We start from the raw sequence: 72,089 nt of genomic DNA, 5'->3' as shown, positions 1-72,089 counted from the left end.
TTAAATGTGATGCTCAGTCACTCTGTCATGCCGTACTCTTTGTGGCTCCATGGACTGTAGCCCACCAGGCTTCTCTATCCATGGGATTTCCCAGGAAGAATACTGAAGTGGGTTTCCATTTCCTTCTCCAGGGAATTAAATGTGAAAGTTGACACAGTATATAAATGTCACTCCTGGTTATATGTCTATCTAACTTCCTTGACAGGTCACTGTATCAATATCAAATGACATATTTAAAAGTTTTTAAAAGATATATACTCTCTACTATAAAAAACAACTCCTGATTGTTCAGTCTTAAAATTGGGCATTAGTGAACTATTCTTTTGTCTACCTGCTTTTTTCTCCTTTACATCCTATCACATGTCAGCCTTACTTTAAGATTTATGATATCATATGTTATATATACAACTAAATGATATTTAATAGCCGAAAGTGAAAGTGAAGTCACTTAGTTGTGTCCGACTCTTTGCGACCCCAGGACTGTAGCCCACCAGGCTCCTCTGTCCGTGGGATTCTCCGGGCAAGAATACTGGAGTGGGTTGCCATTTCCTTCTCCAGGTGATCTTCCCAACCCAGGAATTGAACCCGGGTCTCCTGCATTGCAGGCAGAGGCTTTATCCTCTGAGCCACCAGGGAGTGCCCAATGTCTAGTAATTTCTATGTGCCACAATATCTCATATCATGGGAATGATTGGGAAATTGTCTATAATTTTTTTTCACTTCTTTGGCTAACAAGAAAAAGAAATTTGTCTGATTGACTAGCTCTCTATAACATGTTTTTCTCTAACTGGAATTTGCGAATAGCTTGATGAGTCACCTGTGAAAAAGGTAACCATTCACATTTTGGACATTTTGCTCAGATAGTAATTGAGTGAACAAAATTTAACAACTGGAAGGAAAATATGCCAACTTCTTAAAAGACTTCACTTCCTCTTCTTGATGGTATATTCTGTACTTGAATAATGACTTTCTGATTCTGCTTCACTTCTTGCTCTGTTTTTTTCAACATTTCATCACATTTTCCTATCCCAATAATACCATATGACCTCTGGAGTCTACTTTTCTCCAAAATGACAATCCTCTGCTATTTAAAATTGTATGAATCATGATACAAAATAACAAATTTCCCCAAGTCAGCTTAAGAAATTAAGGAGACTTCCCAGGTGGTGTAGTGGTAAAGAATCTACCCACCAACACAGGAGATGCAACAGATGTAGGTTCAATCCCTGGCCTGGGAAGATTCCCTGAAGAAGGAAATGGCAACCCACTCCAGTATTCTTGCCTGGGAAATCTCAAGAACAGAGGAGCCTGGATGGCTATAGTCCACGGGGTCACAAGGAGTCAGACGCAACTGAGCAACTGAGCACACATATGCACACTCACACCTGTAGTGCTGGGTATTTCTGAATCTCATTTGCTTGTTCTCAACCTGCTTTTTCCCATCTGACATCAGTCTGAGCTAATTACCATCCTGAGTTTATGGTTTTCAGTCTCCTTAAATTTCTTAAATAAATATATCACTATCTGTGTATATATCACTAAAAAACATATAGCATACTTTTATGTACTATAATTTTATTTAAATATTACCATAACATCATGCCGTTCACTTATTTGATTTTTCATTCCTGTTATGTTTTAAGACTATCCATAAATCTTAACTTCTACTTTTAGATTATTCATTTCCATAGCTGTGTAGTAGTACTTTACTGCATTAACTTATCACAAATTATTTATTTATCCTGAAGCTGATGAATGTTTAAGATTTTGGGGTCTTCTCCTCTTATAAAGAATTCTCCATTAGCCACTTTTATACATGTATATTTCTGAGTTTCAGGAAAGATTGAATAACGAATTACATACATAAGAGAATAATTGTTGGGTCATAAGCATATGCATATATTTTCAATTTTATTAGGTACTGCCAAATTACTTACCAAAATGCTTTAAGCAATCTATACTGTCACTGACTTATCACTGCTCTAAGTTCTTGCCAAAAGTTGAACCAGTCAAATGGATAAAATCTTTTCAAAGGAAACAGCTGCTGCTGCTGCTGCTAAGTCACTTCAGTCTTGTTCGACTCTGTGTGAGCCCATAGATGGCAGCCCACCAGGCTCCTCTGTCCCTGGGATTCTCCAGGCAAGAATACTGGAGTGGGTTGCCATTTCCTTCTCCAATGCATGCATGCATGCTAAGTCACTTCAGTCGTGTCTGACTCTGTGCGACCCTATGGACAGCAGCCCACCAGTCTCCTCTGTCCACGGAATTCTCTAGGCAAGAGTACTGGAGTGGGTTGCCATTTCCTTCTCCATAAATGAAACAGAGTTTTAACTATTTTTTTGTTGCTCAATCATTTGCATTTGTTGATTCTACAATATTATTTTTGTATATTTGGTTATTTTTCTGGCTTCCCTGGTGGCTCAGACAGTAAAGAATCTACCTGCAATGCAGGAGACACAGGTTCATTCCCTGGGTCTGGAAAGTCCCCTGGAGAAGGGAATGGCAACACACTCCAATATTCTTGCCTGGAGAATTCCACCGACAGAGGAACCTGGTGGGCTATAGTCCATGGGTCGCAGAGAGACCCCAGATGGCTTCCCCTGAGAACTTTACAATAGTCTTTCTCCTTTTGGTCTAAACCAGACTTGTGGTTCCCTTCATATGCTGCACAGTAGCTACTGTGAATATTATTATTCTGAGTTATATCCATATTTAGTGAGATAGTCTCTAATAACTTCCCAAGAAAGCCAGTGTGAGAAGTAGCACACTTTTTTTTATTCTTTATTTCTGAAACAAATCATCAGAGCAGATCTGGAAGCCTGTACCTCAGACAATAGAGTATAATAAATAATTGAGTTTCTCAAGATAGATTGCCAGACTTTGTTCCCAGTCCCTCTACTTATTACTTATGAGATGATAATCCCAATCCTCAAACTGATATGTGCATCCCTGGAAGGGGGGAGGGGTTACTTTAAGAGCTTAGAATGGTTAAAGGATATAAATGTTCAAAGAATTCAATTTTCACATTCCCAAACTGTGTATACATGTATTTGTTTGACTGTGAAAGTATCTGGTTTGGCTGAGGTTTGGCTTTTCTTTCTTATTTACCTTTTCACAATCACCTCTCTCTATTTTACCAAATAAGGGCATAACTGCTTCCCACCCTGAATCTTAGTATAACCTACTTTTTGTGGATAAGGTCATAGGGCTGTTAACAGATAGACAATTCAAAATGCTGTTTGTGAGTGACTGTAAAAACTAAGTGGCAAATAGTTATGCAAAATAGGTGCTAAAGGTTTTATGTATTTCAATTCAAGATTTTGCTTTCATCATAATTGAAAGTTGACTTGATCCAATTGTGAGCTGAGATATCACTAAACATAACCTTTGATGATAGCTCAGTCTGTGATATTTAGCGTGTAACTTAGTGAAGAGTCTAGCTTCTGGTTAAAAAGCCTGTGTGATTTCTCAGGCCAGATCACAGACAATTACAAAAGCTTCTGTCTCGCAGTCCTCACGGAGAAAGCTTCCCTCCCAACACCAGACTTGGTGCACAGCCCATGAATTATGGCATTGGGAACTCTGAGGGGATTGAAGTCAAACCTCAGGCTCCACGACTGGCCAGGCTCTTCATATTCACATTCATAGCCCCCAGTGGCTTTATTTGAGCCTTTGGACAGGGGTCCCCTTCAGGCTCCTCTGCTGGGGTCTCCTGGGGGCTGAGAAGGAGGAATTTTAGAGTCATTTCCCAGTCTGACTCAGTGTCAGGTACTTTTCCTCTCCAGGCTCTCCTCCTTCTTCTTCCCCTCCATCCTCTCCCTTCCTCCTGTTCCACAAACTGTCAGAGTCCTCCTCAAAGCTTCCTCACCAATGTGACAATTCCAAATCTATGCTGATCCATCTGGTCTACCCGGGCACCAGTCTGTGAGGGAAGAAAGGACATGCTTTCTCCTCCCTTTTTTCCTTCCCAGTTTATAATGAAGTGACATTGTTATAACACAGCTCTTATTCTCAACTATTTATGTGAACATGTTTCTTCAGCATTTACATTAAAAAAAATAAGTCAGGGGAGACAAATTTGAAGTTAAATCGTTTCTTCTTCTAGCACCTGGTAATAATCATATATAGATATCAAACATAATGGGAACAAAGAAATCATATCCATTTCATTAAGAAATGCGTACATAATTAAACTTTTTACTTTTATGCTCAATGATTATCTGCTAGAATTGTAATACATTTTTGTTGATTTACAATTAATTAGAAACTCAAATCAGGAGGATTTCTTTTAACACATAGTTTAGGTTACAGGAAAAAAGTTCAATGTCAATTTATATATTTATTTTTTCTTCAGTGTAGAATGAAAAGGGATCAATAAAATACTTTCAAGAATAAAAATATACTACATTAAGATGTAATTCTGTGCAGGAAGTAAATGGAAATATGAGTGTATAGAGAAAATAAAAATGATATAAAAATTTTCATTTATTGATGAAGAGATTTTTCATCAATATTTAAATTGGATTATAATGATATCAAGTTCCTATGATATTCTCACACCATTGGGCGTATAACACTGAATGATGTGAGAGTAATACATTAAAATATCTATGCATAGAAATAATATACCTTGTGTGCTGTGCTGTGCTGTGATAATTTGCTTCAGTCATGTCCGATTCTTTGTGACTCTATGGACTGTGGCCACCAGGCTCCTCTGACCATGGAGTTCTCTGGGTAAGAATACTGGAGTGGGTTGCCATGCCCTCCTGCAGAGGATCTTCCCAACCCAGGGATTAAACCCAGGTCTCCTCCATTGCAGGTGTTTGTTTTTTTTTTTTAAACACTATCGCCACCCAGGAAGTCCCAATATACCTTGTAGCTATATTTAAACTTTGGGTAAAATATTTTAGGTGCTAAGTTAAAAATATGTGGTGAGGTATATTGCTTTTGAAAATTATGTTAAAGGTGCATGATCAAAAATATTTGATGATAAGCTACCTAAGAGGTCATGATGTTCTCTGATACATGAGAAACTGTGGAACACTTCCGCCCTAGTGAAGTAGAGCCTCCCTAAGAAAGTAAAGCTTACTGAAAGGGGAGAAAATCTTTGTCTCTTGCACAGATATCCAGGAAGGAAAATCATGAGGAATCCAGGGGAAAAAAATAGACATAAAGCTTCTCAGATTTTTTTTTTTTTCTAATTTTATTTTATTTTTAAACTTTACATAATTGTATTAGTTTTGCCAAATATCAAAATGAATCCGCCACAGGTATACATGTGTTCCCCATCCCGAACCCTCCTCCCTCCTCCCTCCCCATATCATCCCTCTGGGCCGTCCCAGTGCACCAGCCCCAAGCATCCAGCATCATGCATCGAACCTGGACTGGCAACTCGTTTCCTACATGATATTTTACATGTTTCAATGCCATTCTCCCAAATCTTCCCACCCTCTCCCTCTCCCACAGAGTCCATAAGACTGTTCTATACATCAGTGTCTCTTTTGCTGTCTCGTACACCGGGTTATTGTTACCATCTTTCTAAATTCCATATATATGCGTTAGTATACTGTATTTATGTTTTTCCTTCTGGCTTACTTCACTCTGTATAATAGGCTCCAGTTTCATCACCTCATTAGAACTGATTCAAATGTATTCTTTTAATGGCTGAGTAATACTCCATTGTGTATATGTACCACAGCTTTCTTATCCATTCATCTGCTGATGGACATCTAGGTTGCTTCCATGTCTTGGCTATTATAAACAGTGCTTCGATGAACATTGGGGTACACGTGTCTCTTTCCCTTCTGGTTTCCTCAGTGTGTATGCCCAGCAGTGGGGTTGCTGGATCATAGGGCAGTTCTATTTCCAGTTTTTTAAGAAATCTCCACACTGTTCTCCATAGTGGCTGTACTAGTTTGCATTCCCACCAACAGTGTAAGAGGGTTCCCTTTTCTCCACACCCTCTCCAGCATTTATTATTTGTAGACTTTTGGATCGTAGCCATTCTGACTGGTGTGAAATGGTACCTCATAGTGGTTTTGATTTGCATTTCTCTGATAATGAGTGATGTTGAGCATCTTTTCCTGTGTTTGTTAGCCAGCTGTATGTCTTCTTTGGAGAAATGTCTATTTAGTTCTTTGGCCCATTTTTTGATTGGGTCATTTATTTTTCTGGAGTTGAGCTGTAGGAGTTGCTTGTATATTTTTGAGATTAGTTGTTTGTCCGTTGCTTCATTTGCTATTATTTTCTCCCATTCTGAAGGCTGTCTTTTCACCTTGCTAATAGTTTCCTTTGATGTGCAGAAGCTTTTAAGGTTAATTAGGTCCCATTTGTTTATTTTTGCTTTTATTTCCAATATTCTGGGAGGTGGGTCATAGAGGATCCTGCTGTGATGTATGTTGGAGAGTGTTTTGCCTATGTTCTCCTCTAGGAGTTTTATAGTTTCTGGTCTTACGTTTAGATCTTTAATCCATTTTGAGTTTATTTTTGTGTATGGTGTTAGAAAGTGGTCCAGTTTCATTCTTTTACAAGTGGTTGACCAGATTTCCCAGCACCACTTGTTAAAGAGCTTGTCTTTAATCCATTGTATATTCTTGCCTCCTTTGTCAAAGATAAGCTTCTCAGATATCTTTTAAAAACCTATATGGGCAAAAATTCAAGTCTCACACTTTATATCAATCCCTTCAGGGCTTGCTCCTAAATATACTGATTCCTTAGAAAAGTCTAGTGTAGAAATAATAGCTATAGCATAGAAAGAACATTCTCTGTGTCAGTCAAGGTCTTGGTAGGAAACAGATGATTTATTCAAATGGGTGACTGAAGGAAACTGAAGGTAGGGACTCTGTACAGAGGTGTAGCTAAGGTTACATGAAGAAGGAATGCTGAAACACTAACATGGATGGGAAACCTTTACTCCTCATGGTCTTTACCAGATCCCATTGAGAGAACTGTAGGTAGAAAACATGGGTTGCTTTTCAGCATATGGTCTTATACAGAGAAACACAGGCAAAGTCAAATTGGGGTTGGCAGTAAGAGAAACAGGAGAATAGCTGCCCAGAATATTTTCCCTTCTTGTTCTCTTATTGGGAAAATCAAATAGGGAGACAGAAGTTAAGGGATCCTGGTTATATAGTCAGGTAGAGATCAGACTCCCACGGTGACAGCAGGGTGAAGAAGTGTACAGTAGAGAGGAAAATAGAGATAGTTCAATATTTTCAAAAATATTAATCACCACTTTTCAGTAAGTTAATTTAATAAAAGTATTTTAAATCCCTATATGTGTGTGTTGATGCATGCATGTGTCACTTCAGTCACGTCTGATTCTTTGCAGCCCCATGGACTGTAGACCACCAGGCTCTTCTGTCCATAGAATTCTCCAGGCAAGAATACTGGAGTGGGTTGCCATTCCCTTCTCCAGAGGACCTTCCTCATCCAGGGGTTGAACCAGTGTCTCTTATGTCTCCTGCCTTGGCAGGCATGTTCTTTACCACCAGTGTCACCTATATTAACCATAAATTACAAAATCCTACAGAGTTTTCAGAGTTTACAATAAAGTATAGGAGTTGGAGGATATATGAATTAATGATAATTTTTAAATATATGTAACTGCAAATGACTTCATTTTAATGTGTGACACATTCTTTGTTTTACAGATAAATGTATTTGTTCACTCCAAAAGTAGTTAGATTGCTAAGAGTCACATACACATTTTTACAGTTTATTGAATTAAGAATGGCGTTTAGACACCTCAAGTCTCAAGACCAGTTGTCTGTGTAGGAAAATGTTCTCTTGAAAATTGCTGATCAAACAAATAAAATCAGAGTCACATAGGTAATTTTACACTTTCTAGTGGCTTCAGTTGCTTAAGAAAGGATAAATTACCTTCAGTATAGCTTTATTTAACACACTCGTGAAGTAAGTGGATCAGTTGCGTCTGACTCTGCGACCCTATAGCCTGGCAGGTTCCTCTGTCCATGGGATATTCCGGGCAATAGTGTTAGAGTGGATTGCCATTTCCTTCTCCAGAGGATCTTCCCCACCCAGGGCTCGAACCCGGGTCTCCTGCATTGTAGACAGACGCTTTACCATCTAAGCCACCAGGGAAGTCACACACTAGATCAAGGCTGTTATCAGGGCTACATAGTACAGTATGCCCCTTACATATGAACCTTCAAGCTGTAAACTTTCAAAGATGCAAACGTGCATCCCGTTAGTGTGAGAAATGACTGAAAGTGCAACTTGCCCTGTGTCTCCTATTGTTGACCATCCTTCACCTCTACCAGTTCCTCCCTCCTCTGCTTCCTCCAGTCAGTAACGATTCTTGCCTATTCACTCGATGCCGGCCCTGGTATACCAGATGTTGTACTATACTACTGTACCTTTCAATACTATTAAGATTAGAAATGTTTTCTTTCCTTTTTGTGTTTGCTTTCTGTGTATTATTTGTGAGAAAAGGAATATAAACCCCCTACAGTACAGTACTATATATCCAATTGTGTTAGTTGGGTACCTAGGCTAACTTTGTTGGATTTACAAATAAATTGGACTTAATGAACATCCTCTCAGAATGGAACTTGTATTTAGGACACTTACTGTAAATTAAAATTTAGTCATGGGATATTTACATTCTATTTAGTTTAAGAGTGTTTTATAAACCAGTGTGGGTTTTACATACATGCCACATTTCAGTTGCTTAAGAGCCACACATGGTAAGTAGTGAACTTCTTGGTCATCACTGTTATAAAAGACAATTAAAATATTCTTGATAACACAAAGGGATATTTACTGGTAAAATTATAATGAAGAGATTGTGTTTGAATATTCTTGAATGTGTTTTTATATTTCTAGCCAGAAAGGCAGGAAGATTATGCAAATGAATTTTATGGAGCTAAAAATTATAGTATATATTTTTCTAGTATAATTTTGAGGTCAATTAAGAAATTTAACCTTGAACTGACAAGAACAATCTACAATTGAAGTAGTAAAATAAAAAAATCAGGAATGAAACTACACGTATGTAAAGAGGGGAAGAAAAAGAAAAATTGAAGACTTCTTTTTCAGTTTTATTGAGATAGAACTCACATACCATAGAATTCAGCATTTTAAAATATACAACTACGGTTCTGGGAACATTCAGAAAATTGTGCAGTCATCGTCACTTTCAAATTCCACAACGTTTTCTTTACTCCCAAATAAATGCCACATCAATTACCAGTCATTCCCCATCCCCCATTCAACTCAACCACTGCAAACACTAATCTACTTTGTGTCTCTGTGGATTGACATATTGTGGACATTTCATACTACAAAATCACATAGTATGCCACCTTTGTATTTGGCTCTCAATTTATCATAATTTTCTCAAGATTCACACATGTCATAACAGGTATTAGTGCTTTACTCATATTTATGATTGGTTATCAGTTGATGAACATTTGTGTTATCTTCACAGTTTGACTATCATGAAGTATACTGCTATGAACATTCATATACAAGTCTTTGTGTTAAGCTATGTTTCCTACTCTCTTGGTTGTATATGAGAACTGGAATTGCTGAGTCATGTGGTTAACTGCACATTTAAGTTGACTCTTTGTTAAACTGTTTTCTAAACGTGCCATTTTACATTCTTACCAGCTACGGTATGTGTTTGTTTTTGTTTGTCACATCCTCATCAACACTTATTCCTGTCTAACTTTTATTTATTTATTTTTTTTAAATTTTTTTTGTCTAACTTTTAAAATAGCCCTCTTAGTAAGTGTGAAATAGATCTCTCATCAGGGTTTCTATATACATTTCTTTAAATATTATCAATGTCAAGCATTTTTTCTTATGCTTATTGATCATTTTAATATCTTCATTGCATAATTTTTTATTCAAATGGCCCACCCATTTTTTCAAGTCAGAGTTGTAAGAGTTTTGTATAAGTGTGTGTGTTGTAAATATTTATCTGCATTCTGTATGTTGTCTTTTTATCTCCCTTTTTTCTGAGATTTTTTTGATGTGGAGCATTTTTAACATCTTTATTGAATTTGCTGCAATATTGCTTTTGTTTTATGCTTTGGTTTTTTTGTCTGTGAGGCATGTGGGATGAGCTCCCTGACCAGGGATTGAATCTGCACCCTCTGCATTGGAAGACAAAGTCTTAACCACTGACCAACAGGGAAGTCTGACTTTTCACTTTCTTGAAGATGTCCCTTAAAATACAAAAGTTTGAAATTTGACATAGTCTTTTTTATTTTTTTCAATGTAATCGTACTTTTTTTTTTTTTCCATACATATTATTTTACATGTTTCAATGCCATTTTCCCAAATCTTCCCACCCTCTCCCTCTCCCACAGAGTCCATAAGACTGTTCTATACATCAGTGTCTCTTTTGCTGTCTCGTACACCGGGTTATTGTTAGCATCTTTCTAAATTCCATATATATGCGTTAGTATACTGTATTGGTGTTTTTCTTTCTGGCTTGCAATAGTCTTATTAATTATCCTTTTCTTTTGTTGCTTGTTTTGTTTTCTTTCATATATAAGAAAATATTGTCTACTCCATATCACAAAGACTTGCACATTTGTTTCTGTTTTCTGAGAGCTTTTTACTTTTGGTTGTAAACTGAGGTCTTTGATAAATTTTATGTTAATTATTTTATATAATATGGGATAGGAGTTGAAATTCAGTCACAGCTTCATTTGTTAAAGATTGTTCTTTCTTCTTTGTCTTGGCATACTTGTTAAAAATCAATTGACTATAAACATAACATTTTATATTTGCACTGTTGATTCACAGATTTTGGTCTGTGAATTGCTTTAGATCTAATTATTGTGTAGTGTTCTTTAAATTTTAATTTCCTTGTTGATTATCTATCTAAATGTTCTCTCTATTATTAAAATGGAGTATGGAAGTCTCCAGCTATTATTGTTGAATTTTCTATTTCTAGTTCATTTCTTTCTTTAATTCTGTCAGTTTTGGCTACTGTATTTTGGGGCTCTATTGTTACAAATATATATGTGTAAATCATTATAAGTTTTAGATCTTCCTGATGGGATAAGCTTTAAATAATTATAATATTTCATCTCTTTTTCTTTAGCAACATTTTCTATTTTAAACTCTATTCTTTGTAATATTACTATAGTCATTTCAGGTCTCTTTTTCCTACTGTTTGGCTGGCATATTTCTTTTCACCCTATTACTTTCAACCAAACTGTGTCTTTGAATCTAAATGCTATCTCTTACAGACAGTTCATAGTTGGAGATTTTTTTCATAATCCATTATGCCAATCCTGTTTTTAGATTGAAATCTTTAACCCATTGTATTAAGTGTAATTACTGATAATATATAATTTGTCAGTAATTTTATTATTTGCTTTCTACATGTCTTGTGTTCTCTTTGTTCCTCTAATTACCCATCCCTTCCTTCTTTGTGCTAAATAAATAATGTCCAGTGTGCCATTTTAATATACTTGCTATATCATTTATTATAATTAAAAATTATCTTCTTAGTGGCTTTTCTTGGAATTACAATTAACAGTTATAAGCTGTTTGAATTAATACTAATTTAATTTCAACTTATACAAAACTTTGCACCACTATCCCTCATCTTTGTATTACTGTTTTCATACAAATCATATCTTTGTACATTATATACTCCTCAAGACAAATTTGTATGTATTGCTTTGCACAGCTGTATTTTAAATCATATAGAAGAAAAAAAATGATTACAAACAAAATAGTCCTCTATTCAAGTATATCTCATTTTATCATATCTGACTTCATTGCTTTTTTTTACTGCCTTTTTTTTCTTTAATACATTAGAGGTTTTTGACAAACATGAGTTGAGAAACCCTGTTGGTGCCATTTTTTCAAGTGACACTTTTTCTCACTTTGTATCACAATTTGTAATTCTTGCAGTATTTCAAACTATTACAAAATATTATGACTGACTGAAGGGCCATATCAAAAAATCATGTAACTTGCTTTATTGAGATATTTGCTTTATTGCTGTGGTCTGGAACTAAACTTACAATATCTCCAAGGTAAGTCTGCACTGTCCTTTATGTTTAAACGTGTAGTTACTTTTACCTGTTCTTTTCATTTATGTGGATGTGAGTAAGTGTTTGCAGTTCTTTCATTCAGTCTGAAGGGTTCTCTTTAGCATTTCCTTTTGTGCAGTTCTGATAGACAAAGTCTATTTTTCTTTATATATAACATAGTCTATTTTTCTTTATATATAACATCTCAATTCTCCCTTACTTTGGAAAAATCATTTTCTTGGATATAGAATCGATTAATCATTTTTTTCTCACTGATAGTTTGAATATGCAGTTCCACAACCTTTTAGCTTCCATGGTTTCTGTTAAGAAACTTACTGTGAATCTTATTAAAGATAATATATGTGAAGAAATCACTTTTGCTGATTTCAAAATTTTTTTCTTTGCCATTTTAGTTTGATTAAAATGTGGCTAGATATGGATCTCTGAGCTTAATTTAGTTTCTTGTGCTTCTTGACTCTATAGACTGTTTTACATCAAATTTGGCAAATTTTCGGCCATTATTTCTTCAAACATTTTTTTTCTGACATATTTTCTTTTCTGCTTCTGGAACTCCTATTATACATATGTTGGTACAGTTGATGGTGTGTCACACTCTGAGACTCTTCATTCTTTTTGTTTTTTTAACTTTTTTTTCCTGTTACAAACAGAGTAATTCCAACTGATCTATTTTCAAGTTTGCTGATTCTTCCACCAAATGTATTTGCTCTCAAAACCCTCAAGTGAATCTGTTTTTTTTCTTTTATTTCCAGTTTTAATATTATCCTACCCAGAATTTGTATGGTTCTTTTTTTATATAATTTTTACCTTATCATTGATATGTTTTACTTTGTGAGGCATTATTCCCATACTTTCTCTTCGTTATTTAGACTTGGTTTAATTTCTTCAAGCATATTTAAAATAGCTGATTTTAAAACTTTGGTTTGTAAGTCCAATAATCTTGAATTTCACAGGGATAACTTCTATTGATTCCTTTGCTTCCCTCTGTGTATAGGTTATTCTTTTTTTAATTCCTTGTATGACACATAGATTTTTATTAAAATTTTATTATTTCAAAGAATATAATGTGGCAATTTTAAAAACCAGTTTCTTCCACTCCCCAGAGTGTGTTGCTGTTTTTTGTTTATGTGGTATCATTCCTAAAATAAATTTGTGAAGTCAGCATTCTTTGTCATCTTTGGCCAATGTCTCTGCTTGATTAGCTCAGAGGTCAACTAATGATTAGAAAGGGAGTTCCTTAAAAATCTTGAACTAATAAGTCTCTAGCATTTGCCAAGAGGTTCCTTGTACATGTGGCTCAGAGGTTAAAGCATCTGCCTCCAATGCAGGAGACCCGGGCTCCATCCCTGGGTCGGGAAGATCCCCTGGAGAAGGAAATGGTAACCCACTCCAGTATTCTTGCCTGGAGAATCCCATGGACAGAGGAGCCTGGCGGGCTACAGTCCATGGGGTCGCAAAGAGTCGTACATGACTGAGCCACTTCACTTCACTTCACTTCCTTGTATATGTTGGATCATACACACAATCCTAAAGCTGGCAGATTGAAATTCTGTTTTAGCTTTGACTTCTCTCTTGCACAGAACTCCATGACCTTTTGCAAGAGAGATGTCAAGGCCCTTTCACTTCTTTCCTGGATATGTGCACCGCTGTATATATGTGGATCACTTTTTGTATTTCCACGAATTTCTGAAAGCTTTTAAAAGCCCCCTAAGGGTATTTTATTTTTCAGCTTTTTAAAAGTGTTTGATCAGATTCTTATTTGCTCAAACTGTTTTCACTTCAGATAGCTGCAGTGTAAGCAATTGCAGCTGATTGCTTTATACAAATACTCAGAAATAAAGACTATTTGAACAGAACAATTTCAGAATCAGGTTAAAAACTACCACCATTAGTAGTGGGGATTTCCATGGAATAGCCAAACAATGAAATTTTTCTGGTAATGAAGATTTTGTTGAATTTCAGATCCATCTGTTACAATTGTGGAACTTCTAACTTTAAAGAGTTAATTTTGATTTTTGATTTATTTCCATTGTTATAATAACTTTTATAGAGAAACATTGTAGAGATTCTTATTCTATCACTGCTGCTGCTATCAGTTCAAAAGAAGCATATCCAGATCTTATCCAGCAATACTGACAACAACAAGGAAATCTGATTCTTGAAATATGGAGTTTAACTATGCCACTGCACATTTTGGTAAAATAAAAGCATTAATTTCATTGCTTATCAAAATATTTGCTCAGAACTTAGCAATTTATATTATTTTTTTAGATTTCAAAATGTAATTTAAATTCATGATTTAAATAAATTACAAAATATAAGTTTTTACTTAATAATGTACCAGTAATTTTGATTTTTTTTTGGTATGGTATTGAACATATTTCCATACAATAAAGAAGTGGAAATTGAGAGATATAGGATATTTTTCAACATTTTAAGAATTTAAAACTGTATAGTACAAGGAACTCAGGTTGGTGCCCTGTAATGACCTAGAGGGCTGAGATGGGGAAAGGAAACTCAAGAGGGAGGGAGTATATGTATACTTACAACTGATTCATGTTCTTGTACAGCAGAAACCAATGCAACATTGTAAAGCAATTGTCTTCCAATTAAAATATTTTTTTAAAAAATTGAATCTCTAAACTATAATAAAAAATTTTATGTTATATAAAATGATATAAAATTAACTGTGTTAATCAGCACCTGTCATGGAACTGAGATGTATTATAATTGGCATGATATTGATCTTTTATAAATTATACCTATTGAAACCAAAATAATTTTAAAATATATTAGAGGTATAATTTAAAATAAATATATTACAGATATTATTTTCTTGGACTCCAAAATTACTGTGGATGTTGACTGCAGCCAAGAAATTAAAAGATGCTTGCTCCTTGGAAGAAAAACTATAACATACCTGGACAGCATATTAAAAAGCAGAGACATTACTTTACCAATAAAGGTTCATAGAGTCACAGCTACAGTTTTCCCAGCAGTCATGTACATATGTGAGAGTTGGATCATAAAGAAAGGTAAGCACTGAAGAATTGATATTTCAAACTGTGGTGCTGGAGAAGACTCTTGAGAGGCCCTTCGGCAGCAAGAAGATCAAACGAATCAATCCTAAAGAAAATCAATCCTGAATACTCATTGAAAGGACTGATGCTGAAAATGATGTGCCAATACTTTGGCCACTTGATGTGAAGAGCCAGCTCATTGGTATTGAAGGCAGGAGAAGAAGGGGACGACAGAGGTCAACATGGTTGGATGGCATCACCAACTCAATGGACATGAGTTTGCGCAAACTGGGAGATGGTGAAGGACAGTGAAGCCTGGAGTGCTGCAGTCCCATGGGGTTGCAAAGAGTTGGGCATGACTAAGTGACTCAACAACAAATAACATGTACCACTCTATTCCAGACATTAGTTATTAATCTTATTAAAAATTGTTCTCATATTTGTTAATTATTTACTTGCTTTGGGGAATTTAAATCTGCATATCAGCATGGTAGGAATACAGCATTTATCTATGGTCCTCTGAGAAATTGAACTTCTACTCTAAAGTTATCTGTAATTAAAGATACATTATACTATTGAACTGTGAGTTAAATAGGTTTTCAAACAATGCTTCATGAGGTTTTATTTACATATATTATTATTTGCCATTGATGTGAAATTCTGTGATGCTAGATATCTTCTTGATATTACTTGGAGAAAACCTGGTCTATAATTGGTGCTGGCTCAAGATTAATGCCAACTGTGAGAAGCAGTTGTGTTTATACACTGCAAACCGAAGTTAAGCTTAAAGTGCTAAGTTAAAATTAGAACCTGGAATTCAAAGGATAAATTTTGAAGTTTTAGTATTAGAGTAAGATTTAGAAAAATTAAGCTGCAACTGTAATTACTATGTGTGGGGGTTAATATAATTTAAAATTTACAATATTAAGATACTGAAATGGTTTGTCTAGCCAGCACTTCTGAGTATGATTCCTTTATTTATAACTATGCATTAGATTATGAAACTGGGCCATTCTTTTGGCAAAATAAAACTTTGATATAAATTTGGAGAATGGAAACCCACTTTATATCATCTAAAACAAAAATTCTTTACCTATTGTTGCATTTCTTTACTTTTAAAAACTGCTCTGTTAACCATTACAATATCAGTGTGCTCAAACTGAAGGTAACTTCAAAAAGTAAGCTAAAAGAGCCATCACTTAAGCATTTATATGTCAAGTGGAAATGAGGAATTATAATTGATTCTAGATTAAATAATTTCCTTGCATTTATAGGGAGATGCAAAGAAAAAAATGGCTACCAAGAAAGATCTTGGATTTTATTTAAGGGCTTTTTTTGTTTCAATATTTTACTGTTTTCAAAATGTTTTATCATATTTTCACTTATGAAAATTAAGTAATTAAAAGATAAATAGAATAAGTAACAAATGCTCTTTTTGTTAGTGGTGCAATATTCATTAAGACAAAAAAGCTATAGTCATAGAATCAAAAGACTAAAGTAGAAACTTTATCAGAGATCAGATCAGATCAGTCGCTCAGTCATGTCCGACTCTTTGCGACCCCATGAATCGAAGCATGCCAGGCTTCCCTGTCCATCACCAACTCCCAGAGTTCACTCAGACTCATGTCCAACAAGTCAGTGATGCCATCCAGCCATCTTATCCTCTGGCGTCCCCTTCTTCTCCTGCCCCCAATCCCTCCCAGCATCAGAGTCTTTTCCAATGAGTCAACTCTTTGCGTGAGGTGGCCAAAGTACTGGAGTTTCAGCTTTAGCATCAGTCCTTCCAAAGAAATCCCAGGGCTGATCTCCTTCAGAATGGACTGGTTGGATCTCCTTGCAGTCCAAGGGACTCTCAAGAGTCTTCGCCAACACCACAGTTCAAAAGCATCAATTCTTCGGTGCTCAGCCTTCTTCACAGTCCAACTCTCACATCCATACATGACCACAGGAAAAACCATAGCCTTGACTAGACGAACCTTTGTGGGCAAAGTAATGACTGTGCTTTTGAATATGCTATCTAGGTTGGTCATAACTTTCCTTCCAAGGAGTAAGCGTCTTTTAATTTCATGGCTGCAGTCACCATCTGCAGTGATTTTGGAGCCCAGAAAAATAAAGTCTGACACTGCTTCCACTGTTTCCCCATCTATTTCCCATGAAGTGGTGGGACCAGATGCCATGATCTTCATTTTCTGAATGTTGAGCTTTAAGCCAACTTTTTCACTCTCCACTTACAGTTTCATCAAGAGACTTTTGAGTTCCTCTTCACTTTCTACCATAAGGGTGGTGTCATCTGCATATCTGAGGTTATTAATATTTCTCCCGGCAATCTTGATTCCAGCCTGTGTTTCTTCCAGTCCAGTGTTTCTCATGATGTGCTCTGCATATAAGTTAAATAAACAGGGTGACAATATACATACTTGACGAACTCCTTTTCCTATTTGGAACCAGTCTGTTGTTCCACGTTCAGTTCTAACTGTTGCTTCCTGACCTGCATACAAATTTCTCAAGAGGCAGATCAGGTGTTCTGGTATTCCCATCTCTTTCAGAATTTTCCACAGTTTATTGTGATCCACACAGTCAAAGGCATTGGCATAGTCAATAAAGCAGAAATAGATGTTTTTCTGGAACTCTCTTGCTTTTTCCATGATCCAGCAGATGTTGGCAATTTGATCTCTGGTTCCTCTGCCTTTTTTAAAACCAGCTTGAACATCAGGAAGTTCACAGTTCATATATTGCTGAAGCCTGGCTTGGAGAATTTTGAGCATTACTTTACTAGCATGTGAGATGAGTGCAATTGTGCGGTAGTTTGAGCATTCTTAGGAATTGCCTTTCATTGGGATTGGAATGAAAACTGACCTTTTCCAGTCCTGTGGCCACTGCTGAGTTTTCCAAATTTACTGGCATATTGAGTGCAGCACTTTCACAGCATCATCTTTCAGGATTTGGAATAGCTTAACTGGAATTCCATCACCTCCACTAACTTTGTTCGTAGTGATGCTTTCTAAGGCCTACCTGAGTTCACATTCCAGGATGTCTGGCTCTAGGTCAGTGATCACACCATCATGATTATCTGGGTCTTGAAGATCTTTTTTGTACAGTTCTTCTGTGTATTCTTGCCACCTCTTCTTAATATCTTCTGCTTCTGTTAGGTCCATACCATTTCTGTCCTTTATCGAGCCCATCTTTGCATGAAATGTTTCTTTGCTATCTCTGATTTTCTTGAAGAGATCCCTAGTCTTTCCCATTCTGTTGTTTTCCTCTATTTCTTTGCATTGATCACTGAAGCAGGCTTTCTTATCTCTTCTTGCTGTTCTTTGGAACTCTGCATTCAGATGTTTATATCTTTCCTTTGTTCCTTTGCTTTTTGCTTCTCTTCTTTTCACAGCTATTTGTAAGGCCTCCCCAGACAGCCATTTTGCTTTTTTGCATTTCTTTTCTATGGGAATGATCTTGATCCCTGTCTCCTGTACAATGTCATGAACCTCATCCCATAGTTCATCAGGCACTCTATCTATCAGGTCTAGGCCCTTAAATCTATTTCTCACTTCCACTGTATAATCATAAGGGATTTGATTTAGGTCATACCTGAATGGTCTAGTGGTTTTACCTACTTTCTTCAATTTCAGTCTGAATTTGGTGATAAGGAGTTCATGGTCTGAGCCACAGTCAGCTCCTGGTCTTGTTTTTGCTGACTGTATAGAGCTTCTCCATCTTTGGCTGCAAAGAATATAATCAATCTGATTTCAGTGTTGACCATCTGGTGATGTCCATGTGTAGAGTCTTCTCTTGTGTTGTTGGAAGAGGGTGTTTGTTATGACCAGTGCATTTTCTTGGCAAAACTCTATTAGTCTTTGCCCTTGAGTAACATTGCCCCTAAAACCTTCCCATGTATAAATGTAGAAAGAATGTGTCTATGTTATCTGCTTCAATTTTAATTATATGGTAACATAAATAAAAAAAATAGAAACTTTATATTACCATATAATTAAAATTGAAGCAGATAACATAGACACATTCTTTCTACATTTATACATGGAAAAGTTTTAGGGGCAATGTTACTCTAGGTGGCTAAACATGAAGACAATCTAAATGAGTAATCAAATTGTGATTACTAGTGTTGTTATTCCACTAAATACTCAAGGATGAATGGCTAATTCTATGCATGAGGCACAGAGGTTCAAATTAAGGCTGGAAATCCTACCATCCCATACAAAAAGATGCTTTCAAAGATAATAGAATTTTGTCAAAAGGACATGGAAACCAATGTAAAAGGGCTCGTACAACCAAAGATTTTTAATTTGGGCATGTTAAATAATTTAATGACTATAGATCACAATACTATTAAATCCTTGAAACCCCAAGATAAACATTTCAGTTCAGTTCAGTTCAGTTGTTCAGTCATGTTCAACTATTTGAGACGCCATGAACTGCAGCACGCCAGGCCTCTGTGTCCGTCACCAACTCCTGGAGTTCACCCAAACTCACGTCCATCGAGTTGGTGATGCCATCCAGCCATCTCATCTTCTGTCGACCCCTTCTCCTCCTGACCCCAATCCTCCCAGGGTCAGAGTCTTTTCCAATGAGTCAACTCTTTGCATGAGATGGACAAAGTATTGGAGTTTCAGATTTAGCATCAGTCCTTCTGAAGAACACCCAGGACTGATCTCCTTTAGAATAGACTGGCTGGATCTCATTGCAGTCCAAGGGACTCTCAAGAGTCTTCTCCAACACCACAGTTCAAAAGCATCAATTCTTTGACACTCATCTTTCTTCAAAGTCCAACTTTCACATCCATACCTGACCACTGGAAAAACCATAGCCTTGACTAGATGGACCTTTCTTGGCATAGTAATGTCTCCACCTTTGAATATGCTCTCTAGGTTGGTCATAACTTTCCTTCCAAGGAGTAAGGGTCTTTTAATTCCGTGGCTGCACATTTAATATAATGTAAATATAAAGTATTTTAAAATGAGACAGATGTTAGCAAATAAAGCAATTTTGAGCCATGTTACATAAAATGATGTTGGTATTTTGATACATCTGCTTTAATGGTGAAAAATACAGAAATGAATATTTTATACTTTGATTAAAAAGCACTTTATGGTTAAGGGTATGACAAAACCAAGACAGATATATAGAATTTAATCAGTTACTTTTTTATTGAAGCATAGCTGAAGTACAATATTCAGTTCAGTTCAGTTCAGTTGTTTAGTCATGTCGAACTCTTGCAACCCCATGAATCGCAGCATGCCAGGCTTCCCTGTCCATCACCAACTTCCAGAGTTTACACAAACTCATGTCCATCCAGTCAGTGATGCCATCCAGCCATCTCATCCTCTGTCATCCCCTTCTCCTGCCTCCAATCCCTCCCAGCATCAGGGTCTTTTTCAATGAGTCAACTCTTCGAATGAGGTGGCCAAAGTATTGGCGTTTCAGCTTCAGCATCAGTCCTTCCAGTGAACATGCAGGGCTGATCTCCTTTAGGATGAACTGGTTGGATCTGCTTGGAGTCCCAGGATCTCCCAAGAGTCTTCTCCAACACCACAGTTCAAAAGCATCAATTCATCGGTGCTCAGCTTTCTTCACAGTCCAACTCTCACATCCACACATGACCATTGGAGAAACCATAGCCTTGACTAGATGGACCTTTGTTGGCAAAGCAATGTCTCTGCTTTTGACAATGCTGTCTAGGTTGGTCATAACTTTCCTTCCAAGGAGTAAGAGTCTTTTAATTTCATGGCTGGAATCACCATCTTCAGTGAGTTTGGAGCCACCCCAAAATAAACTCTGACACTGTTTCCCCATCTACTTCCCATGAAGTGATGGGACAGGATGCCATGATCTTGGTTTTCTGAATGTTGAGCTTTAAGCCAACTTTTTCACTCTCCACTTTCACTTTCATCAAGAGGCTCTTTAGATCCTCCTCACTTTCTGCCATAAGGGTGGTGTTATCTACATATCTGAGGTTATTGATATTTCTCCCGGCAATGTTGATTCCAGCTTGTGCTTCTTCCAGCCCAGCATTTCTCATGATGTACTCTGCATAAAAGTTAAATCAGTAGGGTGACAATATACAGCCTTGACTGGTTCCTTTTCCTATTTGGAACCAGTCTGTTGTTCCATGTCCAGTTCTAACCGTTTCTTCCTGACCTGAGTATAGGTTTCTCAAGAGGCAGGTCAGGCAGTCTGGTATTCCCATCTCTTTCAGAATTTTCCACAGTTTACTGTGATCCACACAGTCAAAGGCTTTGGCATAATCAATAAAGCAGAAATAGATGTTTTTTTCTGGAACTCTCTTGCTTTTTCTATGACCCAGAGGATATTGGCAATTTGATCTCTGGTTCCTCTGCCTTTTATAAAACCAGCTTGAAATCTGGAAGTTCACAGTTCATGTATTTCTGAAGCCTGGCTTGGAGATTTTTGAGCATTACTTTACTAGCGTGTGAGATGAGTGCAATTGTGCAGTAGTTTGAGCATTCTTTGGCATTGCCTTTCTTTGGGATTGGAATGAAAACTGACCTTTTCCAGTCCTGTGGCCAGTGCTAACATACAATATTACATAAATTTAAAATGTATAACATAATGATTCACAATTTTCAAAGACTGTATCCCATTTACAGTTACACCAGGGCTTCCCTGGTGGCTCAGAATTTAAAGCGTCTGCCTCCAGTGTGGGAGACTCAGGCTCGATCCCTGGGTCAGGAAGATCCGCTGGAGAAGGAAATTGTAACTGACTCCAGTATTGCTGCCTAGAGAATCCCATGGATGGAGGAGCTTGATAGGCTACAGTCCACGGGGTCGCAAAGAGTTGGACATGACTGAGTGACTTCACTTTTCACAGTTATAATGAAATGTTGGCTCTATTGCCTGTGTTGCATGACATATACTTATAGTTTTATATATATATATATATATATATATATTTATATTTACCTATTAATTCTACTCCTAATTTTCTTTTTAATTTCCTTTTCTCTTTCTGTTCTTCCCATTACTAATCACTTGTTTGTTACCTATATCTGTGAGCCTATTTTTTGTTATATTTATTTTGTTGCTGTTGTTCAGTCCCTAAATTGTGTCCAACTTTTTGCCCCCCATGGCCTGCAGCATGTCAGCGTCTTCTGTCCTTTTCTAATTTCTTGAGTTTGTTCAACTTGATGTACGCTGAATCAGTGATGCTATCTAACTTAATTCTCTCTCTTGCCCCCTCTCCTTCTGCTGCCAACCTTTCCCAGCATCAGGGTCCAGCAACAGGGTTTTTTTCAGTGAGTTGACTCTTCACATCAGGTGACCAGAGGGCTGGATCTTCAGCTTCAGCATAAGTACTTACAATGAGTATTCGTGTTGATTTCCTTTAGGAATGACTAGTTTGATATCCTTACAGTCCAAGGGATTCCAAAGAGTTTTCTCCACAACACAATTCAAAAGCATCAGTGTTTTATCCCTCAAATTCTTAATGGTCCAAGTCTTAAATCTGTACATGACTACTGGAAAAATAATAGCTTTGACTATATTGACATTTGTCTGCAAAGTTATATCTCTGCTTCTTAATATGCTTTCTGGGTTTGTTCTTCCAAAGGACAAGTGTCTTTTAATTTCTTGGTTGCAGTCACCATCCACAGTGACTTTGGAGACAAAGAAAAGAAAATCTGTCACCTTGTCCAATTTTTTCCCCTTCTATTTGCCATGAACTGATGGGGTTGGATGCCATGATCTTAGTTTTTAAATGTTGAATTTTAAGTCAACCTTTCCCCTCTCCTTTTTCACCCTAATCAAGAGATTATTTAGTTACTATTTATGTTCTGCCATTAGAGTAGTATCATCTGCATATCTGAGACTGTTGATATTACTCCCAGTAATCTTGATTCCAACTAGTGCTTCATTCATCCTAGAATTTTGCTTGATATACTCTGCATATAAGTATTATAAGCAGGGTGACAATCCACAGTCTTGATGTATTCCTTTCCTAATTTTGAACCAATCCATTGTTCCACAATCACAGAAAACTGATTAAACTATTCACATGCATCACAGATTTGTCTAACTCAATGAAATTATGAGCCATGCCATGTAGAGCCACCCAAGACTGATGGTCAAGGTGAAGAGTTCTGACAAAACGTGGTCTACTGGAGAAAGGAATGGCAAACAACTTCAGTATTATTGCCTTGAGAAACCCAAGAACAGTATAGAAAGCAAAAAGATACAACACTAAAAGATGAATTCCCCAGACTGGTAGGTGACCAATGTGCTACTAGAGAAGAGTGAAGAAATAACTCCAAAAAGAATGAAGAGACAGAGGCAAAGTGAAAACAACACCCAGTTGTGGATGTGACTGGTGATGGAAGTAAAGTCCAATGTTGTAAAGAGCACTATTGCACAGGAACCTGGATGTTAGGTCCATGAATCAAGGAAATTTGAAGTGGTCAAACAGGAGATGGCAAGAGTGAACACCGAAATTTTAGGAATCAGTGAACTAAAATGGACTTGAATGGGTGCATTTAATTCAGTTCAGTTAATTTTAGTTTCTCAGTCGTGTCCTACTCTTCACAACCAAATGGACTGCAGCACGACAGGCCTTCCTGTCCATCATCAACTCCTGGAGTTTACTCAAACTCATGTCCATTAGGTCGGTGATGCCATTCAACCATCTCATCCTCTGTCATCCACTTCTCCTCCCACATTCAATCTTTCCCACCATCAGGGGTCTTTTCAAATAAGTCAGTTCTTCACATCAGGTGGCCAGAGTATTGGAGTTTCAGCTTCAGCATCAGTCCTTCCAATGAATATTCAGGACTGATTTCCTTTAGAATGGGACTGGTTGGATCTCCTTGCAGTCCAAGGGACTCTCAAGAGTCTTCTCCAACATCACAGTTCAAAAGCATCAATTCTTTGGCATTCAACTCTCTTTATAGTCTAAATCTCACATCCATACATGCCTATTGGAAAAACCATAGCTTTGATTAGATGGACCATTGTTGGCAAAGTAATGTCTCTGCTTTTTAATATGCAGTCTAGGTTGCTCATAAGTGTTTTCCCACTTAATTTCATGGCTGCAGTCACCATACGCAGTGATTTTGGGGCCCAAAAAACTAAAGTCTGTCACTGTTTCCACTGCTTCCCCATCTATATGCCATGAAGAGATAGGACCAGATGCCGATCTTAGTTTTTTCAATGTTGAGTTTTAGGCCAACTTTTTCACTCTCCTCTTTCACTTTCATCAAGAGGATTTTTAGTTCCTCTTCATATTCTGCCATAAGGGTGGTGTCATTTGCATATCTGAGGTTATTGATATTTCTCCCAGCAGTCTTGATTCCAACTTGTGCTTCATACAGCCCAGTGTTTCTCATGTTGTACTCTGCATATAAGTTAAATTAGCAGGGTGACAATGTACAGTCTTGACGTACTCCTTTTCCTATTTGGAACGAGTCTGTTGTTCCATGTCCAGTTCTAACTGTTGCTTCCTGACCTGCAAACAGGTTTCTCAAGAGGCAGGTCAGGTGGTCTGGTTTGCCTATTTCTTTAAGAATTTTCCACAGTTTATTTTGATCCACACAGTAAAAGGTTTTGGCATAGTCAATAAAGCAGACATATATGTATTTCTGGAACTCTTTTGCTTTTTTGATAACCCAGTGGATGTTGGCAATTTGATCTCTGGTTCCTCTGCCTTTTCTAAAACAAGCTTGAAATCTGGAAGCTCATGGTTCATGTACTGTTGAATCCTGCCTTGGAGAGTTTTGAGCATTGATATACTGGCATGTGAGATAAGTGCAAATGTGTGGTAATTTGACCATTCTTTGGCATTACCTTTCTTTGGGATTGAAATGAAACTGATCTTTTCCAGTGCTGTGGCCAGTGTTGAGGTTTCCAAATTTGCTGGCATATTGAGTGCTATCACCTCATGGCAAATAGACGGGGAAAAAGTAGAAATAGTGGCTGACTTTATTTTACTGGGCTCCAAAATCACTGCAGATGGTGATTGCAGCCATGAAATTAAAAGACGCTTACTCCTTGGAAGGAAAGTTATAACCAACCTAGACAGTATATTCAAAAGCAGAGACATTACTTTGCCAACAAAGGTCCGTCTAGTCAAGGCTATGGTTTTTCCAGTGGTCATGTATGGATGTGAGATTTGAACTATAAAGAAAATTGAGAGCCGAAGAATTGATGCTTTTGAACTGTGGTGTTGGAGAAGACTCTTGAGAGTCACTTGGACTGCAAGGAGATCCAACCAGTCCATCCTAAAGGAGATAAATCCTGGGTGTTCACTGGAGGGACTGACCAGTCCATCCTAAAGGAGATAAATCCTGGGTGTTCACTGGAGGGACTGATGCTGAAGCTGAAACTCCAATGCTTTGGCTCATTTGAAAACCCTGATGCTGGGAAAGATTGAGGACAGGAGGAGAAGGGGACGACAGAGGATGAGATGGCTGGATGGCATCACTGACTTGATGGACATGGGTTTGGGTGAACTCTGGGAGTTGGTGATGGACAGGGAGGCCTGGCATGCTGCGGTTCATGGTGTCGCAAAGAGTCAGACATGACTGAATGGCTGAACTGAACTGAACTGAACCGAGTGCACCACTTTCATAGCATCATCTTTTAGGATTTGAAATAGCCTAAGTGGAATTCCATCACCTCCACTAGCTTTATGAGGTGAATTTAATTCAGATGACCATTATATTTATTACTGTGGTCAAGAATCCCTTAGAAAAAATGGAGTAGCCCTCATAGTCAATGAAAGAGTCTGAAATACAGTAGTTGGGTACAATCTAAAAGACAACAGAATGATCTCTGTTCTTCTCCAAGGTAAATCATTCAGCACCACAGTAATCCAAATCTATTCCTTAAACAGTAATGCTGAATAAGTGGAAGTTGAACAGTTCTATGAAGAACCTACAAGACCTTCTAGAAGTAACACCAAAAAATGATGTCCTTTTAATCATAGGGGACTGGGATGAAAAGTAGCACATTAAGAGATAGCTGGAGTAACAGGCAAATTTGGCCTTGTGGTACAAAATGAAGCAGGGCAAAGGCAAACAGAGTTTTGCCAAAATAACTCGCTGGTCATAGCAAACACCCTCTACCAACAATGTAAGACAAAACCCTACACATTAAGGGACATCACTAAGATGGTCAATACCAAAATCAAATTGATTATATTCTTTGTAGCCAAAGATGGAGAAGCTCTATGCAGTCAGCAAAATTGAGACCAAGAGCGGACTGTGGCTCAGATCATGAAATCCTTATTGCAAAATTCAGACTTAAATTGAAGAAACTAGGGAAAACCACTAGACAATTCATTTATGACTTAAATCAAATTCCTTACAATTATACAGTGGAAGTGACAAATAGATTCAAGGGATTAGATCTGATAGACATAGTGCCTGAAGAACTGTGTTATGGAGATTCATGACATTGTACAGGAGGCTCTGATCAAGACCATCTCCAATAAAAAGAAATGCTAAAGACAAATTGTTGTCTCTGGAGACCTTACAAATAGTTGAGAAAGAAAAGAAGTGAAAGGCAAAGGAGAAAAGGAAAGATATATCCATTTGAATACATAGTTCCAAACAATAACAAGGAGAGATAAGAAAGCCTTCCTCAGTGATCAATGCAAAAAAAAAAAAAAAAAAAATAGAGGAAAAAGATAGAATGGGAAAGACTAGAGTTAACTTCAAGAAAATTAGAGATATCAAGGGAACATTTCATGAAAAGATGGCACAATAAAGGACAGAAATGATATGGACCTAACAGAAGCAGAAGATATTAAGAAAAGGTAGCAAAAATACACAGAAGAACTATACAAAAAAGATCCTCATGACTCAGATAACCATGATAGTGTGATCACTCACCTAGAGCCAAATATCCCGGAATGTGAAGTCAAGTGGGCCTTAGGTTGCATCACAAAGAACAAATCTAGTGGAGGTGATGAAATTCCAGTTGAGCTCTTTCAAATCCTAGAAGATGATGCTATTAAAGTTCTGGACCCAATATGCCAGCAAATTTGGAAAATTCAGCAGCTGCACAGGACTGGAAAAAATCAGTTTTCATTCAAATTCCAAAAAAGGCAGTGACAAAAATGTTCAAATTACCTACAACACCACTGCACTCATCTCACATGCTAGCAAAGTAATGCTCAAAATTCTCCAAGCCAGGTTTCAACAGTACGTGAACTGTGAACCCCCAGATATTCAAGCTGGATATAGAAAAGGCAGAAGAACCAGAGATCAATTTGCTAACATCTGTTGGATCATATAAAAAGCAACAGAGTTCCAGAAAACATCTACTTCTGCTTTATTGATTATGCCAAAACCTTTGACTGTGTGGATCACAACAAACCTGGACAATTCTTCAAAAGATAGGAATACCAGACCACCTGACCTGCCTCCTGAGAAATCTGTATGTAGGTCAGGAAGCAACAATTAGAACTGGACATGGAACAACAAACTGGTTCCAAATTGAGAAAAGAGTTCATCAAGGCTGTATATTGTCACCCTGCTTATGTAATTTATATGCAGAGTACATCATGCAAAAGGCCAGGATGGATGAAGCTCAAGCTGGAAACAAGATTTCCAGGAGAAATGTCAATTACCTCAGATATGCAGATGTCACCAGCCTTATGACATAAAGCAAAGAAACAAAGGGACTCCTGAAGTAAAAGAGAGAGTAAAAACTTGGCTGAAAGCTCAGCATTCAAAAACTAAGATCATGGCTAGTGGTCCCATCACTTCACGGCAAATAGATGGGGAAACAATGGAAACAGTGACAGACTTTATTTCCTTGAGCTCCAAAATCACTGCAGATGGTGACTGCAGCCATGAAATTAAAAGATGCTGGCTTCTTGGAAGAAGAGTTATGCAACCTAGACAGCATATTAAAAAGCAGAGACATTATTTGCCAACAAAGGTCTGTTTAGTCAAAGCTATGGTTTCTCCAGAAGTCATGCAAGGATGTGAGGGTGGGACCATAAAGAAAGCTTAGCACTGAAGAATTGATGCTGTTGAGCTGTGGTGTTGGAGAAGACTTGAGAGTCACTTGGACTGCAAGGAGATCCAACAAGTCAATCCTAAAGGAAATCATTCCTGAATATTCATTGGAAGGACTGATGCTGAAGCCGAAGCTCCAAAACTTTTGGCCACCTGATGTGAAGAACTGACTCATTGTAAAAGACCCTGATGCTGGTAAAGGCTGAAGGCAGGAGAAGGGGACAACAGAGGATGAGATGGTTGGATGTCATCACCTACTCGATGAACATGAGTCTGAGCAAGCTCCAGGAGTTGGTGATAGACAGGGAGGTCTGGCATGCTGAAGTCCATGGGGTGACAAAGAATTGGACTCAACTGAGTGACTGAACTGAACTGAAGAGTTCCATGTTCCTTTCTGGCTGGTGCTTCTTGACCTGCATGCAGGTTTTTTAGAAAACAGGTAAGGTGGTCTGGCATTCCCATCACTTTAAGAATTTTCCACAATTTCTTATGGTCCCCACAGTCAAAGCTCTTAGTGTAGTCAATAAAGCAGAAGCAGCTGCTTCTGAATTCCCTTTCTTTCTTCATGTTCCAGTGAATATTTGCAATTTGATCTCTGTTCCTCTGACCTTTCTAAACCCAGGTTGTACTTCTGGAAGTCTCAGTTCACATATTCGTAAAGCCTAGCTTGTAGGATCTTGAGCATTACTTTGTTAGAATGTGAAATGAGCACAATTGCATGGTAATTTGAACATTCTTAGGTATTGCCCTGTTTCATAGCTCAGATGGTAAAGCGTCTGCCTGCAATGCAGAAGATCCAGGTTCCATCCCTGGGTCAGGAAGATTCCCTGGAGAAGGAAATGGCAACCCACCTCAGTACTCTTTCCTGGAAAATTCCATGGACGTAGGCAACACCCATGGGGTTGCAAAGAGTTGAACACAACTGAGCAACTTCACTAGGTATTTCTATACTTTGGGATTGAAATGAAAGCTGACCTTTTCCACTCCTGTGACCACTGCTGAGTTTCCAAATTTGCTGACATGCTGAGTGCAGCATTTTGACAGCATCATCTTTTAAGATTTTGAATAGCTCACTGGAATTCTGTTATCCCCACTCTCCTATTCATACTGCTGCTGGTGCTGCTAAGTCGCTTCAGTCGTGTCCGACTCTGTGCGACCCCGTAGATGGCAGCCCACGAGGCTTCCCCGTCCCTGGGTTTCTCCAGGGAAGAACACTGGAGTGGGTTGCCATTTCCTTCTCCAATGCATGAAAGTGAAAAGTGAAAGTGAAGTCGCTCAGTCGTGTCCGACTCTTAGCGACCCCATGGACTGTAGCCCACCAGGCTCCTCCATCCATGGGATTTTCCAGGCAACAGTACTGGAGTGGGGTGCCATTGCCTTCTCCGCCTATTCATACTGCTGCTGCTGCTAAGTTGCTTCAGTCGTGTCCGACTCTTAGCGACCCCATGGACTGCAGCCTACCAGGCTCCTCCATCCATGGGATTTTCCAGGCAACAGTACTGGAGTGGGGTGCCATTGCTTTCTCCCTCCTTCTTAAATCTCATTTGACTTCACACTCCAGGATATCTGGCTCTTGGTGAGTACCACACCATCTTGGTTATCTGGGTCTTTAAGATTTTTCTTATATAATTCTTCTTTGTGTTCTTGCCACTGCTTCTTAATCTCTTCTAGTTCTGTTATATCCTTATCATTTCTGTCCTTTACCATGTCCATCCTTGCATGAAATGTTCCTTGATATCTCCAATTTTCTTGAAGAAATCTCTATTCTTTCCCATTCTATTTTTCTTTCTTTGCCTTGTTCATTTAAGAAGGCCTTCTTATCTCTCATTGCTCTTCTCTGCCACTCTGTATTTAGTTGGGTATTTTATTTACTTGTAATTTGAGAGAAAATTCACCTTTTTGGAGTGACAGTGATGTAACTATAGCTAGAGTAAATAATTGAATAATTCATTTATTCATAACATATCTTATGATTATACAATTAGTATTGAAATGTTTTACATAAATGTTTATTTACTATGTGTTTTTAAAATTTTGCTGGAATGTGAAGAATTATATAGTACTAAGGAAATTTTGTCATATTTCTAGATAACTGCATATATAAAATAAACATTTAATCTATACATGCTATTCAAAATCTTTTAAGGTAGCATTAACTAATTTGCAAACTGGTTGAAAATTTTTTTTCAAAAAAAAGTTTAAAGTAACTTTAAAACATGGAAGAATTAAAAATAGATTCTTAACATTTTCTAGCTGCATTTTAAAAATGCAGATTGAAGAAACTGGACTTTACAGCTTTATGGTAGCCTTAACCTTAAAGGGAAATATCTATCCCACAGCATTCAGAGTGGATTTTGAAAGAAATTTGAAGAACTCTACAATGACCCAAAACAAATAACTTTAGGAATTGTAGCATGGAGAGGGAAACCATTATTCTAATTTTTACTGCTGTAATATAATTTCATCTAAATATCCAATATACTCCTCTTGCTTGTATGCCTCTTCAGTGATAATTAACAATTTCAATCTCTGAAATGTTCGCCATAGAGAATCTTTAAATATAAATAAATGGATTAAATAAAAAAGAAAGCAGTGTGATTAAAAATTGACCCCCTCTTACAATAAGGCAGAATTTCCCAGGTGGCCCAGTGGTAAAGAATCCACCTGACAATGCAGGAGACATGAGTTCAATTCCTGGGTCAGGAAGATCCCCTGGGGAAGGAAATGGCAACTCACTCTAGCATTCTTGCTTGGAGAATTCCATGAACAGAGAAGCTTGAAGTCTGCAGTCTATAGGGTCTAAAAAGAGAGGGGACATATGTATACTGATGGCTGATTCGTGTTGAGGTTTGACAAAAAACAGCAAAATTCTGTAAAGCAATTATCCTTCAGTAACAAGTAAATTATTTTTTTTAAAAAGAGTTGTTCATGATTTAGTGACTAAACAACAACAACATAAGACAGCATTACTGTTAATGGAAAGAAAATAAAAGGTGAACAAAATAATAGATTCGTAACATTGTGCTGCACAAACCACATGACTCCTTTCATCTGTGTTATCAGTCTCTCTTTCAAATAATGTCTTTGAAGTTTGCTCTTTTGACCATGCTTTTTCTGAGTAACTTTAGGTTGTCTTTCCTAAGTGTCAAAGGCCTTATCCTCTGTTGACCTTACAACAATTTTTGGAGGAGAGATAAAGTTTTATTACTATTAAAATAAAACTTGTATTTTTGTGTGGTCAGGATCTTTCCTTTCTGCAATGAGAAACTCCTGTTTTAAATTTGGGTCTTATTTTCTATAATACTACATTTTAAGAAGAGTTGACAGAATCTAGTTCTATTTGGAGAAAAGTCCTCAATACCAAAATGAGAAAATCTTAACTAAAATACCAATGCCAAAACTAATTGACCTAAATTAAACCCAACTTATTAAACCTCTTTAAAGAGGAAATAGCTACCTGTTTCCCCCTCCTAGACAAGAACTGGATCTAAGCAGTTATGTTAGCCAATGCTGTGAAGAAAAGTGGAGAATTTTTGCTTTTTGTTCTGGCAGACTAAAGAATTCCCATTTCAGTCTCTACTACCGCTGCTGTCCTCAGCCTCAGCCTCAGCCTTCTATCAGTTGTTTCTGAATCCAAACTTTCCCTGGCTCCAACCCCTTCCTGGTGGCAGAGGGCTCAGTTTTCTAGTGTGATCCCATCCATCACACTTCATACAGTTTTTGTTTTGGGGAAATTTGTCACAACTTATCACCCACTGGCTATCTTCCTCCTGTTTGCTTAATTGTTTTGGATTTATTCCCTCTTTTGTCTCTGTATCACTGTTTTAAGATTCTTGGGGGGAAATGATAGGCTCCATCACCTTAGTTATTAAACTTTATTTAAAAACAAACCTTTCCCAAGGCACTATGCTAAGTATGTTGCTTACGTTTCTTCATTTTTTACATCAGACCAATCTTTCATGGTGAGTATTATTTTCTTTTTACATATGAGAAATTCAAGAGTTACAGAGATAAAATTTCCTTTTTGAGACCCTTCTGTAATAAGTATTAGAACTGGGTTTTCAGTTCAAGTTTTCTTAATTCTAAATCTATAATTCTTTTATATTGACTTCTTTTTATTATTAATGGAGAAAAAATTGCTGTAATTTTGAAATTTCAATGCAACATTGATGCAGTTTTTTATTACACCTTCATCATTATTAAAAACTTAAAAAGATACATTCATTTATACAACAGATTATTAAATATCTCTCATGTATAACCCTGATGATATTATTTAATACCTATTATATATAGGTGGGCTGCTGTCTATGGGGTCTCACAGAGTCGGACACGACCTAAGCGACTTAGCAGCAGCAGCAGCAGCATACATAGGTAATATACCACTTCTGTATAGTCAAAACACCCCCAGCCCCCAAGTTGGAGAGAAAAGGTAAGCAGTACTGGTACTCCATGGTTTTTCCAAAATAATAATAATTGCTAAAAAAATTTGAGCTGCCAAAATTAGAGAGAAAAAGTTACCAATAAAGTTTCCAATGGTGATGCCATATTTTGAAAGGTAAACCATAAGAATCTTAAAAATTTTAATCAAAATATGGGACTAGTAATCATAGTAGTTGTAACAGTGGTGATATATATATATATATATATTTCTTTTTTTTTTTTTTTTTCCTACTGCCTTCTTCAACTTATTCAATTGTGGAAGCTTTTACTCTGTTGATTAATGAAAATTCTCAGAGTCCCATGACTTTTCCTTTTGTTTTCTGGCAACAAATATCCCTGTGGTCACTTTATTTCAAAAAGTCCCATTAGTGTTCAAAATTGAAATCAGATTAATTATATTCTTTGTAGCCAAAGGTGGAGAAGTTTCATACAGTCATTAGAAACAAGACTGGGAGCTGACTATGGCTCAGATCATGAATTCCTTATTGCCAAATTCAGACTTAAATTGAAGAAAGTAGGAAAACCCACCAGACCATTCATGTGTGACCTAACTCAAATCCCTTGTGATTATACAGTGGAAGTGACAAATAGATTATTCTTAAATTGTGCTTAGTGTTTGCATATGTGCTGTAAATTTTGGACTGCTACTAAGGCCCTCCAAGATACCTCCCTTACTTTCTTGTTGATACCTGAAACTGTAGCATTAATGATTTATTCATTTGACTAGAATTCTGTTAAAGCTAAAATTGTTAATGAAGTACATTATGTTATGTCATTTTCATTTAGTGTTAAGATGCTTTATTGTAGATTTTGCTTGTGATAGAAAGCAATAGTGAGAAAAGTCATCTGGTGGAATGGAAGAGGACTCTGACTATAGGACAAAGAGAATGGCAGACACAGTGTGAGAATATGACATGAATGGCAACAGATGACAGATTTTTATCTATGAAACAGCTTCTTACAGACTCGTTTCTGGTTGGGGCAAGAGGACAATGTGACACTTTGAAATCCATGAATTGACAAGTACTGTCAAATGACCTATTACTGCAAGTCTAATATCTGAAGATATTCACCCCCAGGCATCAACTAATCTTTGCTGAAATGTCCCATAGTCAATTCTGCCAGTATGTAGAATAATGAAGAAACACAGGAAATGGTCCCAGTAAATTAAACTGAATTTTCATCTCCACTTAGCCTCTGCCATGGTATCATGATTCATATTGTCAGAGTAACTAATATTTGAAAGGGAGCAGAGATCAGAAAAGATATTCTTCTTTGGCTTGACTCACCGAGAGATATTCTGGAGGAAGAAAAAGTAAATTTTGATATAAATGTTGTGTCCTCAATTTTTATGTTATATTCTAAAGGATTTGCATTTTAATGTGTGAATATTACCTGCATCTATCTACAAACAACCCAAGACTATATTCTATATGCTAACTATTTGCTAGGCTGTGCAGACATGAAGATGATTCAGACAAAGTTCCTGACCTCAAGAAACTTATTATCAAATGTGGACAACAATTATATTTACTGTTTAGCTAATTATAAAGCAATGCAAATACTATAATATAAAGACAAAATGTCTAAGGAAGTAAAGTAGGGAGAATCACCAATTCTGTTTGACACACCAGAAAATCTCTCAAAGAAGAGAAGTGATATAAACTGAAATTTTAAGAATAACCTCTCACTTTTTTCTATCTGAGGCAATAGATTTGAATACTGTATGATCAGGAACTGTTCTAGTGCCAGTTATAGAATTAAGCATTGCAAGTATTTCTTGAAGGAAAGAAACTGTACATATATAGAGTGTTAACAGCCTCGGTAGGGACGACAGATGTCCCCAAGCAAAAGCAAAAAACTTGCAAGTGGAAGACATTTTTTCCTTCTCTGTTGACTGACACCTGGTTCCAGCTGAACTTAATTTTTCTCAAACATTGAACTAACCAACGCAATCTTCTCATGGAAACGGTTTTCTTAAGACATGTTAATGAAACTATGTATTTGCTTTAGAATCTGCCTGTCTTCAGTAGTTTCCACCTAAGAATATATATATACATATTTACTTTTCTCAAACCTTGATAATGGCTTAAAAACAAGTAAGTTCAGCTTAGTCACTCAGTTGTGTCCTACTCTTTGTGACCCCATGGAATGCATCTCACCAGGATTCCTTGTCCTTCACCAACTCCTGGAGCTTACCCAAACTCATGTCCATTGAGTTGTGATGCCATCCAATCATCTCATACTATGTCATCCCGTTCTCTCCCTGCCTTCAATTTTTTCCAGCATCAGCATTTTTTCCAATGAGTTAGTTCTTAGCATCAGGAGGCCAAAGGATTGGAGTTTCAGCTTCAGCATCAGTCCTTTCAATGAATATTCAGGACTGATTTACTTTAGGATCGACTGGTTTAATCTCATTGCAATTCAAAGGATTCTCAAGAGTCTTCTCCAACACCACAGTACAAAAGCATTAATTCTTCAGCACTTCACTTTCTTTATAGTCCAACCCTCACATCCATACATGATTACTGGGAAAAACATACCTTATACTAGATGGAAATTTGTAGGTAAAGTTAGGTCTCTGCTTTTTAATATGCTGTCTAGGTTGGTCAAAGCTTTTCTTCCAAGGAGCAAGTGTCTTTTAAAATCATGGCTACAGTCAACATCTGCAGTGATTTTGGAGCCCAAGAATGTAAAGTCTGTCACTGTTTCCATTGTTTCTCCATCTATCTCCCATGAAGTGATGGGACTGGATGCCATGATCTTCATTTTTTGAATGTTGAGTTTTAAGCCAGCTCTTTCATTCTCAAATTTCACTTTCAAGAGGCTCTTCTGTTCATCTTCACTTTCTGCCATAAGAATGGTCTCATCTGCATATATAAAGTTATTGAAATTTCTCCCAGTAATCTTGATTCCATCTTGTGCTTCATCCAGCCAGGCATTTTGCATGATGTATTCTGCATATTACTTACATAAGCAGGGTGACATTATACAGTCTTCATGTACTCCTTTCCCAATTTGGAAACAATCTGTTGTTTCATTTCCTGTTCTAACTGTTGTTTCTTGACCTGTATACAGATTTCTCAGGAGCCAGGTAAAGTGGTCTGGTATTCCCAACTTTTGAAGAATTTTCCAAGTTTGTTGTGTACCAATTTGGTGTAGTCAATGAAGTAGAGGTAGATATTTTTCTTTGTTTTTTTTTTTTTTTTTTTTCTGGAACTCCATTGCTTTTTATATGATCCAATGGATGTTGGCAATTTAATCTCTGGTTCCTCTGCATTTTCTAAATACAGCTTTACATCATCTAGTTCTTGGTTCACGTACTTTTGAAGCCTAGCTTGGAGAATTTTGAGCATTACTTTGCTAGAGTGTGAGATGAGTGCAATTGTGTGGTAGTTTGAACATTGTTTGCATTGCCTTTCTTTGGTATTGGAATGAAACCAGACATTTTCCAGTCCTGTGGCCACAGTTGAGTTTTCCAAATTAGCTGGGATATTGAGTCCAGCACTTTAACAGCATCATCTTTTAGGATTTGAAAGAGCTCAACTGAAATTCCATCACCTCCACTATCTTTGTTCACAGTGATGCTTCCTAAATCGCACTTGACTTCACATTCCAAGATATCTGTCTCTAAGTGAGTGGTCACACCATCGTGATTATCTGGGTCATGAAAATCTTTTCAGTATAGTTCCTCTGTGTATTCTTACCACCTCTTCTTAATATCTTCTGCTTCTGTTAGGTCCATACCGTTTGTGTCCTTTATTGTGCCCATCTTTGCAAGAAATGTTCCCTTGATATCTCTAATTTTCTTGAAGAGATCTCTAGTCTTCCCATTCTATTGTTTTCCTCTATTTCTTTGCACTGATCACTGAAGGCTTTCTTATCTCTCCTTGCTTTTCTTTGAAACTCTGCATTCAGATCAGTATGTCTTTCCTTTTTCTTTTGCTTCTCTTCTTTTCTCAGCTATTGGTAAGGCCTCCTCAGACAACCATTTTGCCTTTTTGCATTTCTTTTTCTTGGAAATGGTCTTGATCACTGCCTCCTCTATAATGTCACAGACCTCTGTCCATAGTTCTCAGGTACTCTATCAAGTCTAATCCCTTGAATCTATTTGTCACTTCCACTGTACAATTGTAAGGGATTTGATTTTGGTCATACCTGAATGTTCTACTGGTTTTACCTACTTTCTTCAATTTAAGTCTGAATTTGGTAATAAGGAGTTCATGATCTAAGCCACAGTCAGCTCCTGGTCTCGTTTTTTATGGCTGTATAGAGCTTCTCCATCTTTGGCTGCAAGGAATATAATCAATCTGATTTCGGTGTTGACCATCTGGTGATGCCCATATATAGTCTTCTCTTGTGTTGTTGGAAGAGGGAGTTGGCAATACTATTCACTTTTGCTCTGCTTCATTTTGTACCACAAGGCCAAATTTGCCTTTGTTCACAGTGGTTCACAGATACTCCATGTATCTCTGACTTTCTACTTTTCATTCCAGTCTGCTATGATGAAAAGAACTTTTTTTTTTTTTTTGGTGTTAGTTCTGGAAGGTCTTGTAGGTCTTCCTAGAACTGTTCAGCTTTAGCTTCTTCAGCATTAAGAAGCATAGACATGGATTAATGTGATATTAAATAGTTTACCTTGGAAAGAAACAGAGAGTATTCTGTCATTTTTTATATTGCACCCAAGTACTGCATTTCAGACTCTTTCTTTAACTATGAGGTCTACATCATTTCTTCTAAGGGATTCTTGCCCACAGTAGTAGATATAATGGTCATCTGAATTAAATTCACCCATTCCAGTCCATTTTAGTTCACTGATTTTTAAAATGTCACTGTTCACTCTTACCATCTCCTTTTTGACCACTTCAAATTTACCTTGATTCATGAACCTAACATTCCAGGTTCCTATGCAATAGCGTTCTTTACAACATCAGATTTCACTTCCATTACCAGATACATACACAACTGGCTGTTGTTTTCACTTTCCCTCTGTTTCTTCATTCTTTCTGGTGTTATTTCTTCACTCTTCTCCAGTAGCATATTGGGCACTTACCAATTTAACTCTGGGGAGTTCAATTTTCAGTGTCATATCTTTTTTCATTATTGTATGCTCATGGGGTTTGCAAAGCAAGAATACTGAAGTGGTTTGCCATTCCCTTCTCCAGTCAGCCATGTTTTGTCAGAACTCTCCACCATGACCTGTCTGTCTTGGGTGACCCTGCAGGGCATGGCTCTTAATTTCATTGAGTTAGAGAAGGCTGTGATCCATGTGATCACTTTGTTTAATTTTCTGTGACAGTAGTTTTCATACTCTCTGTCCTCTGATGGATAAGGATGAGAGGCTTATGAAGCTTCCTGATGGGAGAAACTGACTGTTGGGGAAACTGATGGGTGGGACTGTGCTCAATAAATCTTTAATCCAATTTTCTGTTGTTGGTCAGAGCTGTGTTCCTTCCCTGTTGTTTTGCCTAAGGTCAAACTATGGCGGAGATAATGACCTCCCTCAAAAGGAGGCACTATTGTATTTACTGCTCGTGATCTTGTAGCAGGCCATGTCTCCACTGGAGACTCCTGGACACTCACAGGCAAGCCTGGCTCAGTCTCTTGTGAGGACACTACCCTTTTGTCCTGGCTCCTGGTGCACAAAAGGTTTTGTTTTTGTCCTCCAAGAGTCTGTTCCCAGTCCTGTGGAATTTCTGTAGTCAAATCCCACTGGTGTCCAAAGTAAAACTTGTATTCATGTCAAGTGTTTATGGTTAAGGATGACACACCTTGTGTCATTCTGTCTCATAAATGCATATTGTGGGAGAGGGGCCTGGTGAGACTTCCTCAGCCTTGAGATGTCTCTCTTATCTGATTAGCAGCTCACTAACAGATATAAAACAGCTGAAGCACATGCGCAGAAGTGCAGCGGCTGTGATGGACCAAGCAGAAGCGCCGCGGAGAGGAGCTACCCCACATCCAAGGTCAGGGGCCGTGACCAAGAGTGCCAGGCCACGACGGCTCAGGAGCTGCTGAGAGGAGCTATACCAAGTCCGAGGTCAGGGACGGCGGCCGAGAGGAGCAACCCCACATCCAAGGAGTGGCAGTTGAGTGGGCACAGGAGGCCTGAGAGGAGCTACAGGACCATGTTCAAGGTCAGCAGGGGCAGCTTGTTCAAGATAAGGAGCAGCGGCTGCGCTTTGCTGGAGCAGCCATGAAGAGATACCCCACGTCCAAAGTAAGAGAAACCCAAGTAAGATGGTAGGTGTTGCAAGAGGGCATCAGAGGGAAGACACACTGAAACCATAATCACAGGAAACTAACCAATCTGATCACATGGACCACAGCCTTGTCTAACTCAATGAATCCAAGCCATGCAGTGTGGGGCCACCCAAGACAGACGGGTTATGGTGGAGAGGTCTGACAGAATGTGGTCCACTGGAGAAGGGAATGGCAAACCACTTCAGTATTCTTGCCTTGCGAACCCCATGAACAGTATGAAAAGGCAAAATTATAAGATACTGAAAGAGGAACTCTCTAGGCCGGTAAGTGCCCAATATGTGACTAGAGATAAGTGGAGAAACAGGGAGGGAGGAGGGAGGGGGGTCCAGGATGGGGAGCACATGTACACCCATGGTGAATTCATGTTAATGTATGGCAAAACCAGTACAATATTGTAAAGTAAAATTAGCCTCCAATTAAAATAAATAAATTAAAAAAAAAAAAGAATGAAGGGATGGAGCCAAAGTAAAAACAATACCCAGTAGTGGATGTGACTGGTGATAAAAGCAAGGTCCAATGATATAAAGAGCAATATTGCATAGGAACCTGGAATGTTAGGTCCATGAAAAAAGGCAAATTGAAAGTGGTCAAACAGGAGACGGCAAGAGTGAACATCGACATTCTAGGAATCAGTGAACAGTGAACTAAAATGGACCGGAATGGGTGAATTTAACTCAGATGACCATTATATCTACTACTGTGGGCAGGAATCCCTTAGAAGAAATGAAGTAGCCATCATGGCCTACAAAAGAGTCTGAAATGCAGTAGTTGGATGCAGTCCCAAAAATGACAGAATGATCTCTTTTCGTTTCCAAGGCAAACCATTCAATATCACAGTAATCCAAGCCTATGCCCCAACCAGTAATGCTTAAGAAGCTGAAGTTGAATGGTTCTATGAAGACCTACAAGACTGTTTAGAACTAACATCCCCCCAAAAAATGTCCTTTTCATTATAGGGGACTGGAATGCAAAAGTAGGAAGTCAAGAAGCACCTGGAGTAACAGGCAAATTTGGCGTTGGAGTACAGATGAAGCAGGGCAAAGGCTAATAGAGTTTTGCCAAGAGAATGCATTGGTCACAGCAAACACCCTCTTCCAACAGCACACAAGAAGACTCTACACATGGACATCACCAGATGGTCAACACTGAAATCAGATTGATTATATTCTTTGCAGCCAAAGATGGAGAAGCTCTATACAGTCAGCAAAAACAAGACCAGGAGCTGACTGTGGCTCAGATCATGAACTCCTTATTGCCAAATTCAGACTGAAATTGAAGAAAGTAGGTAAAACCACTAGACCATTCAGGTATGAACAAAATCAAATCCCTTATGATTATACAGTGGAAGTGAGATAAATTTAAGGGACTAGATCTGATAGAGTGCCTGATGAACTGTGGATGGAGGTTCATGACATTGTACAGGACACAGGGAAGAAAACCATCCCCAAGGAAAAGAAATGCCAAAAAGCTAAATGGCTGTCTGAGGAGGCCTTACGTAGCTGTGAAAAGAAGAGAAGTGAAAAGCAAAAGAGAAAAGGAAAGACATAAGCATCTGAATGCAGAGTTCCAAAGAATAGCAAGGACAGATAAGAAAGCCTTCCTCGTGATCAATGCAAAGAAATAGAGGAAAACAACAGAATGAGAAAGACTAGAGATCTCTTCAAGAAAATTAGAGGTACCAAGGGAACATTTCATGCAAAGACGGTTTTGATAAAGGACAGAAATGATATGGACCTAACAGAAGCAAAAGATATTAAGAAGAGATGGCAAAAATACACAGAAGAACTGTATAAAAAAAAATCTTCATGACACAGATAATCATGATGATTTTGTCACTCACCTAGAGCCAGACATCCTGGAATGTGAAGTCAAGTGGGCCTTAGAAAGCATCACTATGAACCAAGCTAGTGAAGGTGATGGAATACCAGTTGAGCTATTTCAAATCCTAGAAGATGATGCTGTGAAAGTGCTACATTCAATATGACAGCAAGTATGGAAAACTCAGCAGTGGCCACAGGACTGGAAAAGATCAGTTTTCATTCCAATCCCAAAGAAAGGCAATGCTAAAAAATGCTCAAACTACCACATACTTGCACTAATTTCATATGCTAGTTAAGTAAGGCTCAAAATTCTCCAAGCCAGGCTTCAGCAATATGTGAACTGTGGACTTCCAGATGTTTAAGCCGGTTTTAGAAAAGGCAGAAGACCCAGAGATCAAATTGCCAACATCTGCTGGATCAACAAAAAAGCAAGAGAGTTCCAGAAAAACATTTACGTCTGCTTTATTGACTATGCCAAAGCCTTTTGCTGTGTGGATCACAATAAACTGTGGAAAATTCTGAAAGAGATGGGATTACCAGACCACCTGACCTGCCTCTTGAGAAACTTATATGTAGGTCAGGAAGCAACAGTTAGAAGAGGACATGAAACAACAGACTGGTTCCAAATAGGAAAAGGAGTACATCAAGGCTGTAAATTGTCACCCTGCTTATGTAACTTATACACAGAGTACATCATGAGAAATGCTGGGCTGGAAGAAGCACAAGCTAGAATCAAGATTGCCAGGAGAAATATCAATAACCTCAGATATGCAGATGACACCACCCTTATGGCAGAAAGCGAAGAAGAACTAAAAAGCCTCTTGAAGAAAGTGAAAGAGGAGAGTGAAAAAGTTGGCTTAAACTCAATATTCAGCAAATGAAGATCACGGCATCTGGGCCCATCACTACATGGGAAATAGATGGGGAAACAGTGACAGACTTTTATTTTTGGGGGCTCCAAACTTACTGCAGATGATGATTGCATCCATTAAATTAAAAGACACTTACTCCTTGGAAGGAAAGTTATGGTCAACCTAGATAGCATATTAAAAAGCTAAAGAGACATTGCTTTGCCAAAAAAGGTCCATCTAGTCGAGGCTATGGTTTTTCCAGTAGTCATGTATGGATGTGAGAGTTGGACTGTGAAGAAAGCTGAGCACTGAAGAATTGATGCTTTTAAACTGTGGTGTTGGAGAAGACTCTTCAGAGTCCCTTGGACTGCAGGGAGATCCAACCAGTCCATTTAAAGAAAATCAGTCTTGGGTGTTCATTGGCAGGACTGATGCTGAAGCTGAAACTCCAGTACTTTGGCCACCTCATGCGAAGAGTTGACTCATTGGAAAAGACCCTGATGCTGGGGAAGATTGAAGACAGGAGGAGAAGGGGACGACAGAGGATGAGATGGCTGGATGGCATCACTGACTCGATGGATATGAGTTTGCACATACTCTGGGAGTTAATGTTGGACAGGAAGGTCTGGCCTGCTACGATTCATGGGGTCAGAAAGAGTTGGACACGACTGAACGACTGAACTGAACTGAATTGAACTGAAAATCTATCAGTTGTCACTCTTTCTGTCCCCTTCTGATATCTATGTTAGAAGCTTTCCCTATCTCTTTTATTCTTTAATAAAAATTTGCTACAGTAGAATCTCCCAGTAGTCAAGCCTCATCTCTTGCCACAGATTGAAATCCTCTCATCCAGTGGTCAGAAATCCTGGTGTAGCACAGGGCCTGAAACCACAAACTTTCAATACTATCACTTCTACAACATCAGTTCAGTTCAGTTCAGTCCAGTCACTCAGTCGTGTCCAACTCTTTGCGACCCCATGAATTGCAGCATGCCAGGCCTCCCTGTTCATCAACAACTCCTGGAGTTCACTCAAACTCATGTGCAGCGAGTTGGTGATGCCGTCCAGCCATCTCATCCTCTGTCGTCCCCTTCTCCTCCTGCCCCCAATCCCTCCCAGCATCAGGGTCTTTTCCAATGAGTCAACTCTTTGCATGAGGTGGCCAAAGTACTGGAGTTTCAGCTTCAGCATCAGTCCTGCCAATAATCACCCAGGACTAATCTCATTTAGAATGGACTGGTTGGATCTCATTGCAGTCCAAGGGACTCTTAAGAGTCTTCTCCAACACCACAGTTAAAAAGCATCAATTCTTTGGCACTCAGCTTTCTTCACAGTCCAACTCTCACATCCATACATGACCACTGGAAAAACCATAGCCTTGACTAGATGGACCTTTGTTGGCAAAGTAATGTCTCTGCTTTTGAATATGCTGTCTATGTTTTTCATAACTTTCCTTCCAAGGAGTAAGTGTCTTTTAATTTCATGGCTGTAATCACCATCTGTGGTGATTTTGAAGCCCCCCCAAAATAAAGTCTCTCACTGTTTCCACTGTTTCCCCATCTATTTCCCATGAAGTGATGGGACCAAATGGCATGATCTTAGTTTTCTGAATCAACATTGGCTTTAAGCCAACTTTTTTACTCTCCTCTTTACTTTCATCAACAGGCTTTTTAGTTCCTCTTCACATTCTGCCATAAAGGTGGTGTCGTCTGCATATCTGAGATTGTTGATATTTCTCCCAGCAATCTTGATTCCAGCTTGTGCTTCTTCCAGTCCATCGTTTCTCATGATGTACTCTGCATAGAAGTTAAATAAGCATGGTGACAATATACAGCCCTGACGTACTCCTTTTCCTATTTGGAACCAGTCAGTTGTTCCATGCCAGGCCTAACTGTTGCTTCCTGATGTGCATATAGGTTTCTCAAGAGGCAGGCCAAGTGGTCTGGTATTTTCATGGCTTTCAGAATTTTGCACAGTTTAATGTGATCCACACGGTCAAAGACTTTGACATAGACAATAAAACAGAAATAGATGTTTTTCTGGAACTCTCTTGCTTTTTCTATGATCCAGCGGATGTTGGCAATTTGACCTCTGGTTCCTCTGCCTTTTCTAAAAGCAGCTTGAACATCTGTAAGTTCACAGTTGACGTATTGCTGAAGCCTGGCTTGGAGAATTTTGAGCATTACTTTACTAGTGTGTGAGATGAGTACAATTGTGCGGCAGTTTGAGCATTCTTTGGCATTGCCTTTCTTTGGGATTGGAATGAAAACTGAACTTTTCCAGTCCTGTGGCCACTGCTGAGTTTTCCAAATGTGCTGGCATATTGAGTGTAGCACTTTCACAGCATCATCTTCTAAGATTTGAAATAGCTCAACTGGAATTCCATCACCTCCACTAGCTTTGTTCGTAGTGATGCTCTTGTATAAGTACCTGTGGAAAGAATGAAAAATTAGACAGAGATAATATAACACAGTCTTAGAGTCTCTGAAGATCTATTAATCAGTATTTTCAAATTTATCAAAATACACCTTATAAATATCATGCAGGAAATTTTTATTATTAGATACCACTAAGACATAGATATGGGAGAAGGCAATGGCATCCCACTCCAGTACTCTTGCCTGGAAAATTCCATGGATGGAGGAGCCTCGTAGGCTACAGTCCATGGGGTCGCTAAAAGTCAGACATGACTGAGCGACTTCACTCTCACTTTTCACTTTCATGCATTGGAGAAGGAAATGGCAACCCACTCCAGTATTCTTGCCTGGAGAATCCCAGGGACGGGGGAGCCTGGTGGGCTGCCGTCTATGGGGTCGCACAGAGTTGGACACAACTGAAGCAACTTAGAAGCAGCAGCAGCAAGACATAGATATGAGGTAGAAATTACTAGTCAGACAGTGTAGAATTCTGAGATCTCATCTTGTTTTCAGAAAAATTCACCTCCATTGTCCTGAGTTCCTGGAATGTTTCTTTAGCCTGATAAATGATCAGGACTCAGATCCAGGAAAGGGCAGTAATTAACTTCTGTTTCATATGTCTGAGGGAAAAATAACTTGTGATCATCAATCTTATGCTGATACATCTGATGCCTGGTAAAATGGCCAAGGGGCATGAAAAATAGTAGTGACTTAATCCAATGATCAAGAGAAGCCATAAAGATGTTAAGTATCTTGGCCTTTATATTGATTGATTAGAAATAATGTGATAAGGAAAGATACAAAAACTGCTCTAAGTTTTACCTTGGTGGGACTCTTCACCTACTCTTAGTGTCTATGCTGAGAACTTTGTACTTTCCTCATCTCTAATAAATTCTATTCCCTTGCTACCATGAGTGTTTATATGTCGTGGATTCCATTCTTCACCTTCATGGACAAGAACTTTGATTCCCTCCTCAAGCATACAGTAGCAACCATTTCTGAAAACATAAGTAAGTTCATAATAAAATATTTATTGATATTTTATTGAAAAACATGATAAATGATTTTACATTTTCAGAGTTTATGGTCATGCTATAAAATAGTGAAAAGAATCACTAAAAGAAGGAACATACTAGTTTTTCTCTGAAAGATGTTAAAAATAGGCATGATATAAATTTAACGAATTCAGTTAAGATCATCAAAAGCATTGTTTAAACAAGATGTGTATAATACTTCAGCAGTAATTGTTTAAGCCCCAGATACATCTGCTGCTGCTGCTGCTAAGTTGCTTCAGTCGTGTCCGACTCTGTGCGACCCCATAGGTGGCAGCCCACCAGGCTCCCTCGTCCCTGGGATTCTCCAGGCAAGAATACTGGAGTGGGCTGCCATTTCCTTCTCCAATGCATGAAAGTGAAAAGTGAAAGTGAAGTCTCTCAGTCGTGTCTGACTTTTAGCGACCCCATGGACTGCAGCCTACGAGGCTCCTCCATCCATGGGATTTTCCAGGCAAGAGTACCGGAGTGGGGTGCCATTACCTTCTCCAGATACATCTAATACATACTAAAAAGCCAATAGGGAGAGGAAAGTAAGCAATAAAGTACAAACACAAATGTTTCCTTCAGAGGTTTGTATAACAAAAATACTGAATGACACATAAATTCATTAGTGTCATACCACACTGAAAAATATGAAGGTGTGCAACAGCATAAAAAACTATCTCACATTTGTATATATTTTGAAAATTAATTTGCCATCTGTTTTTTCATTGGTTTCTCTCAACATGCTTGCATTATAGTGTGGGTAAGAACTTTATTGTGTAAATAAGAAGATAAGTTATTAAGGAGCTAGGTGTTTCCCTCATTAATGAGAATCCCTATATAATGCAGGGTCTTTAAACAATGTAAAGTATATCAGCATAAGTAAACTAAATAAAGATGTCTGTATAATCAAGCTTTCAAAGTTAAAGAGTAGTCAACTGAGTACTTGCTTCCGTTATAATCAGGATTCCCCAGGAGACTCAGGTTCAATCCCTTGGTCAGGAAAGGCCCCTGGAAAAGGGAATGGCAACAACTCCCATATTCTTGCCTAGAGAATTCCATGGACAGAGAAGCCTGGAGGGCTACAGTCCTTGGGATTGTAAAGAGTCAGACATGACTGGACTGACTTTCATTTCATTTCATTTAACATTATAACCAAAATTCAGATTTAATTACCATGAATTAGAATTTCACATCCTAAAAGATGATGCTGTGAAAGTGCTACACTCAATATGCCAGCAAATTTGGGAAACTCAGCAGTGGCCACAGGACTGGAAAATGTCAGTTTTCATTCCAATCCCAAAGAAAGGCAATACCAAAGAATGTTCAAACTACTGTACAATTGCACTCATTTCACATGCTAGCAAAGTAATGCTCAAAATTCTCCAGGTTAGGCTTTAACAGTACATGAATGAAGGACTTCAAGATGTTTAAGCTAGATTTAGATAATGCAGAGGAACCAGAGTTCAAATTGCCAACATCTATTGGATCATAGAAAAAGCAAGAGAGTTCCAGAAAAAAAGCATCCACTTCTGCTTCATTGACTATGCTAAAGCCTTTGACTGTGTGGATCACAACAAACTGTGGGAAATTCTTAAAGAGATGGGAATACCAGTCCACCTTACCTGCCTCCTGAGACATCTGTATGCAGATCAAGAAACAACAGTTGGTTCAGGACATGGAATGAACTGGTTCCAAATTGGGAAAGAAGTATGTAAAGGCTGTATAGTATCACCCTGCTTATGCAACTTATAGCAGAGTACATCATGAGAAATGCCAGGCTGGATGAAGCACAAATGGGAATCAAGATTACTGGGAGAAATATCAATAACCTCAGATATGGAGATGACACCATGCTTATGGCAGAAACCAAAGAGGAGCTAAAGAGCTTCTTGATGAAAGTGAAATTTGAGAGTGAAAAAATTGGCTTAAAGATGCTCAGTATCACTCATTATCAGATAAATGCAAATCAAAACCACAATGAGGTACCATTTCACACCAGTCAGAATGGCTGCTAGCCAAAAGTCTATAAGCAATAAATGCTGGAGAGGGTGTGGAGAAAAAGGAACCCTGTTACACTGTTGGTGGGAATGCAAACTAATACAGCCACTATGGAGAACAGTGTGGAGATTCCTTTAAAAACTGGAAATAGAACTGCCATATGACCCAGCAATCCCATTGCTGGGCATACACACTGAGGAAACCAGAATCAAAAGAGACACATGTACCCCAATGCTCATCGCAGCACTGTTTATAATAGCCAGGACATGGAAGCAACCTAGATGTCCGTCAGCAGATGAATGGATAAGAAAGCTGTGGTACATATACCCAATGGAATATTCAGTTCAGTTCAGTTCAGTTCAGTTGCTCAGTCGTGTCCGACTCTTTGTGACCCCATGAATTGCAGCACGCCAGGCTTCCCTGTCCATCACCAACATTACTCAGCCATTAAAAAGAATATATCTGAATCAGTTCTAATGAGGTGGATGAAACTGTAGCCTATTATATAGAGTGAAATAAGCCAGAAAGAAAAACACCAACACAATATACTAATGCATATATACGGAATTTAGAAAGAAGGTAACGATAACCCTGTATGCACACAGCAAAAGAGACACAGATGTATAGAACAGTCTTGTGGACTCTGTGGGAGAGGGTGACGGCAGGATGATTTGGGAGAATGGCATTAAAGCATGTAAATTATCACATGTGAAATGAATCGCCAGTCCAGGTTCGATGCATGATACAGGGTGCTCGGGGCTGGTGCACTGGGATGACCCAGAGGGATGGGATGGGGAGGGAGGTGGGAGGGAGGTTCATGATGGGGATCACATGTACACCCATGACAGATTCAAGTCAATGTATGGCAAAACCAATACAATATTGTAAAGTAAAATAAAATAAAACCTCAACATTCAAAAAATGAAGATGATGGCATCCAGTCCCATCACTTCATGGCAAATCGATGGGGAAACAATGGAAACAGTGACAGGCTTTATTTTCTTGGGCTCCAAAATCACTGCAGATGGTGACTGTAGCCAAATTAAAAGACACTTGCTCCTTGGAGGAAAAGTTATGAGCAAACTAGACAGCATATTGACTTTGCCAACAAAGGTCCATCTAGATAAAGCTATGTATTAGTCAGGTATGGATGTGAGAGTTGGATCTTAAAGAAACCTGAGCAGTGAAGAATTGATGCTTTTGAACTGTGGTGTTGGAGAAGACTTTTGAGAGTCTCTGGACAGCAATGAGATCAAACTAGCCAATCTTAAAGAAATGAGTCCTGAATATGCCTTTGAAGAACTTATGTTGAAGCTGAAGCTCCAATCCTTTGGCCATCTGATGCACAGAGCTAATTAGACTCAATGGAGCCTCAATGAGTTTCAGCAGGCTCTGGAAGATGGTGAAGGACAGGGAAGCCTGGCGTTCTGCAGTCCATGGATTCACAAAGAGTCAGACAAACCTGAGCAACTGAACAACAACAGCTATGAATTGAAAGGAGGGATCTACTTCATGCCATCAGGTATTCAATATTTTCCTATCTTGTTGAAGTTAGAGTATCTGAGTTCCTTAAAATCAAACAACAACAAAAAATTCAATCGAATGTGGAAAACCCTATGTTTTACTAAGATAATAATTTTCAGAAATTAACCATAGACCTTTGGTGTGAGGATATACACAAATAAAGATTGTGACCCAGTCAACAATAAATCCAGCAAATGATTCAGACCATTATTATGAGTTGCTTTCAGTAACTGTAGCCAACCAAGGTTTGATAAATAATAGAGAATTTAAGTTGTACTTATACTATGGAATAGGTGAGACAGATGTGAAATAAAGAGCATGTGTAAACAAATTTAAAACAATTATCAGATCAAGTAGTAAATGATTTTTGACTGATGTGTAATATTTGTGAGGCTAGAAATATCGATTGTGCTGTGAATAAAGGCAGATTTGAAGGCAGAAATTTTAGTTAATGAATTTTGCAGATGGAGAATCTTAATCTAATTCTTGCAACATCCACCATGGGGGGGGGGGGCGGGGAAGAGCTCACATAATGGACTGATAAGTGACTTAGAAGAAAGGCCAGATTTTGGAGACTTTGGTAAGCAAGGAATAAGATGCAGTCAAAAACATTTTCTGGGATCTCAAGACTTCGTTAGCCACAGTACTGGTTTAAAGAACCCTTTCTCAGAGCACATAACCTCTGAAGGTACTTTCTAAAGGTTATTGGAATTAACACAGAAAGAATTCTTGGAAGCTAAGAGAGATGATTGTAAATCAAATATTTTACCACAGGTTTCTTCATGATCAATTAGTCATTGGAAAAGTAGATGTTCCTATATGCAAATCTTTGCAACTGGGAAAAAGACAGCTAAATCTCCAGCATATCAGGCAGTGAGTTTGTAAAAACTGATGACTGCTTTCATGACAGCATTTCAACAGCCCTCTTTTTTCATTCCCTGATTTCTCTCAAGGTCTTTCAGAATTTTTTTTTCTTTTTCTCATAGCTGTTCTTTTATTATTTTTATTTTCCTGGCAAGATAAATAATCTTTTTGTTTGGAAACACTCTATGATTCCTCTGCATAAAGCATATGTCTTATTTCTCGTTTTCCACTAGGATTTCAAGAATTGCCTTTTATACTAACTACAGTACAGTGTTGCATCCCTTCCTCCTTCTTAAATTGAGAGTCATGCAGTGATTATTCATTTAAAATTTCCTTCAACACCTATGCCTTCCCAACCCCCTACACCCATACAAATCACATTTTCATCTTAGCTGTTAAGTCTCTTACCAATTACTTGATGAGTTCTGTTAATAATGCAGAAACTCTTGTTTGGCATATTGTTTATTTTTGAGACACATGAACACAGTGTATTTGGATGTTGAGAATGCAGAGAATTTGTTGCTAAGACTGGTACATTTCAGAAGTCAGTGTAGTGAGATGGCTGTATTTGATTTAATTCTAAAAGATACATGAATAGAAGCATTGAAGTTTTATTGTGCTGAACCACCTCTTTCCATGCCACAATTTTACAATATATGCAACTCTTGCTAAATTTCGCAGACTCCACAAAAAACTGTGGAAAATTTCTGTAAATATAACAACCCCATAATCACTTCAAGTACAGTACATACGTCATCATATTCGTTTGCCATTTTCATGGTGACTTGTCCTTTCTACATTTTATTATTCATTTATGATAGCTATTATAGGCCTTTCAGATTCTATCTTGCTCTCCTGAGGAATATTTATGGCTATTATAGGGCTCTTATGAGAAGACCCAAAGATAGTTATTTCAGATACCCTGTGAAATGCTATATTAGTATAGGGATTGGCTGGCAGTAAAAGATCTCAAGTTGTTTCAGAGTCTTCCTTGATGAAGATAAAGAGGCAGGTTATTCCTGGTGAGGTTTCCTTTTCACTCAGGGGAACCAAGTTATCTTTTGACAAGGAGGTTAGAACACATAAATTAACACAGTTCTGCAAATACAAACTGTTTTGGAAAGGTCACCAGGAGGAAAGCAAGAAAGGATTTAGGATGTGTTTGTAAACTGATTTCTGAATGCAGTTTGTAACTCTGTTTCTCACTCAGTATACTAATGGGGAAGTGTGATATGCATGGAAAAGAAATGGCAATGTCTTATCCAGCCCAGAGCAGAGATTTCACCACATTCACACAGCACAGTCATAGAATGTGGAATGTAAGCTCCTCCAGGGAAGGACACTAGAATGTTCTATTTGCTATGTCTCCTAAGCAGCTAGACTGATGCCTGGCACATAATAGACTCTCAGTCAATATTTGATGAGTGAATACATCAACTATTACCATCTCTGCCAAGGTACTCTTTAGTTTATAATTAATTTTTATTTCTTTATGTAGAGTATTTTATTTGTTTTCATTTGTTTCGCTTTTGCTTAAGTTGATTTGTCATAATAGAATGGCATAAATTTTAGTCCACAGTAAAAAAGCTGTCAAAATACCTTCTGATCTCTTAATTTGTCACATGTACTTTTATTTCAAAAACGTTTTCAGTTGTTTCTTTGAAAATGATATATTCCTTTCATTGCTTTAAAATCCTGTAACTGATCATAAGACCTAAACATTAAGAAATCAAATTAACTCCAGATTTGCTGTAAAGTTATTGATGCTAAACATAACATTCCACATTCTACCAAACAACTCTAATCTTGATCTAAACAAAACAAAACATAAACAGAAGAGGCAAGAGGAAACCACCGAGATATATCTCAATTTTAGTTTAAGTGAAGAAAACTTTTGCCTGAAGTTTTCTCATTTACCATTTTCTTCTGAGTAGTTATAAAGACGAGAGATAAATTGGATTTGGAGATTTATTTAATACTATATATGTATATGTATATGATAAGTTACAGTAAATGTCACAATATTGCCCAAAATACATCAACTATAGTCACTAATCTAACTATATTAGAATTGACTCATAAATTATTCATTGGATACTATTTTAAAAAAGCAACACTATTGCAATTTTGGGAAAAAATGGATTTTTGCTTGAATTCCAGTCTCTTTATTATTAGCCATATAATCTAATACCCTTATCTTGTCTAGTCTATTAACAAACCCTGTAATTCACAGGGTAATTGGAAAATTAAGTGAAATAAATAATATGGACACAGAGGAGGGTGAAAGCATTTGTTTCTAAAGCAGTTAGTAATATTGTGGATTCATAGATACTTATCATTTTTGACAGAAACCTCTGGCAGATACCTAGAGGAGAAACTGTGAAGTCTGTGAGCAAAAGGAAGGTTTAGGACACAGGGCTGGGTGATTCATCCCATTCCTCTGCTTTCGATCATGTCCTCTTGGATATGCAGCTTCTTTTGCTTAAGCTCCAATCTCTTAATTTACAAAATGTCAATGCTTATCTGCTTCATTGAGTTCTTGTGATGATTCCATTAAATTATATACTTAAAATACATTTTTAACATTGTGAAATTTCTATAGAGCCTTGTTGCAGCCAGTCAACATTTATGTTCATGATTCTTCTTTATACTGAACATTTGTTTGCAACATTAAAAACATGAAGCTTTGCCTTATATTATTACTTGTATCCTCATATTTTCCTGGCCATTTCTTGTATTTACAGTATCTTTAGTTATCTGATCATTGGTATATTATAAATGTCCTCAAGGCCTATGGGGGAACAAACAGAAATGGCCCCTCAAGGATCATGTCACCATGAATTTTAAAAGAACAAAAGCAAAAATTCAAAACAGACATAGAAATGAATTTTTTTGTGTGATGATGTTGCTTTTACCCAGTTCGTCCCTTTCTTTTCTCTCATGTTTCTATAAGTGCCGACTCTCATAGTCTAGGCCCAAGAGTAAAGATACTTCTGAATGTGCTTGGGGTATTGAGTCTTAGTTTTCTTCTATCTGTACTTGATGAATGATATGTGGCACAGTCAATGTTTTATATTTCTTTTTAACTCAGCACAAAGCTTTTTAATGGACCATGCTTTTTCTGGTGATGTACTCATTGCCTGGGTATCCAACAACTTGTGTCAGTCATCTTAGTTGTATCAGCTATCTATAAATGTAGCTCTCTGCAAGATGAAATGACCTGGGACCAATTAATTGAAAATGGGGGAGGGGGGAGAAATGTGATAAATGCCATTGGGAGTGATTAACAAAATTAGCTATGCATCAATTGCAGATGGCCAGAGACACGGCTTGCCAAATGGAGTTGGCTACATATGAAGGATAACATATTGTTCAAGCAGCAGGACTTGAGAAGGATGTAGACATTCCAGCAAAATGGGCATGAACAGATGCAACATTACCTTAGAGCAGCAAATGTGAGTGTTCTGTTATTGCTTAGTTGTTGCTTGTTCAAATAAGGTGTATTTTATGTGACAGGGGCATTAAACTTCAAGTGCTTTCCTGAGGTCATTCAACCTAGAGCCCCAGAGATCTCTTGGCTACTAAATACTTTAGACATTTATTTACTTGGGATGTAACAGTTATATGTTCTGTGCAAGCCTTAATTCAATGAGTTTTCTTGTTTATAGTCATGTGGCTAAAAATTTCATTCTCTAAGACATTCTCATCATAAATAATCATTCTCTGTCAATAATAAGCTTTTTTGTTTAATCAAAGACAAACCATTATGCCCATGCATGAAAAAGCCATTCATTCTTTAAACAATTCTCTAATTGGAAGAGTCTGAACCAATCAATTTCTACCTTTTATATAAAAGTTATCAATTTAAGAAGTATAGAAATTCCATTGATAGGAGTACTTTCTTATGCTTCTACTAGACCTGTAGTAGGCCAAGATAATGACCTTTCACCTGGATCTATAAACATATCTTTATTGAAAGTTTTATAACAATTCCTTTTTGCTTTTGGATATCTTGATATAAGAAATTTCCGAACAATGTTCCAGGGACACATTGAATCTGTATCTGAACATTCAACTTAGTGATAGCCTTTAAGAAGTGAAGCAAACTAGACTCCAGGTAAATTTTGAATATAAAATAAAAACATTATACACTACTCTTCATTCACTTTTGCAATTTAGAACCTGACTGCAATCATTCAAGGCTAATTTACTAATTAGATCTCAGCCACGAGTTTTACTATTCATCCCAGTTCCCAAATAGCTTCTATTACTCAATGATCATATCATTTTGAGCCATGTCTCAATAATCATCAACTTTAATATTTTCCAAAATAACTGTTACTAAGCTAGCTGGTATCCCTATAGTGACTCTATGATTGGAAATGGCATTAGAATATTATTTCTCAGTTTTTCTTGGTTATATGTTCTGAAACTTACATGAATGATATAAAAAAGAGTTTATACCATTGAAAAATGATTTCTGAGATAATTCAAAGTGCTGGTGCTTAACCCTTTCCAGCTATCTGGGACATTTACCAGATATTGGTTGGTTGAAGGTGGTATTCAGAAAAACTTTCAAAAAATTGAAAACTGTCATTCATGACTGGCTTTTCACTATGTTACCACAAGTGTCTCCTTAAAATATAATTTTTTTAAATTTTATTTTATTTTTAAACTTTACAAAATTGTATTAGTTTTGCCAAATATCAAAATGAATCCGCCACAGGTATACATGTGTTCCCCATCCTGAACCCTCCTCCCTCCTCCCTCCCCATACCATCCCTCTGGGTCGTCCCAGTGCACTAGCCCCAAGCATCCAGTATCGTGCATCGAACCTGGACTGGCAACTCGTTTCTTACATGATATTTTACATGTTTCAATGTCATTCTCCCAAATCTTCCCACCCTCTCCCTCTCCCACAGAGTCCATAAGACTGTTCTATACATCAGTGTCTCTTTTGCTGTCTCATACACAGGGTTATTGTTACCATCTTTCTAAATTCCATATATATGCGTTAGTATACTGTATTGATGTTTTTCTTTCTGGCTTACTTCACTCTGTATAATAGGCTCCAGTTTCATCCACCTCATTAGAACTGATTCAAATGTATTCTTTGTAATGGCTGAGTAATACTCCATTGTGTATATGTACCACTGCTTTCTTATCCATTCATCCGCTGATGGGCATCTAGGTTGCTTCCATGTCCTGGCTATTATATACAGTGCTGCGATGAACATTGGGGTACATGTGTCTCTTTCCCTTCTGGTTTTCTCAGTGTGTATGCCTAGCAGTGGGATTGCTGGATCATAAGGCAGTTCTATTTCCAGTTTTTTAAGGAATCTCCGCACTGTTCTCCATAGTGGCTGCACTAGTTTGCATTCCCACCAACAGTGTAAGAGGGTTCCCTTTTCTCCACACCCTCTCCAGCATTTATTATTTGTAGACTTTTGGATCGCAGCCATTCTGACTGGTGTAAAATGGTACCTCATAGTGGTTTTGATTTGCATTTCTCTGATAATGAGTGATGTTGAGCATCTTTTCATGTGTTTGTTAGCCATCTGTATGTCTTTTTTGGAGACATGTCTATTTAGTTCTTTGGCCCATTTTTTGATTGGATCGTTTATTTTTCTGGAGTTGAGCTGTAGGAGTTGCTTGTATATTTTTGAGATTAGTTGTTTGTCCGTTGCTTCATTTGCTATTATTTTCTCCCATTCTGAAGGCTGTCTTTTCACCTTGCTAATAGTTTCCTTTGATGTGCAGAAGCTTTTAAGGTTAATTAGGTCCCATTTGTTTATTTTTGCTTTTATTTCCAATATTCTAGGAGGTGGGTCATAGAGGATCCTGCTGTGATGTATGTCAGAGAGTGTTTTGCCTATGTTCTCCTCTAGGAGTTTTATAGTTTCTGGTCTTACGTTTAGATCTTTAATCCATTTTGAGTTTATTTTTGTGTATGGTGTTAGTGTTCTAGTTTCATTCTTTTACAAGTGGTTGACCAGATTTCCCAGCACCACTTGTTAAAGAGATTGTCTTTAATCCATTGTATATTCTTGCCTCCTTTGTCAAAGATAAGTATAATTTAATGGATTATGTCACATACATACCAGACTATCAACACAGAGGAATTTGATTTACTCTAAGTCCACAAACAAAAGGCAAGTGGATATGATTCTCTCAAGACCCAGAAAAAATGCTTCCAAACTCCTTGAAAGAAATCTGCTTTTAGTGGGTTCACATAAAAAGGGGATACATCATAATGCTGTGCTGCTTCAAAGAGCATCATGACACATGCATGTAAAATGTTGTACTTGTCACCTGTAACTAGGTATCACTACATTTCTAAACTCTTGTTCCACTAAGTTGGTGGGAAAATTCATTTCAAACTGTTTCAGGATTTTTCACCCCGATAAGCCATGTTTATAGAGCACTAAATTATATCTAAGGACTGGGGGAAAAAAACTCCTCTCATTTAGCCATCTGTCCACATAACTGTTTCATAAATATATCTTTTACCCTCTTAATTCTAGTATTTGCTGTCCAGCAGTTCTCTCTGTTTCTTTGTTACCCTTGGAATACCAGAATTGTGAGAGTAAGATGTACTTTATAGCCAGTCATGCTGTAAAATGTTCCTTTGTTCTGATTATCTCACAGATTTCTGGGTGGTTTTATTGTATCTTTGCATATTAAAGAAACAGGGACAGACCTCTCTCTTTTAGTCTCTTATTTTCTGCCAAGACTGGGGGTTTGCCTTCTAATCTCCCTAGACAGCTTACGAATTAACTTTTCCTAATGTTTCTGGATAAGATAGTTTTCCAATACATGTAAACTCAAAACCAGCTCTAGAATGAAATATTTTTAGGTTGTCTTTTATTTCTACCTTAAGGACAGTGAAGTAACTGCAATATCCTAGATCTCAAAGAAAAGACAAAAGAGTACCCAGATATTCAAAAGCAATCATAACATTGATGCTAATGTGCATGTCATGCTTGAATACTCAGTTCAGTTCCATTCAGTCACTCAGTCGTGTCCAACCCAGTGACCCCATGACTGCAACATGCTAGGCCTCCCTGTCTATCACCAACTTCCAGAGTTTACTCAAACTTATTTCCATTGAGTTGGTGATGCCATCCAACCATCTAATCCTCTGTCGTCCCCCGCTCCTCCCATGTTCAATCTTTCCCAGTACTTGGATACTACTAAGTAAGTATTCTTATAAAGATAGTAGTAAGTTGTAGGGAAACTTACAAGTAGTACAAGTTGGTCTTCCCTGATAGTTCAGTTGGTAAATAATCTGCCTGAAGTGCAGGAGACCCCCGTTCAATTCCTGGGTCAGAAAGATCCCCTGGAGAAGGGATAGACTACCCCCTCCAGTATTCTGGTGTGGAAAATTCCATGGATTGTATAGTCCATGGTGTCATGAAGAGTCGGTTATGACTGAGTGACTTTCATTTACAAGTAGTAAGTTGTAGGGAAGCTGCCCACCTTAAAAACAATTTCTATTCAGGTCTAAGTCAGAGGGCTTAACATGAAACATTCCTTAAATACCTATATATCAAGTTCAATTTGAAACTTGGAAATTATCAGAGGCTACATTGAAGACAAATGGGACCTAGAACTACCACAAAAGTCTATGTGTGTTCAAAAACTGTTCTGTATTTTAGTATTAGTATTTATTGTATTCAACACTCCATTTTGCAGTGTTGAAGCTCCAAAGATATCTTAGGAAGTCAGAATCCCCCCAGAAAGTGAATTTTTAGAAATATGTGTAGGGCTACCTGGTGACTCCTATGAGATTTCACACAGCCTTTGAAGGACAAAAAGAGATGAGACTTTAAAAAAGCATTTCTGAAACAGAAGAAATATGAGTTTGGGCCATAAAGAATTAAAAGCAATCTTTATGGCTCACTCAGTTCCGTTTACTCACTCAGTCGTGTCAGACTCTTTGCAACTCCATGAACCACAGCACGCCAGGCCTCCCTGTCCATCACGTACTCCAGGAGTCCACCCAAACCCATGTCCATTGAGTCAGTGATGCCATCCAACCATCTCATCCTCTGTCATCCCCTTCTCCTCCTGTCTTCAATCTTCCCCAGCTTCAGAGTCTTTTCAAATGAGTCAGCTCTTCACATCAGGTGGCTAAAGTATTGGAGTTTCAGCTTTAGCATCAGTCCTTCCAATGAATATCCAGGACTGATTTCCTTTAGGATGGACTGGTTGGATCTCTTTGTAGTCCAAGAGACTCTCAAGAGTCTTCTCCAACACCACAGTTCAAAAGCATCAATTCTTCGGCACTCAGCCTTCTTTATGGTCCAACTCTCACATCCATACATAACCACTGGAAAAACCATAGCCTTGACTAGTTGGACCTTTGTTGACAAAGTAATGTCTCTGCTTTTTAATATGCTATCTAGGTTGGTCATAACTTTTCTTCCAAGAGGTAAGTGTATTTTGATTTCCTGGCTGCAATCACCATCTGCAGTTATTTTGGATCCCAGAAAAATAAAAGCAGCCACTGTTTCCACTGTTTCCCCATCTATTTCCCATGAAGTGATGGGACCAGATGCCATGATCTTTGTTTTCTGAATGTTAAGTTTTAAGCCAACTTTTTCACTCTCTTCTTTCACCTTCATCAAGAGGCTTTTTATTTCCTCTTCAAATTCTGCCATAAGGGTGGTGTCATCTGCATATCTGAGGTTATTGATATTTCTCCCCGCAATCTTGATTCCAGCTTGTGCTTCTTCCAGCCCAGCATTTCTCATGATGTACTCTGCATAGAAGTTAAATAAGCAGGGTGACAATATACAGCTTTGACGTACTCCTTTTCCTATTTGGAACCAGTCTGTTTTTCCATGTCTAGTTCTAACTGTTGCTTCCTGATCTGCATACAGGTTTCTCAAGAGGCAGGTCAGGTGGTCTGGTATTCTCATCTCTTTCAGAATTTTCTACAGTTTATTGTAATCCATATAGTCAAAGGCTTTGGCATAGTCAATAAAGCAGAAATAGATGTTTTTCTGGAGCTCTCTTCCTTTTTTAATGATCCAGCAGATGTTGGCAATTTGATCTGTGTGTCCTCTGCCTTTTCTAAAACCAGCTTGAACATCTAGAAGTTCATGGTTCACGTATTTCCAAAATTAATCTGTACTTGACTGTGAAAAGTCCACATCAATTCATGGAAGGAATGGATGAAGTAGAAATGAGGCTATTTTCATGGGGAATGAACAGAGTAAAAATATACACATATATTTACAGAAAAAAAAAAAAACCACCTTTTGCTACCACAGTTACCAATGTTAGAAATACTTGTACAGAAGTTCTAGCAGTGAACCCCTGATTTATGGCATATGAGCAGTTTTCAATTGAATTTTATAAATAACCTGATATAACTTAAGAACAGAACATGCTGTTTTTTAGCTAGTAATGAATATTTGTAGTTATTCTATTATGTCCCTTTTAAATAAAAGGTACTGAAACAATGCATTTGGAAAAATATGGAAAGATTTTGTGAATATTTTGATGTGTATTTTATGGTAGACCAAATAACACATGTCATGTAACAAACATGTCATGTTCTTGGTATGTTGCCAGACAGTAGGAATACAAGTATGAATAAATCATGAATTACACTTTCAAGAAGTTTGCAACAGAATGAGGAAGCAGTGAAGTAAAAGGAAAGGTACAATACATAATCATGCTATAGTATGGATGAGAACTTAGAGAAAAGAGGAACTAGCTAACCACTGGAAACTAAAATTAAAATTTCTCCATGTAAATGGCATTTGAGATTTCCTTGGTACTTACTATTGTCCATTCAGATTATGAAAGAGCCAGATATCAGTTGGAACATGAAAATAGAAATTAAATATTTTCACCAAACCAAATGATTTTTACTCTAATATATAGTTGCAGTGCATGAATATGCTAATAGTAATAGTATAGTAATAGTAACAATAATGATCATCTCTGCCATGCTTTCATTAAATTGCTACTAAGCATTAGCTATTTGAATACTCATAACCACTCTTCATTTACAGCTGAGAAAGTCTTGGCTCAAAGATATTAAATAATGTGCTCAATAGCTAGTAGTAAGCTGTAAAGAAAACATTTAAACATAAGTCCTATTTGAAACTCCATCACTGAACTGAGGGTAAGGAAATAAATTATTTGTACTCACTGATTTTCTTCACCTATAAATTGGCCAGTAAACTTGGTAAATCCTTCATACTCTTCTAGTCCTTGGAAATTCACTGAACATATTTAAACTTTGAGAGTCCTAAAGTTATAGAAAATGTTTACATGTTAGCCCAGTATTTTTTAAACGTGTAACTCTTTCCTGCAATTAAAACTATTCATCATGTACAGAAATTGTATTCCAGAAAATATATTCTGAAAAACATTGTATCTGCCACAAATTAACAATTCTAAAAATACAAAGCTAGCCTTGCTGAATATACCCAATCTCATCAATTTAGTATTTAAAATTGCCTGAATACCTTGAATATCCTTTATTTGTATTAGTAAAAGTGATTCTATATGTTGCTATTTGCAAAATTCTGTCTTTTACATTTTTATTTGATCATAATAAGCTTGAAGTGTAATCTTTGTGTTTAGATATTAATATTTGTGTAGAAATAAAAATTAATAATAGTTACCACATTAGGGTAATGAATTATCCCACAATCATCTAGAAATATTAATGAAAGAGTCCAATTAACTAATGAAAGAATCAAAGTCTCAATACAATGAGACTTTTAATATGTCATATTTAGCACTCTGTCAGACTCAATTATCAGGTGTTACAAGTGTAGATAACTGACCTTTTCAAATATTTTCTTCCATGCCTACTTTCCAGTATTTTTTCCTTTCAGATATATATTTTTTCCTGCACTTCCTTTGCAGCTGGAATTTAATTCAGTTCTGGCTAGTTAGATATTATTATATGAGGTTAGCTTTAGGATGTTTTGTTCACATCAGAAAGAGAGGCATGTGAGGTGAGAGATTTCATCTTGTAACTGTCCTCTTATTTCCTGAGTTGAACGTAGCATTCCTGGACATGATGATTTAGCCAAAACAGTCAGTTTGCTGTCATGAAGACTAAACAGGACACACTGGAAATTCATACTAGAACGTCAGGAAATTCTGGGTCCTTGATGACACTGATGAGCTACTAAAAAAAAAAAAAACAAGGACAGCTTATCTTTGACTTCTTGGTATTGAAATTATTTTACTATATAATTTAAATCACATTAGTCTCAATTTTATCTTACTTATACTCCAATGCCTCCTACTTGGTAGAAGAACATTTCGTTGATGAATTCCTATGTGCGTGCTCCAGAGAGTTTGGGATAAGTCAGTTCAATTCAGTTCAGGGATGAGTCAGTTCAGTTCAGTTCAGTCGCTCAGCCATGTCCAACTCTTTTCGACCCCATGAATCGCAGCACACCAGGGCTCCCTGTCCATCATCAACTCCCGGAGTTCACCCAAACTCATGTGCATCAAATCGGTGATGCCATCCAGCCATCTCATCCTCTGTCGGCCCTTTCTCCTCCTGCCCCCCAATCCCTCCCAGCGTCAGGGTCTTTTCCAATGAGTCAACTCCTCGCATGAGGTGGCCAAAGTATTGGAGTTTCCACCTCAGCATCAGTCCTTCCAGTGAACACCCAGGACTGGTCTCCTTTAGGATGGACTGGTTGGATTTCCTTGCAGTCCAAGGGACTCTCAAGAGTCTTCTCCAACCCCACAGTTCAAAATCATCAATTTTTCAGTGCTCAGCTTTCTTTACAGTCCAACTCTCACATCCATACATGACCACTGGAAAAACCATAGCCTTGACTAGACTGACCTTTGTTGGCAAAGTAATGTCTCTGCTTTTTAATATGCTATCTAGGATGGTCATAACTTTCCTTCCAAGGAGTAAGCGTCTTTTAATTTCCTGGCTGCAATCACCATCTGCAGTGATTTTGGGATGAGTAAGTATTACTAAACTGCTTACCCCAACAAAAAATATTTCTGTCTTATATTGTCATCTTCTCTTGTCTGTATTCTAACCATGTATCACAAATAATATATGTGATATATAAAAATATTATTTTAGAATAAGATTAAAAAACAGTTTTTATCTTCATCCACCATCATCACAATAAAGAATATACCTATATATTTAACTCAATATATTTTTTCTGCCACTGGAAAGATGGAGTAGACATCATGGTGGACTCACTTTCCAATGAGTCCATTCTTTGTACCAGGTGGCCAAAGTATTGGAATTTCAGCTTCAGCATCAGTCCTTCCAATGAATATTCAGGACTGATTTCTTTTAGGATTGACAGGTTGGATCTCCTTTCAGTCCAAGGGACTCTCAAGAGTCTTCTCCAACACCACAGTTCAAAAGCATCAATTCTTCATGCTCAGTTTTCTTTATAATCCAACTCTCACATCCATACATGACTACTGGAAAAACCATAGCTTTGAGTAGATGGACCTTTGCTGGTAAAATAATGTCTCCACTTTTTAATACATGTTCTAGGCTGTTCATAGTTTTTCTTCCAAGGAACAAGTGTTACATTTATTAAGACTTGTTTTATGGACTAACATGATCTATTTTGAAAAGTGTCTCATGTGTCTTTAAGAAATATAAAAGTACATTAAGAATGAATACCTTAATCTGTAGAGTTAAGACAAAATGAAGAAACCGTTCACCTTAACTGTGATCTCTTGTAATATAAAGCAGCTACAGGCTTTTTACTTGCCTTACAATGTTTTCAAAGAATCTCCACTGCTTTTCTACCATGACTGAGTTCCACATTTGGCAAATCAAAGGCAAGAATCTTGCCATGTAGGGTCTAGTGATGGGATAAATAATAAAATAAGGAAATCTTAGTTATCAAATATATATTTTGCCACTTAGACAAAACACTAAATGAGGCTCTCACAAATTTTCAGGCTGACAATCGAGAGTCATAACCTTAGTTGTAGTACTGATGGAAGAAGAGATCATGGTTCAGTGTTTCTTTGCTGTTTAGTCCTCAACTAAGTATTCACATGAAAAAAATGTAAAGCATCAGTGATTCAGAAATATTTAGACTACATCCTATAGAAATTAAAGTCTATGCATCTAGTAGTGATAAAATGACTCCTGCTACAATATATCTTATATAGTACATATTGAATTCCCTTTCCAAAAAACTCACTATAACTTAAATACTAATTTCTACGTAAGAGTAGTTGAGAACATTTCTATTGCCATAGGGCATGGGGGGATAACTATTGTAAGATATAGAATATCTGGCTCTATTATTGTGAGTGTTAATCACTCAGTCATGTTCAACCCCTCATAATCCCATGGATTGTAGCCCAACCAGGCTCCTCTGTCTGTAGAATTCTCCAGGCAAGAATACTGGAATGAGTTGCCATTTCCTTCCCCAGAGAAAAATTATTATTGTGAACCAATATTTATTAAGATTTTGTCCAGATAATTTCAACACTGCTCTTTATTAACTTGAAAAATATTAATTTTCTCTAGTGGAATCATCAAAAGTTTAACTGACCATACTTAGCAAGCATATTTGTCAGCTGTCTACTATTAAATAGTGTAGTTAAATCATCATGACACAAGCACCATGAAGAATTTAAAAATCACACATTTTGTGGGAACTTTATTAAGCCTCTTTTATGACACTATAATAAGATTTCAGTAAATGGAAATTTTTCTTTTCCTCTTTTACTTTTAGATTCAACTGTATATAAATTCTTCTCCAGAACTTATTGATAGAGAATTTATGTAAAAAGATTCATGCTGGCATTATGTATAAGGTTTCATAAAAAGAAAATTTTCTGATTTACAATGATTTTAAAAGACAATTTATGTAAAATAGGGAAAGTAGAAATAACTAGAATCTTATTAATAACTAAATCAGTACCTGATATTTCATAATTTATGACTGAGAGATTAATGTATTTTGAAGAGAGTTCTTAGACTCTATGTAGCAGGTTTCTACTTATCTCTTCAATACTAAGACTGCATATTTGGAAAGAAACAGGAGATGGATAGACCCATGTATGACTAATTCTGACACTATTCTAGCCATAATATTTGAAAGACAATAATAAAATGGCTCTTCTGACCCAAACATCTGGGTCTGGCTTATTACTGATCAAGGGAGAGAAAGATTCCTGAATGCCTGCCTTTCAGATATAGTAGTACCATAAATATATTTTTCTTTAACATTTAAAAATAGAAATTCCTGATGTGCCTGACTGCCCAACAACAGAGAAGTAGTACCCCAGGCAAGGGAACCCTCTAAGTGCCTGAACAGGTGGAGCTACAGAGAAAGACTGGCCAAAGAGGACTTCTGATTGCCAGCTACAAGAGGCTTGAAAAAGGACTATGAAAGGGCCATAACTCCTGGGGTGGAGGCAGTCCATGTCCCTGCACACTTGGCCCCGGCCAAGGTCCCTGCATGCAAAGCAGCTTCAGCACTCTCACACTCAACTCTCAGTGGAGCAGAGTTGCCACAGGCAAAAAAGTCTTGCATCTATGCCTGCAGGGTCGCTTTGGTCGTGTCTGACTCTTTCTGACACTGTAGACTGTGGCCTGCCAGGCTTCTTTATCAGAAAGGGAATTCTCCAGGCAAGAATACTGGAGTGTATTGGCCAATACTGGTTGCTATACCCTACTGGTTGCCATATTTCCTGCTGCCCTAGCTGCCAAACTCTTTGAGTACCTGGTGCTGCCAGACTCCCTGCTACCTAAGCAGCTGCATCACCTCCACACCTGGCTCTCACAGGGGCAAACTCAAGCCCTCCAGGGCAGCCTCAGGAGCAAACCCCAGTGTATGACCCACATGTATAGGTGGAAATAAAACCACAATTGAAACCCAGGGGGGCAGTGTGGCTAAGGAAGAAGACCCAACACCTTCCCACCAGCTGTACAAGCTGCAGATTAAATCCACAGGATCAACTAAGCAGACTGTATCTCTGGAATGTGTAAAAGGACACTGAGAGCTTCTACAAAAGAAAACACACTAGTCTGACAGCTGTGGACATTGGAAGCAAGAATACACAGGAGTAGGACCAGATTAGAGTCTGAGTACTCCCACAGAAGGTGCAGAAATCAGTACAGTATTGGAGGGCATCCTAAGAGGTAAGGTAGACTGACTCCTAGAGAGGGAAAGGACTCTGACAGCAATGACTCAAGAAGAACATTTATTATTCTTATTATTTTTACTTGTAGATTCTTTTGGATGTTTTCCCCCTTTTTTCCCCTCCCCCCTCTCCTGCCCATTGTAGTTGTTGATTTTATTGTCACTAAGAAATCCAATTAGGCTATTGTTTTTTTTTTTTCTTAGTCAAATTTTTATTGTCATAAACCTCTGCCTCTATGTTGGGCTTTTGTAGTTCTGTCGAGTTGTCCTTTTTTTTCATTTTAATTTTTAAACCTATTATTATTTTTTTCTACCTTTATTCCTTTGTTTGCTTTTCCTACTGCTCTTTTCCCCTTGCAGTTAATCTTTCATGTATATGAATCTTCTTTATCTACCTCTATTTAACTTTGCATAACTATTCTTTCTTTCTTTTCTCTCCTTTCCTCTCAACACATGTGTTAGCTTTATTCTCATTGCTTTATTCCCCAATTGGCACCTTGCTTTAGTTTTGTTTTCCAGTTTGTGCTTTGGTTACTTTTGATTTGGTAGATATAATTTTTGTTTTCCTTTTGCTTGCCAGGTCAATTTATTGTACTTTATTTTTGTTGGACTACTGTGTATATTAAGTCACACTTTCTATTGTTATTAAAAAACCTCTGCCTCTATGTTGTGCTTTTGCAGTTCTGTGGAGTTTTCCTATTTTCTTCTCCCATTTTTTTCTCCTTTTTTCTTCTTCCATTTTTTTCTTTTCTTTTTTACAATTTTAATTTTTTAAACCTAGTATATTTTTTATACACATTTCTTTGTTTGCCTTCCTTACTGTTCCTCTTCCCTTGCAGTTCATCTTTAAAATATATAAAACTTCTTCACCTACCTCTGTTTAGCTTTGCATATGTATTCTTTCTTGCTTTTCCTCTCAACATATTTGTTAGTTTTGTTTTCATGGCTTTATTTCCCATTTGAAACCTTTAGTTTTGTTTTCCAACTTGTGGTTAAGTTAATTTTATTCTTAACTGTTAAATATAAATTTTGATTTGCTTTGTTCACTGGGTCAATCTACTGTACTTTATTTTTGTTAGACTGCTTTGACTTTGCTCATGGGTGTACATGTATATATGTATATTCCATTATGTTAATTATTTTTTCTAACTGCCATTTGATTTTGTAACCGATTTTGTAACCGATTTTGTAACTACCCTTTGTCTAGGGTTCATCTTTGGTCTATCGTTTTTTGAATATTTATTTTGATCTCACTTAATGCTACAGCAATCCACTTGTGGAAACTTTGTTGTTGACCAGAGATCAAACCCTCAGCCTTTGGAATGAGAGCACTGACTACAAGACTCTAGATTACCAGAGAACTAACCCTTGAGAGTATTAAATAGTGAGAACTCACACAAAGGAAACCACTTGAATACAAGACCAGGCATCACGCAACCACCAGTAGCACCCTGTGTAGGATGCTTCATCTAAACAACAAACAAAACAGATATACAAACCAAATCATCAGCAGACAGGATTACATCCTTACTCAGCCTTGCCCATCAGAGGAAAAACAAACAAAAAATCAGCAAAAATCTCACCCTATACAAAGCTCACACAAACCATTGGACCAACCTCAGGAGGACAGAAACCAAAAGGAAGAAAGAATTCAACCTTTTTCAAGGAAATAATTCAACTTTCCTTGAAGCCTGGGAAAATGAGACTTCAAACACAATCAGTTCAGTTCAGTCACTCAGTCGTGTCAGACTCTTTGTGACCCCATGAACTTCAGCATTCCAGGCCTCCCTGTCCATCACCAACTCCCGGAGTTTACCCAAACTCATGTCCATCGAGTCGGTGATGCCATCCAACCACCTCCCCTTTTCCTCCCGCCCTCAATGTTCCCCAGCATCAGGGTCTTTTCAAATGAGTCAGCTCTTCACATCAGGTGGCCAAAGTATTGGAATTTCAGCTTCAATATCAGTCCTTCCAATGAACATCCAGAACTGATCTCCTTTAGGATGGACTGGTTGAATCTCCTTTCAGTCCAAGAGCATCAATTCTTCTGCACTCAGCTTTCTTCACAGTCCAACTCTCACATCCATACATGACTACTGGAAAAACCATAGCCTTACTTAAAAAAAAAAAAAAATTAAAAGGCAAAGAAATACTGCACAAATGAAGGAACACACTAGAAACACAGAAGTCCAAATAAATGAAGAGGAAATAGGCAAACTACCTGAAGAAGAATTCAGAATAATGATAGTAAAGATGATCAAAAACTTTGAAAAGAAAATGCAGAAAATGCAAGAATCAATTAACAAAGACCTAGAAGAATTAAAGAATAGACATACAGAGACAAACAACACAATTACTGAAATTAAGACTACTCTAGAAGGAATCAATACCAGAATATCTGAATCAGAAGATGGATAGGAGAGCTGGAAGATAAAATGGTGGAAATAACTTGTGAAGAGTAGAATAAAGTAAAAAAGAGTTCAAAAAGTTGTGGATAGTCTGAAAGACCTCTGAGACCATATCAAACATACCATAATTCAAATTATGGGGGTCTCAGAATAAGAAGAGAAAAAAAAAGGGTATGAAAAAATTTTTGATAAGATTAGAGTTGAAAATTTCCCCAACATGGAAAAGAAATAGCTTATTAAGTCCAAGAGGTACAAAGAATTCCATACAGGACATATCTAAGGAGAAACATGACAAGACATATAGTAATCAAACTAACAAAGACTACATACAAAGAAAGAATATTAAAAGCAGCAAGGGAGAATCAACAAGTAACATATAAGGGAAACCCCATATGCTAACAGCTGATCTTTCAGCAGAAACTCTGCAGGCCAGAAAGGAATGACAGGATATATTTAAAGTAGTGAAAGGGAAAACCTATAACCAAGATTACTGTACCCAGCAAGGATCTCATTCAAAATTGATGGAGCAATCAGAAGTTTTCAGACTAGCAAAAGTTAAGAGAATTCAGTACTACCAAACCAGGTTTGCAACAAATGTTAATGGGACTTATATAGTCAAGAAATAGAAAAAAAAAAAGATCTACAAAATCAACCCTAAAGAATTAAGAAAATGGCACTAGGAACATATACATCAATAATTACTTTAAAGATAAATGGATTAAATGCTCCAACCAAAAGATGAAGACTGGCTGAATGGGTAAAGGCCATATATGATAAGCCAACAGCAAACATTATTCTCAAAGGTGAAAAACTGAAAGCATTCCCCCTAAGATCAGGAACAAGGCAAGGGTGTCCACTTTCACCACTATTATTCAACATAGTTCTGGAATTCCTAGCTACAGTAATCAGAGAAGAAAAAGAAATAAAAGGAATCTAGATCAGATAAGAAGAAGTAAAGCTCTCACTGTTTGCAGATGACATGGTGCTATACATAGAAACCCCTCAAGATAGCATCAGAAAATTATTAGAGCCAGTGAATTTAGCAAAGTTGCAAGGTACAAAATCAACACACAGAAATCACTTGCATTTCTATATAGTAACAATGAAAAACCAGAAAGAGAAATTAGGGAATTAATCCCATTCACCATTGCAACAAAAAAAATTAAATACCTAGTAATAAACTTACCTAAGGAGACAAAAGAACTGTACACAGAAAATTATAAGACACTAATGAAAGAAATCAAAGATGACATAAAGAGATGGAGATATTTTCCATATTCCTGGGTAGGAAGAACCAATATTGTGAAGAAAAAAAAAATCTATACTACCAAATTCTATCTACATACTTAATGTGATCCCTGAAAATTAGATAGCATACTGAAAAGCAGAGACATTACTTTGCCAACAAAGGTCCGTCTAGTCAAGGCTATGGTTTTTCCAGTGGTCATATATGGATGTGAGAGTTGGACTGCGAAGAAAGCTGAGCACCGAAGAATTGATGCTTTTGAACTGTGGTGTTGGAGAAGACTCTTGAGAGTCCCTTGGACTGCAAGGAGATCCAACCAGTCCATTCTGAAGAAGATCAGCCCTGGGATTTCCTTGGAAGGAATGATGCTAAAGCTGAAACTCCAGTACTTTGGCCATCTCATGCGAAGAGTTGACTCATTGGAAAAGACTCTTATGCTGGGAGGGACTGGGGGCAGGAGGAGAAGGGGACGACAGAGGATGATATGGCTGGATGGCATCACTGACTCAATGGACGTGAGTCTGAGTGAACTCCAGGAGTTGGTGATGGACAGGGAGGCCTGGCGTGCTGTGATTCATGGGGTCACAAAGAATTGGACATGACTGAATGACTGAACTGAACTGAACTGCCAAGTTATCAATGGCATTTTTTCACATAACTAGGACAAAAAATTTCACAGTTCATATGGAAACAGAAAAGACCCCAAATAGACAAAACAGTCTTGAGAAAGAAGGATGGAGCTAGAGGAATCAACCTTCCTAACTTCAGATTATACTACAAAGCTACAGTAATCAAGACAGTAGGGTACTGGCACCAAAACAGAAATATAGACCAATGGAACAAGATAGAAAGCCCAGAGATAAACCCATTTACCTATGGGTACCTTATTTTTGACAAAGAAGGCAAAAATACACAATGGGGCAAAGACAGCCTCTTCAATAAATAGTGCTGGGAAAACTGAACAGCTTCATGTAAAAGAGTAAAATTAGAGCACTTCCTAATACTATACAGAAAGATAAAATGGATTAAAGACTGAAATGTAAGACCAGAAACCATAAAACTCTTAGAGGAAAACAGGCAGAACACTTTATGACATAAATCACAGCAAGATCCCCTGTGACCCACTTCCTGGAGTCATGGAAATAAAAGCAAAAGTAAACAAGTGGGACCTGATTAAATTTAAAAGTTTTTGCACAGCAAAGGAAACTATAAGCCAGGTGAAAAGACAACTCGCAGAATGGGAGAAAACAATAGCAAATGAAACAACTGACAAAGGATTAATTCCCAAAATATACAAGCAGCTCATAGACACAATACCAGAAAAACAAACAACCCAAACAAAGAGTGGGAAAAAGACTTAAACAAACATTTCTCCAAAGAAGACACACAGACTGGTAACAAACACATGAAAAGATGCTCAACATTGCTCATTATTAGAGAAATGCAAATCAAAACTACAATGAGATATCACCACACACCAGTCAGAATGCCCTCATCAAAACATCTGCAAACAATAAATGCTGGAGAGGGTATGGAGAAAAGGGAATTCTGTCTTGCCCTACTGGTGGGAATATAAATTAATACAGCCATTGTGGAAGACGTCTGGAGATTATTTTAAAAATTAGAAATAAAACCACCATATGACTCAGCAGTCCCACTACTAGGCATATACCCTGAGGAAACCAAAATTGAAAGAGACACATGTATGCAATTGTTCATTTTAGCACTATATACAATAGCTAGAACATGGAAGCAACCTATATGCCCACTGACAGATGAAAGGATAAAGAAGTTGTGGTAAATATACACAATGGAACATTCAGTTAAGCTCAGTCATGTCCGACTCTTTGCAACCCCATGGACTGAACACGCTAGGCTTCCTGTCCAATGAGTCAGTGATGTCATCCAATTATTTCATTCTCGTGTCCATTGAGTTAGTGATGCCATCCAACTATTTCATCCTCTGTTGTCCCCTACTCCTCCTGCCTTCAATCTTTGTCAGCCAAAGGATCTTTTCAAATGAGTCAGTTCTTCGCATCAGGTGGCCAAAGTTTTGGAGTTTCAGCTTCAACATCAGTCCTTCCAATGAATACCCAGGACTGATTTCCTTTAGGATGGACTGGTTGGATCTCCTTGCAGTCCAAGAGACTCTCAAGAGTCTTCTCCAACTCCACAGTTCAAAAACATCAATTCTTTGCATTCAGTTTTCTTTATAGTCCAACTCTCACATCCATAGATGAACACTGGAAAAAACATAGTTTTGACTAGAAGGACCATTGTTGGCAAAGTAATGTCTCTGCTTTTTATATGCTGTCTAGGTTGGTCATAACTTTTTCTTCCAAGAAGCAAGCATCTTTTAATTCCATGGCTGCTGTTACCATCTGCAGTGATTTTGGAGCCCAGAAAAATAAAGTCAGCCACTGTTTCCCCATATATTTGCCATGAAGAGATGGGACCAGATACCATGATCTTAGTTTTCTGAATATTTAGTTTTAAGCCATTTTTTTCATTCTCCTCTTTCACTTTCATCAAGAAGCTCTTTAGTTCTTCTTCACTTGCCATAAGGGTAGTGTCATCTGCGTATCTAAGGTAATTGATCTTTCTCCTGGCAATCTTGATTCCAGCTTGTGCTTCACCCAGTCATTGTTTCTCATGATTTACTCTGCATATATGTTAAATAAGCAGGGAGACGTACAAGACACAGCCTTGACGTACTTCTTTCCCAATTTGGAACCAGTCAGTTTTTTCATGTTCAATTCTAACTGTTGATTCCTGACCTGTATACAAATATTTCAAGAGGCAGGTCAGGTAGTTTGATATTCCCATCTCTTTAAGAATTTTCCAGAGTTTGTTGTGAGCCATACAGTCAATGGTTTTGGCATTGTCAATAAAGGAGAAATAGATGTTTTTCTGGAACCCTCTTGCTTTTTAGATGATCCAATGGATGTTGGCAATTTGATCTCTGGTTTCTTTTCCTTTTCTAAATCTAGCTAGAACATCTGGAAGTTCACTGTTCACATAGAGTTGAAGCCTGGTTTTGGAGAATTTTGAGCATTACTTGACTAGACTAGATTGTGTGGCAATTGTGTGGTAATTTGAGCATTTTGAGCATTCTTTGGTGTTGCCTTTCTTTGGGTAATGAAAACTGACCTTTTCCAGTCCTGTGGCTACTGCTGAGTTTTCCAAATTTGCTGGCATATTGAGTGCAACACTTTCATAGCATCATCTTTTAGTATTTGAAATGGCTCAACTGGAATTCCATCACCTCCAGTAGCTTTGTTCGTAGTGATGCTTCCTAAGGCCCACTTGACTTCGTATTCCAGGATGTTTGGCTTTAGGTTGGTGATCACACCATCATGACTATCTGCATCATAAAGACCTTTTTTGTGTGGTTTCTATGTATGCTTGTCACCTCTTCTTAATATCCTCTGCTTCGGTTAGTTTCATACCATTTATGTCCTTTTTTTGTGCCCATCTGTGCATGAAATATTTCCTTGGTATCTAATTTTCTTCAAGAGATCACTAGTCTCCCCCATTCTATTGTTCTCCTGTATATCTTTGCACTGATCACTGAGGAAGGCTTTCTTACGTCTCCTTGATATTCTTTGGAACTATGCATTCAAATGCGTTTTTCTTTCCTTTTCTCCTTTGCCTTTTGCTTCTCTTCTTTTTTTGTTATGGACTCTTCAGAAAACCGTTTTGCCTTTTTGTATTTCTTTTCCTTGGGGATGGTTTTGATGTCTATGTCCTGTACAATGTCATGGACATCCATCCATAGTTCTTAGGGCACTCTGTCTATCAGATCTAATCTCTTAAATCTATTTGTAACTTCCACTCTATAATCCTACAGGGTTTGATTTAGGTCATATCTGAATGGTCTAGTTATTTCCCCTACTTTTTTCAATTTAAGTCTGAATTTGGGAATAAGACTGTTGGCAATAAGATCATGGCAATTTGGCTCATGATCTGAGCCACAATCAACTCCCAGTCTTGTTTTTGCTGATTGTATAGAGCTTCTCTATCTTTGGCTG

This window comes from Bos grunniens, chromosome 12 (genome assembly GCF_055505025.1).
Source record: "Bos grunniens cultivar Pamir isolate PY7600 chromosome 12, Bosgru_T2T1.0, whole genome shotgun sequence".
Taxonomy (NCBI): Eukaryota; Metazoa; Chordata; class Mammalia; order Artiodactyla; family Bovidae; genus Bos; species Bos grunniens.
The sequence above is the reverse complement of the archived record's forward strand: the minus strand, read 5'-3'. Positions refer to the sequence as shown.